This window comes from Manis pentadactyla, chromosome 15, assembly GCF_030020395.1.
Source record: "Manis pentadactyla isolate mManPen7 chromosome 15, mManPen7.hap1, whole genome shotgun sequence".
NCBI lineage: Eukaryota > Metazoa > Chordata > Mammalia > Pholidota > Manidae > Manis > Manis pentadactyla.
Window position 1 is genome coordinate 41,440,711 of NC_080033.1, and position 72,089 is coordinate 41,512,799.

Sequence of the window (72,089 nt, forward strand, 5' to 3'; positions counted from 1 at the left end):
GCAACCCTCCCTTCCTACAAATCGTTTAAAACTCCTTATCTGCGCTGGTCCTGATCTCTAACTTACCTGACTCTGGCCAAAGGCACCCATTTGGCTGACAGTTCTTCGCTGCCCTCTTGTGGGCAATATCCGTATAGCTACAGCTCCTTCATACGGAACCAGGAGCTCAACTCAAGGTCAAGATTCCCAGGAACATCCCCAGAGAGTGGTGACTATGTCTGAGCTGTCACATCCAGGGACAGCATTCAGACGGGTCGCTTGGATGTTTCAGCCTCTGGATACTAATCGTGCCGAGGCTTCTTGGGTGGGAGCTTCCTAAATCATATTCCTCCCTCAAACTGAGATTAAATGCCTTGTGGCTCAGGTGGCCTCCCCAGCCTCCAAAACAGAATTCCTCCAGGTCCCAGCACCGCAGAAGTGCTCTGGACTCTATTCACATAGTATCTCTGCAACGGATCTACTGTGTGCCTCCCATCTGGGCTGGTGTAAGACTCCTAACTGGTCTCCCTGTGGCTATTCCCCACCCTACAGAGCCGTAGTGAGCCATCTGAATGGCCACAGTTGTTTCCATCTCTCTCCACACCCTTTGCCATGTGCCTTTGCAGCTCCACTCATTTAGAGTCTGGGCTGGCCTGTCGACTTGTACTGACAGCAGAAGTGATGGTGTGCCTGTTCTGGGCTCAGGCCCCAAACGCCTTGCACATGTCCACTCACATGACTGCCTGTGAAAAGCCCAGACTGACCTGCTGGAGAATGAGACACCACATGCAGGGGAGCCGGCCCGGGGGAGGCTGTCAGCCTCTAGCTGACCCAGCTCACCTGCCAAGAATGTTCCATTGTCATCCCTGGGTCTCACTGAATCCATAGTGAACTTGCCCGAGGCTGAAACCCATTGGTACGACACCCCTGTACTGATTCATGCCTCTGTGCTACCACTTGCTATTCTTGTGACCTGGAATTTCCCTCATGGCCCAGCTCGAGTGCCACCTGCAATGAGGAGCACTCTCTGATATCCCCCAAGGGGGGTGCAGATCAGAGAGTGCTGTGTGTCCTCAGCCAGTATGTGAGATGGGCTTGTCTCGTCATCTCTGTAAACCCAACCATCGGCTGGAGCTGACCATGTGCCAGGTACTCGCCTAGACTCTGGAGGCAGAAATATGCATGAGTAAGTGGATGCTGCCTCCTGCCCCCAGAGGTGCTGGTCTTGAAAGATCACCTCAACAATGATCTTCCTGTGGCAAGTGCAGTGACGGGTGGTTTAGAGAAGGTTTTTTTAAGGGGATGGCATCTTGAGGGACAGAGAAGAGGTAACCGGTTTCAGAGAGATGGGGGAAGGACCAGGGATGTGTCCCCGGGTGTGTTTGTGGGTGCTCGTATGGTGGGATTGGCGCAGAAAGGTGGGCGAGACGAGGAAGGGGACTCTGGGGAGTGTGAATTTGCATTGAAGGCAATGGGGAGACAGGAGGACATCACATCAGCAGGCAGTAGGTGCCCAGTGACTGTTCCCTTATCATCACGCCATCCGCGCTGCCTCCCCCATCACACTGAGCGTGCCTAGAGGACCAGGTTATTCCTTTGTGTTCTCTAGTTCCTGGTCCATAGTAGGACTGGGCACGATTCTGAGCAATGAGTGAACGAATCCATTCAAGATACAGAAATATTGAACCAAACCGACCTTTTCACCCGCTTTTCACTCCTCTGGTTTGGGGGAATGCTGAGGGTTTAAACAGGCTCTGAGACAGGTCAGAGGACAAAGCCCGCAGTCCTCTCGGCTTCCCTGAGGCAAGAGTGCGTGTTGGTGCCATCTAGTGGCCACAGTGCACATGTTCTATTGTAATGAGCTTCCTAAGCAGCTGATGTGCCCTGTCAGGCCAGAGAAGGGGAGAGAGAGCCTGGAATGGGCAGAAATGCTCTGCTCAGCGGACATTCTCACCTGCTCAGCTGATGTAGAGCCAGATCTGTCTGTCCTCACCCTGCAAGACCTGAGTCCCCATAACTTAAAGCCAAGAGAGTAATTGATCTCGGCCCATAGGACACAGAAGTGCTTTTCTATGGCTGCTCATGGTACTTTCCACAATGGCAGATGACAGACTCCAGGGTGAGGAGCCCACAGGAAGGGAGGCAGTGTCCTCCCAATATCCTGTCTTCTTCCTAAGGGAATTCTGATTCTGTCCAGGGCAGCAATGTACCCAGTACAATACTGCCTCCAGACTCCCCTGCAGCTAGAAGTTGCCCGGTTCCCTGGGTCTGGCGTAGGCAGACATCTGGGTGCGGGCGAGGGAATCTACTCTTCTCCGGAGTACAGAGGCACAGGCTCAGCGGGCCACTGCCTTCGCCCTTTCTCTTTATTTCCCTTCTTCCTTCTGAAAGGTGAGCAAGATGTCTGCACATGATTAGCCTTCTCTTCCATGAGCCTGAGAACCCCATGCTGTGGAGGGGGAGCAAGAAGCTAGAAGGAGTCCAAACCCCTGATGACTTTCTAAGCATCTCCAGAGCCATCCCGGGCCTCTGCACATGACCAGGCAGAAGCCCTCACTAAAGTCTTCCTCCCCGACCAAGGACACTTACTCCTCTAACTGCTGAAGGACACCCCTCCCCCGACCCACTGCTTATTTGTTACAAGAGAATGAGAAAACCTCATTTATTAAGAGAACAAGGTTAGACTTCTGTTACATGCACTCATTTGTCATGCTCACATATGTGTGTGTGTAATCTTTTGCATCTTAACAGTGAGACCCGATGGAACCTGAATCTGGCATGAAGAACTAGAGATCACAGGCTGTGTTTGGAGAAAGCCAGCAGAGGGAGACGGGAGACTGCTGTTCAAGATGAACTTTCCTTTACTAAAGTGACCTAGGGCAAGGCATTTGCTTCCTAGCACATTGTAGGCACTTAAATACACATATATTTAAATATATATGCATTTACATGTATTTACATCTAAGTATATATAAATAAAATGCATATAATAAATATAACATTAAATATAAATATATAGCAAAATAAATAAAATAAGGAATGATATATTAAATAAATAATACATATGAAATATATATTTATAAACAAATATATAAATCATTTGAGTATTTGTATATATGCATATGTAATGTGTATATAAATTACATATATGTGTACAGATTATGTATATGAATATATCTAAAATAAAACTATTTTTATATATAGCATGTATTTGTAATGGATAATGTATACATGCCTGTAAGGCTGGGGACCAGGGGCGATGGCATAACAGAGTGATTAAGTGCCCAGCCTGGAGCTGGACTTTCTGGGTCCAAGTCCCAGTGTTCACCAACTAGTAAATTACTTCATCTCTTTGCTACCAGTTTCTCCCACGTATGAATGGGGATAGTAATACCACCTCACGGACTTACTAGGAGGATTCGGTCAGGTGAAATCTGTAAAGCCCTTGGGACAGTACTGGCCCTGGATAATCCCACGTGTTTGCCAGTATCAGCTGAGGCCATGTCCTTGTGCGAGGTGCTGATGCTCCCCCGGCCTCAGCCCTCCTGGGAATCCGTGGGTTGTGAGTCTGGGAGGGCCCCATTCTCTCTCTGACACAGCCAGCTACTCCGGGTGCCATGTTTCCCTTCCAATCCCAAAAGTCGGTTGGGAGCCTCTGTAAATTTAATTGCCAAACTAATAATTTTAATCTTGACTCTGATGCTCCCTGATCTGACTGCAGCTCATGTGAAATGTCACAGTTGCAAAGTCCTTCCTTATCTGTGAAGCGTATCCATGCCTCAGGTATCCATGCTCCCCCTCACCCTCTTCCACTGGTAGGGTATTGTTACTATCAAGTGGCTGGAGATGGGGATTAGGTTCAATGGGAACTAGCGGGACTGTGGTGCAAAGGACAGGGACCTGGGAATGGACTCAGGGGAGGCGGTGGCCAGGTGCCCTGTTGTTGGGCTGGCCATGGCCTTCAGGCCTGCACCAGGACCACTGTGGCCAGGGGCTGGGTCTGTTTCGAATTCTCCTCTTCTGACCACAAGTCTGCCTATGCTAGGTGGGGATTCAGGACTAGAGCCTGAAGCTGCAGGGAGTGTGGGGGCTGCCCCTTGTATGATAACCATTGTCTGTTGCAGAAAAAATGAATCTGTGACTCCTAGGTATGTCCAGGCCACCATCCTTGCTAGGGCCTTTTCTGTGGACAGAGAGGATCTTCCTTGACTTCTTGCAGCCCAACCCCTCCCTACCTTCCTGTCCTGCTCCTCTGGCCTAGCTCAGCCCCTCCCAGGCCTGAGGCCAACAGAGCCGGTAGCAGATAAGCAGGACAGCAGAAGCCAATTTGTTGCCAACTCTTTCCAGAGTCTCTGCTCACCATACTTCTGTCTCCTCCCCTGGGTTGCAGCTGAGGTCAGGGCCTGCCTGAGATGTGGCCCGGCTAGGGAAGCATCTTCCTTCCAACAGCCTAATGGGAGCTGACAGCAGAGGGCTTGTGGGGCAGGTGGGTCCTGCAAATGTTTGGCTGTTGCCTGGCAGGCCTGTGGATGCTGGTATTTCCTGAAGCTGGCACTTTCTGCCCAGTTGGTCACATGCACTCGGGCCCAGGGAGACTCAAATGTGGCTACCCAAGCCCAAATTCAAACAGCAGGGGCGCCATCCTGAGGTGGGGGTGAAGGAACAGAGACACTTTTGGCTACAGGAAAACATCATAGCAGCTGGGCTGCCTTTGAAATAGGCAGAGATGAGTGAGAAGAAGGAAACAGACATTGACTATGTAGCTGATATGTACAAAACATGTAATAGCAAATTGCATAGCAGATACTGTTCCGAATATGATATTAACATTTAATCCTCCCCACAGTGCTATCGTAAGTGGCCCTGTCACTCCCATGTATAGGCAATGACCCAAGGCAAAGCCACGTTCAGTGCCTTGCCCAGGTTTGACGTGCTGAGTGACGGAAGCGGGCTTCGGATCCCGGCACTGCAGCCCCAGGGAGGTCGCTCAGACACGCACAGCCTCTCGTTGGGCCCTCTCCTCTCAACTCTCCCACGCAGTCTTACTCCCATCCTTCAGAAACAAGAAAGCATCCGATAGTTTACATAACTTGTTCAGAATTCCACAGTGGTGAGTGGTGGAGCTGGGGTTCAAACCCAGGCCTAGTCTGACTCCAAATGCTTTGTTCTTTACACTAAGCCAGGGCAAACCACAGACCAAAAGGCCAAATCTGGCCCATTACCTGTTGTAGATAAAGCTGCTTTCACACTACAATAGCAGAGTTGAGCAGTTGTGGTAGAGACCTTTGCAGAAAAAGTTGACTCCTTCACTAAATATACAGGATGAATGAAAGGCAACAACGAACACTTCTGTCTACAAGCATCTGCCCACACAAGTGGTCGTTCACATGTTAGTGTGAATTAGCCCATAAACATTGTGACAGCTCCCTGAGAGCATCTCCACGTTAAAAACAGAAGGGATGCTAGAGAATCACCTAAACCAACCCTCTCATTTTACAGATGGGGAAACTAAGGTTGCACAATGACTTTTCTAATGTGACTCAGTCATAACATCAGAGTAGCTGGTCTCAAGTGGGCACTGGAAGTTCTAAACGTTTCCATAGCCTTGGCTCTTAATAGCATTGATCCACGCAGACCCATCTTGACAATTCCTTGACCCATGCAGACCCATCTTGACTGTTCCTTGACCCACGTAGACCCATCTTGACTGTTCCTTGACCCCCGTAGACCCATCTTGACTGTTCCTTGACCCATGTAGACCCATCTTGACTGTTCCTTGAACCACGTAGACCCATCTTGACTGTTCTTTTTCAGGCTGTATGACAAAATGATCTTCCTACTCCCCTGCAACAAGCTGTCCCTTGATGTCCAAGTCCTCACAGCCTTGCTGTCCTTTCCCACAACTGTGGGGCATGTGTCAGGACTTGTCGGGTCCCTACCACCACCTTATTTCCAGAGGGCACCAAGTATAATGAGGGCAGCATGGACTTTGTCCATCAGTGGCCCTTATGACCTTGGGTAGATCATTTCCCAACCCCAGCCCTCAGTTTCCTCATTGAGGAAATTGTTCTTTTTGCTGCCTACCTCCCAGGATCGCTGTCAGGAAAACATGAGATATTTGAGGTAGGAAAGATTCAAATGAAGAGCAATCATAACTTGGGGTGATGGAGCTTTGGAAATAAGCCAGGGTGTCATCTTCATTTAGTTTGGGGTGGAGGACAGAGACTGACACCACGTATCATCAGGAGATGCCTCCACAGGTAATACAGCTGTGAGCCTTAAACATTTGTGAATCTGGTGATTATATGGATTCTCTCAGAAAAGTAGACCCAGACTCATCCATACAAAAACTTGCACTTAATTTCAGAAAGTTCTGAAATTTTTTGAAGCCCACCCATGAACACTAGTTTTAATAAATCCTGGCCCACGGTACAGACAACAAAGTGAAGCCTAGAGAGAAATTACACGATATCAGTGCCTTTTGGGAGGAGATTAAAAGTGAAATTATCTCTCTCCAAAAATCAGACAAGGGTGTGACTAGATTTGGGATGGTTCAAAAGCCCACCAGGTGCCTAAAGTGAGGCTCACCTGTGAGGCTTCTCCTACCACATTTGTCGGCCCAGGGGACAGGGCAGCAGCCAGGGTTGCCCTTTATGCTTCTGGCCAGCCTCCCCCCCTACTCCTCCAGGGCCACTTACTCATTAAATGTCAGCATGCATGAGCGGAGGACTGGAGACACGGCTGCCTTTTGTTTAATTCATTATAATAAACCCTAACTCCAATTCTGGAGTTAAAACAAAATGACCAGAATGAGAGCACCCATTCTGGGATGTCTACACAACCTGACAGTCCACACCACTCACTGCCTTGGGATCCTTAGTGTAAGTGCATTTGCACGTGCTGATGCGGCTGCACAGACCAAAAAAATCCCAGCAGCTCAGAATGGAAGGGACCTTAGATGTTACGGAACCTTCCCCCTCCACCCCCACGTGACACTGAGTCCCCTCTACAGGCTACCCAAGAGACATTGTCTGCCACCTCCTGCATGTCTCCAGTGCTGCGGGGGCTCACACTTCCAGCAACAGCCCATTCTCTGTCTGGGCTAATCGTGTAAACTGTCTTCTTGGACTTCCTAACGCTGGCCTCAGTTCAGCCCTTGGGCCCACAACCAACTCCCTGAAAGCCTTTCCATATTTGAAGACAGACTGAACTGTTATCTGTCAGTGCCTCATTTACACTGGTGTCTGTCTACGTGCTGACTTGCATTAAAAATAATAATGTAAGTTATACCTTTCCCAAACAATGATAGTGCTTAGTACTAAGGTTAATGCAGCCTCCCCAGAAAAATGCACATATGCAACCAATTACGCATTGAATTCTGTCCAATTAGAGGGTCTGACCCCCTGGAAATTCAGCCCTCGAAATGAAAAAGCAAAACTGGATAACTAACTTGGCACCCACTTTCTATTTAAATAAGCATATGTGTCAATCTCAGAGCTGGGGTTACAGATTCAACCCCTCCCAGTCTCCTATTCCATGGGTTATAAAAAGTTATTTGGGTGAAACAGGGGCAACTATGACCAGAAACTCTTCTTTACTAGCTGGAGGCTGATCATAGAAGTCCATTTGCCTGGCACAATTTATAGCACCACCTTCATGAAGAATCTGCTACTAGATACACAGCACAGGAAATAGTCTTTATTACTGTATACACTTATTTTTCCATGAAGAGCACAGCTTTTAAAATAAATCCACACCAGACATAGAAATCTGATTGACACTGGAACAGTCCATGACACAGAGAGGGCACCACTGAACAGTCCTTATTTACACAGAAGTGGAGAAACAGTGGGATGAGTGTGGGCAGCCCAAGAGCAGCTTCACAGTCACTAGTATCTCGGTGACTTCTCTGATTGTAGTAATCACTATGCTGACATCCACAGAGCTGTGGGTCCTGGGACTTAGGGAACCTTTGATTATCTGATCCAACCATGCCTTTACAGACAAAGAACTCTGAGGCTCACAGCAATGGAGCCACTCTCCCAAGAAACCAGCTAGTCCCCTGCAGACCCAGATCTGTGCAACTCTAAATGCTGTGCTGTTTCCACCACACCACCCTCCCTCTCTGTTCTTCTCCACTCCATAGCTTTCAAAGGAAACAAACAAACAAATGAAATGAACTCAGTGGGCTCCTTTACTAAGAAATGACTTCTTTGGCAGGACTGCTTTGGTCTCACATTACTGGGGCTGGGGCACAGATCATCTGGGAGGAGACTGGTCCCCACTTGGAGGAAACCCCGCTGAGGATTAAGGCAGCTTCCAGGACTTTCATTCAGCAGGATATTGGGCAAGAGTTGGCAGCTCCCCTTCCCCTCTGTCTTGCTGGCATCTAGAATGAAGACCAACTAACGGGAGGACATTCAATAAGTAGACACTGAGTAGATGTTAACACAATGGTCTCAAACAGATATTTTACATTTTGTGGAAAATAATAATTCCTTTAAAATCTGGTAAAATATCAAAAGTGTCAATATACAGTACACAGGAGCACCCTGATTCTGGGTAACTCTATCAAACAAAGGCCACAAAAAATAAGTCAAATGTTATTTAGGATAAAGCACGTACTCCCGCGGCATTAAGTGTGCAGGGAAGGTGAACCCAGCAGGCTGGCCGGCACCTCCACGAGAACTTCCAAGGGCTTCTTCTGGGGTCCCTCCACACCCCAGGGCCCCAGCTTGGGGCCACGTTCCCCCAAGCCCAGGCTCAGGGGCCAACTTCCACCTCAAGGCAGCACCACTGTGTTGTTTGGGGTTGGATCAGCGAGCACTACACCTCCGAGTCACCCTTAGGACGGATGTCTGGAGGCAGAAGGGCCGCGTGCAGATGCAAAGAGAAAACCACAGGCTGCCTCTCAGGTGTGTCCCTGTTCTGGGACACAGGCTTTTCTGGCTGTTTGCTCTCATTTCAGCCAGGTAGACTCAGCTTTCCCCACCCTGCTGTTCCCCAGAGCCATCACTGCCACCAAAAGAAAGCAGCTGAATGACTTTCTCTCTGGCAACTAGTTAGATGAGAATAAATTGCATCCTCTCCCCCTTTCCCTTCTTCTGATGCATTGTTCTTTTGCTAAGAAACACCCCTCGGCCACTTGACTAGAATCCTGTTGGATTTTAATGGTGACTCTGGGTGGGGTGAACCATATCAAACACAGAATGTCAAGGTGCTCTGGGCTGAGAGTCAGGGGATCTGACTGGAGGTCCAACTGGATTGCCTCACATCTGAGAAACGTTGAACAAGAGTGACTGCAGTGCTGGGCCTTGCTTGTCTCACCTGGGAAATGGGGACACAGAAGCCGGCCCTGCAGTCCTCACTGGGCAGATGGGAGTGGATAAAAGTGCTTTGTAAGAAAACCTGTAACATTAAGGGGGAATTACCCTTCACGGGAGGATCTCGGGTCCCTTCCGGGGCCATATTCCATCAGGGGTGGATCTCCCACTCCCGTCTCCCAGACCAGTGCCTTCCTGTTCCACCCTGTTGGAGGCTCCCAGGCCCCAGCTTTTACAGGGTCCACAGCAACTGCCACTTGGGCTGTCTCAGACTTTGGGCTGGCCTTTTTCATATTTCCTAGAAGTCTCTTGATTGATCCCCTGTAATCTAAAGAATGTCCTGAGAACCCTGACTCAGAAGGGACATGGGGCCTTCAGAAGGAAAACCATCCCCTTGCCCCAAGCTGGCCTCTACATAATCCTCTTCACAGACTGCATGATTGATTGATCAGGCTCAGTGACACCCTAGTTTCATGCAAAGAGCCTTCTGGATGTGTGTCTCCCAGCACTTCCAGCATTAAATGGAATGGTCCCCTTTTCCTGACCCAAGTTTCTGCAACAGGGGCTCCCACAGTCAGAATAAGAGCCCCATAAGTCCAGATTTCCAAAAAGGGGGGGTGGGGCGTAAGAGACTCAAACCATAAATAGAAACTCCAAATAAATGCCACCAACTTCAACTACAAATCACTTCTCTGAATGAGCTGAAACTAACCATGACTACCACCAGAGGGCACCACTTGCGAGTCTGTATCAGACGTCAACCTGGAAATTCTCTAAAACCACCAGCCTGCGCCAGCAACTCAGAATACTCTCTTCAGCTTGAACGACCAGGTTGCTGTGTGTTTGGTTCCACCCGGCCTTCCAAGGTGCCACGTCCAGTCCATGAAGAGTGACAAAAGGAGTTTTCAGGGCCAACTCCTTCACTTGAATCTGCTGGTCTGTGCTGGGTGGGATTCCCAGGGAAAGGTTTTTGCAAGTGTCCGTGAACGATGAATACACAAACAGCTTCTCAGGCTGCCCTTGGGCACTCACCCGCTCCTGTGAGGACAGCAGAGAATCCCATGGTAGAGACTCACTTCTGGCCTCGCTGAGCTTCTGTCCCCAACCACCCAGAGAGGCCTCAGGACCCACAGCTGGGTTTCTGGGCCCTGTGTGCCTAACAGAACATGCCCTGCATGTGGCCTCCGTGAGCCTGTCTGCACTTCTGCAGACACCGCTCACTGCAGCTCATCGCCATCCTACCCCATGACCTCCACATCCATGACCTATCACCTGACCACCAGCAGCCACACTCCAGCACACACGCAAATCAGACTCCATTGGCTGGAGTGAAAATTAACTCTGAAGGTTTCTGTTCACCATCCCCAAGAGCATCTGCCCTTGGCCTTCATGACAGGGACAAATAAACCCAAACCCCCTGACAGGGCACAGTTCAGATCCCTGTGTGCTGCCTGGAGTGGACAAGAGAGGAAGGATCTATGTCCTCCACACCCGAGCCTCCAACTCAGCCGGCTTTTGTTTGTGTTTAGTTTTACGATGTTTGACATAAAAAAGCAATATCCTCTATCTGATTTGTTGGACTGAGGATTTCTTCTGTGGCCTAAAGTACAAGTAAACGAGGTGGGGAGTTCTGCCCGCGCTGTGGAGCTCAGCCTGGGCCGCTCCCAAGTTGGGTGAGACCTCCCAAAGCAAAAGCAGTTCAACAGAGTCATTTTTCCTGTTCCCTCCTCTCCTCTTCTCCCTCAAGGCTCACCAATCCAAGCTCACAGTCCCCAGGCCAGGTGAACGGAAGGTGAATGAAAACCGGAGCACAGCATTTGTAACTGGGACAAGAGGAAGAAGGGTCAGAAAGAACGCCTCCAGGAGAGGAATCCCAGGACAGCGTCCAGGGTGGTGGTGACTTGACCTGGACATCGGCACAGCAGGGTCCCTCCTGGGGGTCAGGTTCAGAGGGCCAACCAGTGCTGCAGCTGCAGAGAGAGAAAGCAAGGTGTGCCAGGGCCGGGGGGCATGGGTGGAGAGCACCAGGGCCAGCAGGAAGCACAGAGCAGGCAGAACACGTGCCTCTCACTTCAGAGACCCTGGAGAACATGCAGGTTGATTCCTAATTGTCACTTTGGCCCAGAAAGCACCAAAGAGCCCTCCCAAAGTCCGACAGCAAGTTTGAAACAGGGATCTTGGTGGGGCCCTCCCCATCCCCTCTCCCCGAATTCTTTTAAGGGGAAAGGGGTAGGAGGTCAGTGTGTAACTGATATACCTGCGGGTCTTCCTTCAACGTAAGAAATCTTCAGCCTAGTCTGGTGACAGTTCACAGAGGGAAAAAGTGTTTAGGGACTTGGCATCCCAGGACCCAGGAGCAGAGGGGCAGTCAGGGCTGGTAGAAGGCAGCGGACAGGCCCCTCTCCTCTGTCCCAAATACCTAGAGCCACAGCTGTTCTGGGTGGGGTGTGATCCTATCTGAGGCATTCAGCACCCAGCAGGGAGCAGTGAGAACCCAGACCACGGCCCGCACCCGGAACAGCCTAGGCTGCACCTACCTGGAACTGCCTGACATCCCTCTGGGCCACCAGGAGATGCTCACTCTCTGGCGTGATGACATAGGCCAGTCTCTGTGAGAGGGTGGAGAAGGGGCAGAGCCCCAGCTGGGCCCCGGGACACCCTCTCAGTGGCCCAGAGGACGCCCCAGGTAAAGGCTACCTGCCATTTGGCCCTTAAGTCCCACATGGACACTGTGTGAGGTCTGCACAAGATGCTCGCCACCCTTGTTTGTGGAGCTGGTCACTGAGTCACTCACTCAGTGAATGTTCAGTGAGCCCTGTGGTCAGACACTGGACGAGGCCCTTGGGGTCCAGAGTTGAAGGTGACCCAGTGGCTCTGCACCGGGGGGGCTTACAGTGCAGGGAAGGGGCTAGCATTGAACAGATAAAGACACAGGCCACCAAAACCAGGACTGGAGAAAGTGCTGCAGAGGACAAGCTCGGAGCGCAGATTAGAGGGGACCAGGTCGGGACTCAGGAAGACATTGAGAATCAATCACCGATCCCGAGATGGCAAGATGCCCTCGCCGGTCCCAGAGTGTGAAGAATAAAAAGCTCAAGGCAGGTCCTCGTTCCCACGTCCCGGATGAGCCCACAGAACACGGGTCCTCCCAGCGACCCACAGGCTCCCAGACGTTGGGATTTCAGGGCCAGGAAACATGTACAAGGAACTGGGGGAGGGGCAGACCCAGCCCCGCCTGGGTCCCTCTTCCCTAAGGTTCCATGTGGGCCCCTTACATCCTCACTGTCATCTGTCCCCCAGTTAGAACATGAGCTCCTGGAGAGAATCCAGCCCAGGTCATAGCCTCTCAGTGTCTGTGGAGTGAGGGACGAAAGGAATGCCACCTCAGTCTTGCATAGTAAGGACATGTAGAAAAGATTATCATTATTTATAAATGAAAAGGTATTTTACGAACCCAAGACTAGGAAAGACATGATTTCAGAGTACAGGTTTGCTGAATACTTGTCTATGTATATGTGTATACGATGTGTACAGATGAAGAAGAAAGTGTAGTTTGGAAATCTCTGGTTTAGGCTGATCGGGTGTCAGGTTCAGGAAGGACGCAGGTAAACCAAGATGACAGGGTCACAGTGAGCTCGGATGGGGAGAGTGGGGACATCTGGGGACATGAGACTCCTTAGAAAGGGAAACAGGAGAAGGCCCAATTAAGGCAGTCTAACATCCTTAGAGGACTCAAGGACTGCAGGGCACCCCTTTGCATAACAAACAGTAGGAATGGCAGGAGGAGCATATATGGCATATGACACACAATGTCACAGCAGGTAAAAGGCACTGAACACATCCTTTGTGCCAGGAACTGTGCTAAACACTCCCCTTTTCCTTCAAGGTCCAAATTATTATCCCCAGGTTACAAAGGTGGAAACTGAGGCTCAGGGTGGTAAATGACTTGGACCCCACGGTGGGTCTGCTGTCCGTGCCCTTCTGTCCGCCCTGCTCAGGGCGCCCCCTCCCATCCTGGCCCCTCGCCCCCAGCCAGAGCTCACCTCCCAAATGGAGCCCCGCGTGCTGAGGAACTTGTAGGCGGTGTAGGTGGGCACCAGGGCCATGGAGGAGAGCGCGATGCCCCAGCCCACCCAGTTGGCCCACAGTGGGAAGATGTAGTCATCGTAGGTGAGCGGCTTGAAGCTGATGACGCTGACCACCACCACAAACTGGGGGAACAGGAAGGGAGGCGGGGAAGAGAGACAGGAGACGGAGGGGCAGGGGTACAGGATGGGAGGAGGGAAGGAGGTGGGAAAGAGACAGAAGCAGAGAAAGATCAGAGGGACGTGAGGGGCAGGGAGGGAGGTGGGTCACGGGCAGAGGACAGAGTGAGGAAGGGCAGAAGAGAGAGAGGAGGAAGAATTCAAGAAGCCAATGTCACGAAAAAGAGACAAAGACAATAGGAGCAAGAAAAAGAAGAATGGAAAGGTAACGCTGGAGCTGGGCTGAGTGGTGGCACACACCGTCCCCCTGGGGACCCAGCCCCAGGCTAGAGACCCCACTAGGGGGGAAGGCCACCGTGCTATGACAGGGCTGAGCATCCATGCGTCCTGTCACATGAGCAGGGCTCTGCCTCCCAGAACCTCCTCCCTTAGGAAAAAAATATGCTCACCCACCGCCACCCTGGGCACAGACCTCTTGCCCCAGGGAGCCCCAGCCACACCCCACACACCAGGAGGAAGGCAGGGCTGACAAAATTCCAGCACAGTCTCCAGTACAGGCCCGGCTTGAACCCCATCATCTGCTGGATGTCATTGCTGAACCTGTCCACACCTGCGCACACACAGGGCAGCCCCGTCACGTGGCCCCGCACAGCCCCAGCCACCCCCTGGGCCCTCCCACAGGGCCTGGACTCAGGCGGGGAGCAGGGCAGTGAGACAGGACACTCTGGCCCTTGGCTGGTGAAGAACAAGGGGAAGGTGACACTCAGGGGCAGTATCACCTTTCAGGTGCCACCCCAATTCATTTCTCGGAGGGAAAGCAGGGCTTGGGGCTGGAGGGGACCTGCTCCAGTCTCCACAGCCGGGCGGCCTGAGAGCAAAGCCCTCCTCTCTTTCCTCTGCGCATGCTCCCTTGAAAGTGACCACAGCACCTTCCCTGATTCTCATCTGGCAGAAAAGCCCAATCACACTGCCATCTGCCTGACTAGTAGAAAAGAGTGAGACAGGACTAACTAACACTTTGATGTGACCCCTGCAGAAAAAAATGCACAGTTACAAACACCTTTGACAATTTGTAATGTGTTCTCCTTATTCAGCTCCAGAATAAGGTGGCCAGGGAAATACAAAGCACCAGCTCCATGTGAATTTCACATAGAACATGAAAATCACATTATTTTAACTACAACTCATGCGATATTTGGAGCATACTTATACTAAAACAATTATTCATTATGTATCTGAAATTCAGGTTTAAAAGAGCACCTTGTGTTATATTTGCTAAATCTGGCAGCCCTACCCTAGGCTGAATTACGTGGCTTGGAGATGAGCAGCTTCCTCGGATTTCCCCTTTCAAAGCTGACGCCGGAGGCCTCTGGGGGCCTCTGCAGCCTCCTGTTAACAGGCCTGCGTGCAAGGATGAGCTGAGGGCTGGGAGAGCTGTTCCTGATAAGTGACCTGCTCGTTCTGGAATCAGCCAGGGGCTGTCCTGGAAATGGGAAGGCCCTTTGCGTCTCCAGGGGCAGAGGGTCCCGGAGCAGCAGGGGCCCTGAGGCTTTCCCACCCACTCAGGGCCCAGCACGTACCATAAAACCAGGACACTCCAATGGCTTCCATGAGCACAGCAAAAAGAATGGAGGTCCCCGCGGCAAATGTGTCCAGCAGGGTCAGCACGTATATCCCACCCTGGGGCATGGAGGGAGAAAGCCTGAGGCCACCTTGGCTAGAAATGGCCACTGACTGTTATGTGTATGCCAACTGTCCCACTTGCTTAGAACCCAGTTTCAGAATGTGGGTGACAGGCCTGTGGTGCTATTGTGCTGATGTCACATGTTCGCATCCTTACAAAGGCCTTTTGGAGTCCCTGGGTCTGAGGGTGGGTACTGTAGCCAGTCAAAGGCCAGGTGGGTTTCAAAAAGATTTCTGCCTCTCAAGCCAATAAGCAGCTAGTAGGGTTGCCTGGAGCTCTTCGGGCTCAGAGGTAGAAGATAACAATGGGATGTAACCCCAGGGGATCCCAACCGGGTTGAGGATGCCGGCTCCCCATGGCTCCCCCTGAGCTCACCCCATCTGGGAATGTCTGACTGGGTGGAAATGCAGCCGCACAAGTTCTGAGTGACCCAGAGCCCAGCCCCGCCTCACCTTGGTTATGCAAAATAGGGCCAGAAGGAAAGTTCCAAAGGTAACTCCAAAGGTGAAGAGCTTCCTGTGTCGCTTCAGGACCTGGAAGTCGTCGGCCAGGCCTCCCATCTGGAGGGAACCAGGCAGAGTGGGGAGCAGAAGTGAGAGGCTCCCTGCACCTCGGTCTCAGGCCCCAGGCCACCTGGGGCCGCCTGCAGCTGGGGACTCAGGCACCCTGCCAGCTGCCTCGCCTCTCTAGAGAAATCGGCCGGTTCTGCCTTCTCCATCCTCATCCCACCTCTGCCAGCTTTTCAGCCAGAATAGAACTCGGAAACTATGTGGGAAAGGTGAAGAGTTAACTCCTATCTTCTCCTAATCCCAGGCACCTGACCCTCTCAATCAGCCCGAGTGGGCACTGGGAGCCAAGGGGGGAAAGAGGGGGCAAAAACACGCATGTAATATATCTGCATGTTAATAAGGGCTTCTGGAAACATCTACCAAAGGAGAGCTTCCGGTGATTGCAGTATAGGTAGTAGTTTCTGACAAGGATTTTCGGCTGCCTCTGTAATTGTCAATCAAGTAGTAACTTCAAACTCCAGACTCTCAGTCTGAAAGGGTCTCTTATCCCATAGCTATGGACAAATCTATTCTTTATGAGGCCCTCGCTATGGCCTCATGAGTAACAATTACATGCTTACATCAGTGACATCCCAAGACTGGGATGGCAGACAAGGAGTATGCATGCCACCATTCTCTACCTCATGCAGGTCTCCTCTACCCTTGGCAGACACTATTTATTAATTAAAAGCAATATTCCCTCCTGTGTGCTGGGAAGCAGCCTCAGAATCCTCGACACACTGCTTCTAGCAGATCTACCAACTGAAAGGAAAAGGCAGTAAAAGGAAGCCTATTTGCTAGCCCTACCCTAAGATTTCTTGCAAATTTCCAGGCACAATATACAAAAGGTAGACATAGATATAATAAGACATCAGTAAACTGCATCTTACATATGCATAAACTAAAAGGTCCTAAGATGAATGAGGCTTAATGTGTTTTTGCTGGTTGTTGTTGATGAAATATGGTGAGAAGAATGCTTGGTTAGAGAACAAGAGTTCCATCGGTACCCTCTCTGAATTCAGTGTCCCTGTCCTCAAGAGGGGCCTGCTGTGCTGGCTTATCTGAGGTCCTCTCTGATGTGCAGTTCCATGATGCCAACAAGCTTTCTACTGGTTCTTGGCTTTGGCCTAAGTCTTGCCTTTTTGAGGGAGGACTCACTTCCATGTTTGTATTTAAACAGGGCCTCTGGAACCAACTACCAACCAGAGGCTTGAATGGTGGGAACTTTAGGCTGGGTAGCTGGGGTGGGTGGGGGGAGGCTCAGGCCCAGTGGTGTGTGTGGGGTGGGGTGTATCCTGGGCAGGCTTACTCACTGAGCTGTCAATTCCTAGAGCCAGGAGCATGATGAAGAACACAATAGCCCAGAATGTGGATCCCGACAGGGTGGAAATGGCTTCTGGGTACAGGATGAAGACTAGGCCAGCTCCTGCAAGAAACACCAAGGACCTCACCAATGGCTGGGACTGTCTGAGCTGGAGATGGCAGCATTCTGAGGCCCAGTCAGCCCTAGCCCAGGCCCATGACAGTTGGTCAGCCATGTGCGGCAGAGCAAACCAAGGGTCTAAAGATGCAGCGAGCTCCAGCTTGCAGTTCACTGCACAGCACGGAGGCTGATTCAGAGCCAGGTCAGAGGGCCGTGCCTTGCCTGGAGAGCTACAGCTACATGCATTGGATCCTACCTCCTGCACACCGTGAGGATCCTCTTACTCTCAAAAGTCTGTTGTCCTCAGAGTCCATTTGAGCTCCTCCCCGGGTCTCAGCTTCTTTGTGGATTATGGGGAGCAGTGGGGAAGGACACAGTTTCCACAGTCAGACTGGTCAGAGCTTGAATCTGGCACTATTGCTCAGTAGCTGGGGGACCTGGGACAACTTACACAGCCTGAGTCTCAGCTTTCTCCTCTTTAAAATGGGCCCATTCACACTTGCCACATGGAGCTGTCAGAACCAATGAAGCTATGTCAGGTGCTCAGCATGGGGGCTCGTCTAGGGAGCTCCGAAATCAGCCCTACCTGGCCTGACTCAGAGGAAGCTTCTGTTACACACGCAGGGTCCAGGACTGCCTGGAGCTCCTGGTCATAGCCTCAAAGGAAGCCTATCACATGGGCAGCTTGGGAAGCTCCATGTCCAGCAGCCTCAGTCCTGAGGCCATGGGGAAGCTGCACAGCCATGAATGCAGGGCGGTTTCTCAGCCTCCTCCTCTTGCATCTGCCCACCCACCTTCAGTGGCAATGGGCCATGTAGCCGAGGATGGAGAAGATGGCGAACCCCGAGATGAAGCTGGTGACACGGTTGATGGTGCTGGTGAGCAGGGCATCCCTGGGGGAAGACACACTGTTAGTTCAAGTCGCCTGGCTCTCCCCAACCTGCTCATGGACGGCTGTGCCGTCTATGAAGTCTCGGCTGCAATGCCATCCCCCATTCAGTTTTCCTGTGCCAGGGACCCCAGCGCCCCACCATCACCTGGAAAGTCCCTGCAGGTGCAGGAAATAAGTAACAGCTTCTGGATGAAACATTCGGAGACCACAGTCTGGTATTAAATTCTTACTGGGGAATCCTGTCCCCAGCCTCCTTTTCAACAAGCTCAGCAACTTCTCAGTGTCTCTCACCTTCTCACAAAGGCATTTAAGAGCTTTGCTAACATAACCAACCCTGCTTCCAGACTTACTTCATATGCGTTCCTGGCACACTTTATACAAACCAAACCAGGCAACTTGCTGGTCCACAAACTCAATGCCCTCCCTGGCTTTGCTCATGCCATTCCCCCTATGCCTGCTGTCCCCTCCCTGTCTCCCATCCCGGTCCCAACTGTCCTCTGAGGCTCACCTCCACACTCTTGCTGGTTGCCCCAGCAGAGGGCCGATCACCCCATTTCCTGGGCCTTCCTACAGCCTGCCCCGCCGGTATGCATTCAGCCTGCTCTCTTGTACCAGAGGGGCGGTGATTCTGTCTTGAGCCTCTGATCGAGTGATGGAGGCAGGCCCAATCTGTGCCCATGCCTGAAGCCCTCACAGCACTGGGCCCGCAGGGGGCAGCATTAAGTGCCTACTGAACTGAGCTAGAGCTTGGTCTTCTGTCTCTGCTGCCCTGCAGCCTTACCTCTGACTCTGCCAGGCCCTCACCCCTCATGGACCAGCCGTAGTAGTCCACTGCCTGCCTGGGCATCAGATGGACTGTCAGGCAGTACTGTCTTTTCTGAAAGCCACATAGTGCCCCTCTGTCCCAGCTACCCAACCCCAGGATCTCCCAGTGCTTTACATCCTTGGAAGAGGTGTTCTGATTTGTGTTCATCAGGACCCCGTAGGCCATGTCAGAGTTCATAGAACACCCACTCTGGAGGTCACAGAGGTCCACCCTGCCTCATCTCACAGAAGAAAGTCAAGAGGAAAAGTTGACTTGCCCCAGACCACAGCCCTCTCTCTCTCATTTCCTAGGAGTGTTGATCCCTAGGATTTAAAACCTTCCCAGAGCCCTGAAAAGGATCTTACCTGTAGCAGTTGTCAAATTTGTGGTAACTGGCAAATGCAATCAAGACTCCAAATCCAGCCCCCAAGGAAAAAAAAATCTGAGTTGCAGCATCAATCCATACCTGAAATGGGCAAACAGAGGCCATCACCTTCTGCTTCCTACAGAGCAGGACTACCTGCCTCCCTGCCCCAGAGGGCTGGGAAGCCCCAGGGATGCTCTGAGCCTTGGGAAATGAGTTCTGAGCCAGAGATGGGCAGCCATGCAACTCCTCCACCCCAAAAGCCTGTTCAAAATCACCATGGAGAGAGACTGGGGTCTGTCTAGTGTCTCCTGGTCTTCAGTAGCCACGAGGGAGCCCACCTGGGACTCACTGAGTCAATTTGATGTCCTGATTTCCCAAGGAAATTAATAAACTTACAGTAGCAGGTTAGAGTGTGCATGAGGTGAGGGCAAAGGGCTACAACCATGTTAGGAATCACGGAGATAACTCATCAGAAAGGGATCATGGTGTCTAGCACCTTCTGCCAGCTCACAGCCAGTGGTGACTCCTCAGGGGCCAACGGGGTTTACTTATTCCAGTTTTTGGGTGATGAAAACACATGGCTGAAAGCTGGTGATATGAGCCCCTCTCTACCCTCTCTGCCTTGTGGCCTAGCCCTGGTCAATTTCACCTCACTAATCTCAGTTTCTTCATCTCTGTAGCAGGGGGCAACTATTCCCAGCCCACCCAGACTAAGAGCTGCAAATCAGGTTTGTGAGATTTCTCCATCTCCCCAATCCCATTATTCTGGGCTCCCCCTACTTTGAAAGCAGAGTGTATGGCAACAGAAGCAATCTGATGGAGGAAGATACATGTGCTCCTGAGACAGTATTCAGGCTCCGTTTCTACTTGTCAGGATTCAGGATATCTAAACAGCTGCAGAGCAGATAGAACTTGTTTCACGAGGCTGATTGCTTTACAAACTTGTTTTTACAAGGCTGGTGCGAGTCTTATGCTCTCTGACAGTTTTCTTTCTGACAGTTACTAAGGAAATAGGTTTTTCTCTTGGTTACTGGGCTAAAGCCCCATGGTCTGGTGAGGTGTCACAGCTATGGGAGCTGCCTCCTGAGAGGCATCCCTCTTCGTCCTCTGTCTCTGCTGCCTGCCAGGATTACTGTGGGGTCAGACGAGCGTGAGGAAGCCTTTGGGAATTGTGAGGGAGATCTTAACTGAGATGGGCCCGGGGGAGGAGGCTGGGTTTCATCTCAGCCGTGATTTGAAGATGCTCAGGGGATGGGGCACCCCCAAGATTGTCTCGGCTCCCATCTGCACCCCACTGCTTTGGAATCCACTCCGAATTAACCCACTGTCATCACAATCTGTGTCTCTGGGCAGGACAGCTGCAGGAGCCTGTGGGGGGACAGTCAGCAGGGTCCAGACCTCTGTGGGTCTGATGCTGCTCCTTATGGTGAGATCAGAGGATGGTAGCAATGCCAGAGGTGGAGACTTGAGAGTGGAAAGAGGGCTGAGGTGGCTGGGGTGGGTGAGGGAACCATGTCACAGGGTAGATGTCAGGACCAGGACAGGGTACTGCTCTCCTTGAAAAGAGGGGTCTGCAACGGGCTTGTGAAGACCAGCAGGTGCGATCAAAGGGATGTTGGTCAGATAGAGAAGCTGCAGCCCGGGGAGGGATGGTTCCATCCCAGGCTACGCCACAAGCTCGAGGCAAGGCTGGGACCAGACTGCCTGTTGCTGCTGGCGTGGAGAACCCTCCTCAACCCTGGCCCACAGGGGGTGGTCGCTGGGCACTGACCGTGGCCTCTTTCAGGCGGTAGAAGTCGATGTGCAGGTAGGCGTTGATGCCGTTGGAGGCGCCGGGCAGTGTGACGCCGTGGACCAGGAGCACAAACAGCATGAGGTAAGGCAGCGTGGCCGTGATCCACACAACGTGGCAGTGGACAAGCTAGCCGTGAGAGCCCGGCTCTGCCACTGGCCTGGTGGGGCTGCGGGGGCACAGGCCCTTTCCCAGGAGCCAGGCACACCCTCCCTTCACCTAACCTCATGCAGTACACATGCCAAAAGCCCCATCTCCAGGCCCTGGTGCTCCAAGGCAGAGAACAGATGCTGGCTGCACCCAGAGCAGCTCAGAGTCCAGGGGCGAAAGTGCACCTGGGAACAGCGGTGCCACCGAAGCTGAGGGCTGAGAGGACTCGACTAGCTTCCCTCAGCTCCCAGTGCCACAACCGCCACAAGCTGCCTCTACTGACCCTCCCAGTCGCCCCCGTGGAACTAAGCACAACCTCCTTGTGCCCCCTCCCCTCCCTCCTCTCTCTCCTTCACCTTCGCTCAGGCAAACTCTCCTAAGCTCACTGTCCACTGAGGCAGGTGGCTGGGCAGAAAGCAATCTCTGGCCGCCTTTACCTTGGGATGGATGTAGGACAACTAACTGTCTTGTCCAGGAACCCATCAGGGAAAAGTTCATCCCCAGACTAGAAAAAGTCACCCGCAGCCCCCACCACACCCCTGCTCCTTGCCTCAAGTGGAGGAACCGAGAAGAAAGGGGGGCCGGGAGAAGGTTGTGTGGGCTTCCCTGAATGTCAGGATACTCTGGGGGAAGTTCTACATAAAAACGTCAAAGTTCAGGTCCCATTCTTGGAGTTTCTGACTTAATTGGTCTGGGGTGGGGCATGCACTTCAGTGTGTTTAAACCCCCCCAGGTGATGTCAATGAGCGGTCAAGGCTAAAGGCCATTGCTATAGGCAGAGGCTGCTACAGGCGGCTGTGCAGAAAGAAGGCTCAGCAGAGTCTGTTCAGGGCCAAGGTGGCCAGACTCAGGGGAGACTCAGCTGAAACATAAGAGGACATGTGACCTAAAGACCAAACGGTCCCTCCCCCGCAAAGTGCTGGCATTACACAGCCTCTAGAATCTTCACATATCTCCAGGGAGAAAATGGAAGCCCTGAAACATGATGGAGGGTAAAGTTCTTTGCTAGCCTAGAAAGATATGGGCTCAAGACAAAAATGGAGATATATGACATAAAATCATGTTTTCCACACCTGTACTGAAGGACTGAGATTTATCCTCCTTTTCTGTCTTTCCCACTAGGCCAGGAGCTCCTTAGAAGCAAAATCTCAATATTTCTCAAGCTTGTATCCCCAGAAGATGGCACATATGAATGCTTAAAAACTGACTGTTGGATGGATGGACGAATGAATATGGATGTTGTATCGGTGAATGATTGGACAGATGGATGGACGGTTGGGTGGCTGGATACAGAGTTGGGTAGCTAATGGGTAGGTGGATGGTTAGGTGAGGAAATAGTTGAGTGGACAGATAGGTAGACGGATGAGTGGATCAGCGATAAATCCAAGGGTGTGTGGGTGACTAAGTCAAAGAATGAATGAAAGAATGAGCAAGTGAATAAACGAGCACATGAGTCCAACAGTAGTTAAATTCATCAATAGTTGGTCATGTCTTCTGAGGGAATCAGAATAGGAATCAGGCTCCCCTCTTTCCTGTTATCCAGGTGTTCCTCCAGTTTCCTCCATCGTTACACTGTCTCATTTGGAGGGGCTTCTAGATATATGCTTTAGGCTTCTGTTTTCTTTCAGGGGTCCAGGAACGAGGAGGACAAATTGCCAAAAACAAATGCAGAGGAAAATATGCCTTGGAAAGTGAAGCCACTACATCCGAGTGGCCTCATATTAATCCTGGATTTATTCTCCCAAAGTGGGAGAAATGGGTCTAACTCCCTGGTGACAGGCACAAGGAGGAGCCCTCACATGAGCTTCTGTTGGGTTCTAACTGATGTTCCCCTTCAACTCACACCAACAGCTGCAGACCCATTGCCTAGCCAGCAGGCCGGAAGAGACCAGATTTCACCCATCAAAAGACAACATCCTCAGGTCTGACTCCAAGGAATCTCCCATGGGGCTGGCTGGCAGCCCTCATTAGTCATATCTGAGGCTCCAGCATGGATTCAATTTCCCCAAGGACATGACTAAGTTGACCTTGACTGCAGTCAAGTATCACGAAAGGGGAACTTATCTTGTCCATGTACATGTGTTTCAAGCTAAACCATCTGAGTCTGGCTCAAAATTGATGGCAGAAGTGAGCTGAGCTGCTAAAATCTTGTGCAGAAAGGGAGGCTCCTGGATCCTTGGCCAACAGCTAGGTCATGCTAATATGTGCCCAGCAGGTATGTGGGGCAAAGAGAAGGGACAATTGGATTCTGTCATCTCCACCCCAGTCTTCTCTGATCAAAATGTCAAATTGCAGTGCACCTCTGGCCACAAGAAGCCAGACTTGGTCTGTCTTTGAGCACAAGATGAAAAGAGCCATGAGCAGCCCATTGTTTCGGCAAGCGTCCTCTGTGTTCAAGAAAGCACGGCTTTCCAGCACCAAAATCCAACTTCTGGTCTGTTTGTGTTTCTATCCATAAAGGTTACAATTTGTGTGGTTCTTGGGTGCCAAACTCAAACCTATGGTTGATAATCACAATGAGGAAGATCTGGGCTCCATTAAAGGAAGAACTTTCTAATGAATTGAGCTCTCTGAAGAGAGAATGAGCTTCCCTGGGAGGTGGTGAGGACTCTGTCACTGAAGGTGTGCAAATCTTGCTCAGGATCCAGGCACTAGGCAAAGGATTTCCTGGAGCAAGGTGAGGCCCAGGGACCAGCACCCTCTGCATCACTAGGAGCTTGTCAGAAACGCAAATTCTCACCCCACCCCCACAGAATCAGACTCTCAAGGTGGCACCCAGGAATCTGAGTTTTAACAAGCTATGTTATTCTTATGTGCACAAAGGTTGAGAAGCATTGTTTGAGGTCACCTGGAGGGATAAATGTTCATGCTTATTGCTGCAAAACTGCATCGATTTAGCCTGTAATGGTTAGGCTTCATGATCCTTTGAAATGGGTTTAAGGGAAATTTGCCCTAACAATGAAGACACATGAAGATTTATGGGGTGAGGGTTATGCACTAATGTTACTTCAGAAAACACTGAGCTGTAAATATTTTAGTACTCATTGCTTGTATGCAAATGATGCTGTGCATTATAACAGGGTCCCCAACGAGTCACTAAAGCAAGTCAAGACCACCCTGTATTGACACATTAGTGGGAAGATTTGGCTAGAATTGTGACTTGAACTCCAAAGTAACAGAATGACTTTTTATTTAGATATTCTAGAACTCAGGTTTTCTCCTAATTGGTCTGGCTTTCTCTCTCCTCAGCTAGACCACCTGTGCCAGAATTGGTGAGGTGTTCTGTCTTTTTCCATCCCCCAAGGAGCCCACAGGCTGGCAGGGAAGTGGGCAGAGGATGGAGGCTGCCCCTGGCCAATTCTGTTGTCTTGTTTTCTCCAGGCATAGGGGAGTCTGGGGTTTCTGAAAGTTTAGCCCGGCATGTAAACAGAGCACATGGGACGCTGGGCCTGCCCCTCTACCCAGTGGGAAGTCAGCAGAACCCATGGAGGTGGGGGCAGAGCACTGGAAGGGCTGCTGACAAAGGGGACAGACGAGGATCATGTCCATCTGCCGGCCCTGCACTGGGGCCCTCCCCTCTTGCCCACCCTCCATCAGGGTGGGAGGCCAGTGCGGCCACTGATTGCTCTCACTTTGCGGGTGAGGACACTGGAGCTTAGGGGGTGTTATAATCTCAGGTCACCTGGTAGGAAATGTTTGGTCCCCAGCCCAGGTGGTCTGACCACAAGACCATGTCCTATCACTTGCTCTCCTGTATATTTGAGACCCAGGTTCAATTTCTAGCCAGGCTAGACTGCTGTGAAGCCCTGTCCCTCTCCAGACCTCAGCCTCCTCATGTGAACAGGAAGGTGGGAGTAGATGCCTCTCTTCCATTCCAACTTGTAGGGTCTCAGTTACTGGACTTGTAGTTGCTAGGGCCAGCTCAGCCAGCAGTGCGTGAGATGGGGAGGCAGGCCAGACTCGGGGTGGCAGGCGGCAGTGTGCACATACTCGCCCGCCTCCCTGGGGGCCAACTAACTCTTGACTCAAACCTCAACCCACTGCTCTGAGGTAGTCAGTGGGCCAAGGTCCACAGAGCGTGTGGTCTTGGGTAATCCCTTTTCCTGATTCAGACCGTACTCCATCCTCCACATCCTGGCTGCTGGCTGTGGAATCACACATCTTCCCAAGTGCAGAGCCATCACTTGCCAAGACCTGAAGTGTGAACATTTGCAGTTCATTTCAGGTCGGCTCTGTGGCTGCAGGAGCCTGCTAAGAGAAGTTCCATGTCCTGTGTCAGATGAAGTCTGGGAAAAAGTAAGCAATGCTTTTGGCTTTCTCATGAGCCAGTTTATAAAACCAATTAAAGACAGGGCACAGGAATGTCCTGATGGAAGTTCCTTATTCTAGAAAGCCCTTCCCATGGGCTGCCAGGGGCCCTTGCCTGCTCATCTGCAGGAACATTGGGAGACTGACGCACAATGTGGGCTGTGGCTTCCGTGGATGTATTTCCACCTAGGTGGGGAGCTTCCTAGGGCAGCAGTCCTGCTCTGCCCCTCATTACACTCCTCAGGGGAGGGGTGAACCCAGCATGCTCAGCTCAGCTTCTCTTTTTAGTGTCAGTCTCCTCCCAAGTCATGCTCTTTGCTCCTCCCAAGTGCTGATCTAGGTGGGGCAAGCTGTAACCAGTCAGTGATGGCTGCAAGGAACTTAACCTTGGGATGCAATTTTAGAAGCCTGTGGCGGCCCCATGCCCAGGCCAGGAGCAGCAGTAAGCCTCGCTCATCTACAGTTCTGCAGCCTGCAGAGGCAGGAGAGCCCTGCTCCTGAGGACGAGGAAGGGTGCAGGGAGGCTGGCCAGGCTGGCCTGGACCTTCTGCACCTCTGTGGCTTTGTTCAGGCAGTTCTTTCCGCCAAAAATCTCTTTCCTCTGTCCCATACCTACCCGTGCCTGTCCTTAGAGACCTAGCCAAATGTCACCTTCTCTGTGTTCTTTGCAGACCCGTCTCAGTTGGAAGAGCTTCTTCCTTCCATTAACACAGCATCTCACACTTTTTTTACCGCGACAGCTCATGGTAAGGAAAACCTTATATATTGAGACAAAATGCGCACAGATGTATGAATTGCCATAACTGAAACACCAACTTGTGGCAACCCCTGCACTGGTTTCATGACTGGTGAAAAGCCCACAGTTTGTATTTCAATTAAAGTGCAACTTGATGTGAAATGACCTCCAAGGTAACGTTAAGAAACAAAGGAAGACATGTAATAGTGTGCAGTTTGTGGCCATGAGCGTTTAAAGGGGAACACACATATATCTCTGGATGGAGACTGGAGGAACGAGTGACACTGGCGGGCTACAATGGTCCTTCATACGTGTAATATTATAAACAACTGAAGATGGGATCTGTCTTATTTTTTTCTGGCATCACTAGTGCTAGCACAAAGCCTGGCACAGTGTCTGGAAGTGTGCAGTAAGGTGAACTGAATTAAAAAGAACAACTTAAGTTCCCCAAGTTTATTCACTCACCCGCCCTTTCTCCTTTCTTCCTACCTCCCCTCCTTTCCTGAGTTACCCTTCAATCAATATTTACTGAAGACCTACTATGTGCCAGGAGCCAGCATGGTAGAGGCCTTAGCCTGGTTTTGCTCTATCCCAGAACTCCTTCCAGCCCTGGACTGCATTTTATTTGGGTTCTTCCTGGGCACAGACACTGTCTCCAAGTTGCTGATAGGAAGTTCCATTTTAAGCTTTCTTGACAGATTCCATCCCCACTGACTGCTGGTGCCCCCTCACAAGCTTTGCTTTCAGTAGTGTGACCAAGGGCTCTGGAGTCCCTGAAAGAACCCTGATACAGCCCACTTTCCAAAGTCAGCTGCCTAACGAAGCTTCTCGCAAACTCATGCCTGCCTGATTACAGTAGATTACTGCCTGTGACCCCCAACAAACACACATCTGCACGTAGTCCCACCCGCACTCACTCTGGGCTTTATCACAGGACTTATCTTGGCTGCTGGGATAATGGCAATCAGGACACAAGCAGTGACTAGAAGAGCTATTTTCACTTTGGGGCTTGTCTGCTTGGAACATGCTTGTGGCAGTCAGCCACCATGCCGTGAGAAGCCCAGGACACATGGAGAGGCTGCACAGAAACCACCCGAGGTGTTCTGCTGTACAGCTCTGGCTGAGCCCCCAGCCTGGGCCCGCTGCCATCCTTGAGTGTGCGCCATCTTGGATGTCCCAGCCCAGTCAAGCCCCCAGGTCTGAAACCCCGGTGGTATCAGATGGAGCAGAAGAACTGCCCAGCTGATCCGTCAACCCACAGGATCATCAGAGATAATAAGATACTTGCTATTCTACATCACTGCATCTTGGGGTGCTTAGTTGCACAGAAATAGCTAACCAAAACATGGAAAGAACATTTCCCAGCTAAAGCCTCTTTAATACAGTCAAGCTTCACATGGACCCCATAGGGTCCAAATGAGATTACTGTTCTCGAGATGTTCTTCGGCCTCAGGATCAACATGGGCCACGGCCTGAGGACATCCCACCCTGAGGGGCTGACTACAGGGGCCGTGCCACCTAGGTGAGAAAGGCCCTTGCAGGCACTCGGCACTGTCCAGAGGAAGCACAAAGTCCCAACTAGATAGCTTCTGGAGCATTCTCTTTTACTCAAAGGTTCAGAGGGGGGAATGACTGATTTTCACAGTGAAGCAAGTGGTTATTTATCAAGATTTGTCATTTATCACACATGTCAATAGGTTGTTTCTGCCTTTTCCCCAAGGATATCTTGGGATATCCCATTCCCTGGTCTCTGCTCTGTGGCAGTTTTGACAGAAAAGTGTGAGGAGCCCTGATCCTCCTGCACCCCCCTCACCCTACTGCTGGGGAGCCTAGGGGAGAGAAGGGAACTGTCCAAGCTCTCCCAGGAAACAGGGGTGGAGCTGGGGTACAAACCCAGGCTCTCCTGTACTTTTAGGTCCACTTCTTTTCACCAACTACCTGGTTATAACTAGAAAAAAAAATTTTTTTTGAGGCCAACCTCCTAACTGAAAGAGAAACAAAGGTATTACCTTTCCTGATGTCTTCACTCCTTTCCAGAGGCTAAAAAACAGGATGATGACGACGACCATCAGACAGACTAAGAGCTGCCACTGGGGCAGGCCGACGTCATGGATCCCGCTGCTCTCATGCAGGTGCAGGACGCCACGCCTGCGGGGGGTGGGGCGGGGGGGAGGGCCGGGGAAGACAGGGAAGTCAGGGGCGACGACCAAGGCCACGACCACAGGCCAGTCCCTGGAAGTGCCATGGCTGGAGGTGGGCCCCGGGCTGCCCTGGCCACCGCCCTGCAGTTTTGGGGCCTGCTCTGCACAGTCGTGGCCTGTGCCCAGGACTGCCCTGCCCTGGGCCAGCAAGTCATCTGGGGAGACTCCCCGGTTGAGGCTGCTTTTGGTCAGTCACCAAAATTTCAAGATAACAAAAATCTCTTGAGTGCCATGGATGAGGATGAGGCGGTAGGATGACCATCTCTGGGCCCACTGCTAAGCCCAGGCCTGCCAGGTAGCCTCTTAGCTCCTAGTGCGTTGTTGCATCAGGAACAAATGCTCACAGTCTCTCTTGCTCAGCCCAATAATTCATCTTCTATAAACAGTAAGACCCAGAACCAGCACAGGGGAAGCTGAGAAGGACAGAAGGTCAGTCTCCCACAAACTCTCACTTCCTTTAGCAAACCCTTCCGGGCTATGGTGGACACCTCACCCTTTGTCCAGCCCTTTCATGCTGCCAGGGCCATTTCCCCTCGTAGATATTTCCCTTCCCCAGGTCTCATTCTGCAGGTTTACCTGGGCTCCATTCAGAATGTGGCTCATTAATACATTTTATTCCAGTATTTAAGGCAAATATCATCCTGCCCTGGAGTAGGGCTCCAATCCAAAAGGACGTGCTGTTGGATATCTTACACACCTACGACGGGTAAACTGGGGGATAGCTGACTGTCTCTCCACCTGTCTGTGTCCCTATCTTTCTCCCCGTCCTTCCTATCCTCCTTCTCCTCTCTACCCACACCCTCCCCCTAAAAGAGAAACATGAGGTAAAAGAATGTGATTTTGAGGTCCATAAACAAGAACAGGGTTTGCAACCTGTACATAGGAATTGCTTGGAGATCTTTCAAAATCTTACTGATAACTGGGCCCCACTCTCAACCAATTACATTAGAACCCTTGGGGAATGGGCCTCAGTGCCAATATCTTTTCAATTCCCTCGGTGATTCTTCTGGATGGCCAAAGCTGAGACCTGCTGAACTAGAGGCCCACCCAAATTATAGGTTTTCTTTAGAGCAAACTTGAGCCTTCCAGAAATCTGTCTTTACTTTCCTGGCAAAATAAAATTAGCTTTCTGAGCCTAAGGGAAAAAAGGCTCAGAGAGGCTCATTAAAAGTAGGCTTGACATATCCCAGAAGCCTGGGTGTCAGATGAGCCCACAGAGTCAGAGGCAGATGGCTTCCCTCTCTGGGAGCAGAGCATATGAGCATATAATGCTGGAAGATGCTAGACTTGCCAGGAAAACAGGTACCCTCAGTCTGGAAACTTGGTCAGCTTTCCCCTGGACAGGGGTGTACATTTCCTGCGCAATCAAGGACTGGAGGCCACCCTTGATGCTAGGTATAGTTCATTCATTCATTCATTCATTTACCCATTCAAAATGAACATCTATTATTAGTAAGAACATGAAGGAAAAGAGAAGGATGTGGCACAGAAGTTATCCAGGCTCTAGGGTCAGAAGCAAACTCATTCTGTACATCTGCTGTGAGCCAGGCAGCACACTGGGGGCTGGTGACAATGGCCACAGACAAGCAGGTGATGGCTCCAGCCACATGGCACTCCTGGCAGAGGGGACAATAGCTGGTCAATACATTCCCCACCTTGAGCCTTTTTCCTTTTCAGTAAGATGGCTCTCAAAGACTAAATTACAGAATGTGAAGATAGTGCCTGGAACCCAGGGAATGCTCAGCAAATGGTAAGTGTAACTATCATCATGAGTGAGCAGCAGGCATCAGCAGAGGAGCAAAGAAGTGCCTGGAAAACTCAGCCGAGGAAGTCAGCTGGGCAGGCTCCGCGGAGGGAGTGGCTGCTGCCTTCTCTGCTGATCTGCCAGAGTAACAGGTGGATTGAGAGATGCACAGGCAGGGTAGAGGAAGAGATGGGGAGAGGGGTGTGGACAGGCATAGGCATCTGCAAATGAGCATGTGTGGATGAATGAGCAGAGCTGTGTGGGTGATCCAGGCCCACAAAGACTCACATCTCCTGTCCCTAGTCGGTCCTCATTCCCGCACCCCAGGCCGAAGTTTGCAGCTTTAAACTGCTCACCCTGCATCAGCTTCCCTGAGCGATCAGTTTCCAAATCTGCCCCTCCTAGTCCTATCTCTTGGTCTGCTACCAGTACCCCCACCCTCATGGCCCTGTCCCGGGCCAGATCCACATTCTCTTCCTCCAGGGCTATTATAAAAGTGTCCCTATCTCCCCACAACCCAGGTCTGCCTCCAGTCAGCCCCCTTAAGCCACAGTCTGCAGCTGTAGAACTATCCATTGGGAGTGTCCTTCCAATCTTGTCCCGGTCCTGCCCCTAAACCCTCAGAGGCTCCATATCACTGGAAATAGTGGTCCTCTCTGGGCAGCTTTGTCCTGCCTCTGCAGGGACATTTGGCAATGGCTGGAGACATTTTGGGTTGTCACATCTGGAGTGGAGGGACATGTGCTAGTATCTAGTGGGAAGAAGCCAGAGATGATGCTACATGTCCAAAATACACCAGGCAACTCCTCCATCGCCAACACAGAATTATCCAACCTCCAGGTTGCAAAATCCAGGTCTAGGGGATAAAAACAAGGGCCTTTCAGAATCTGACGTCCTTCACAGTCATCCTGTGCCAAGTGCGTCCTCTGCTTCACCACACCCCTGCCTTTAGCTCCGGGTAACTGCCAGACACTTACCATTTGGAGCTCCCATTGCTTTGGAACTCAGAACTGTCTGTCCTTTTCTGCCTAGAACATGCTCCTGGCCCCATTTATCTGCCTGGCAGACTTCTCACCTTGCTAGTCTCAACTTAAAAATGATACCCTGACATAGGCCCCTCTCCTATGCCCTAAGAGATGAAGAGGAAGGGAGGGAGGGAGGGAGAGAGGGAGGAAGAAAGGGAGGAAGAAAGGAAGGAGGGAGGGAGGGAAGAGAAGAAGAGAGGGCGGGCATATCTAAGAGAACCAGAAGCAGATACTGAGCCCATCTGACTTAATTCTGCTCCTTCCCTTTGCTTTATGGGCCAAGGGTTGAATGATGTCAGTAACTTTTTGGCCAATTTGACTGTTAGAATCATGAAAACAAAAAGACACCGAACCATCAACATCCTCTGGAAGAGTCATTCCAGAAGATGATCATCAAAAAACTTCAACAAAGATCCTGGCACAGTTACAGCTGTAGCTGCATTCATCCCACCGGTTCCCGGACTTGCCATGGGAATGAAGAAGGAGATATCTAAGCTGGCCTGTGCATACAGTAAAACAACAAATTTGACTGGATCTATACTGTCGGAACTCAACCAAGAATTAGGAGAAGTGCAAGTTGCAGTGCTCCAAAATCATGTGACTGTAGACTATCTATTGTTAAAAGAACATATGGGATGTGAACGGTTCCCAGGAATGTGTTGTTTTGTCTGATTTTTCTCAAACTATTCAAATTCAGTTAGACAATATATCCACCATATATTGATAAATTTTCACAAATGCCTAGGGTACCTAACTGGTTTTCTTGGTTTCACTGGAGATGGCTGGTAATTGTAGGTCTGCTTTTGTTATGTAGCTGTATTCCTATTCTGTTAATGTGTGTACGCAATTTAATTAGTTGTTTGTTAAAACCTATACATGCTTATGTTACTCTACAAGAAGTTATATCAAAGAAATAATCAATCTTCCCATGTTTTCTTCCGTCTGCTACTTCTATAGCTTTTCTTCTTCCTTCCTAATTACAACCCTTTAGTAGAATTCGTGCCTCATATAGAAAATTACTGAGTATCATAATTCTTCCAAGTGGTAAAGAAACCTCAAGACAAATGCTGGGCATAGAAGCCTCAGGGCATAAATCTGCAAAGAAGTAAAAAGCTAACCTTTTCAAAGAATATTTTTCTCTCTCACTTGCCAACTTTACATTTCCCTGTATGGCCCCGGAAGATGGTTGGTTAGCCAGAGACGGGTAAGATTCCTCAAGGGAGGAACAACCTAAGACAGGCACAGTCGCAGGGGGGCCATCAGGTGAGAAATTGGGGATCAACAGAGGTGAGGCTTAGAACCTCACCCCCCGTTTTGACAGAAATCTTCTGCATCCGTGGATGTTTTGTTGCCCTTGTCTAGCTTAGATTAATACTTAGTCTACAGGCACACACCTGATCATCTACATTTGCCCTCTTACAGCACTAAATTGTTTTCTACCTTTATCTTGCATCTACCTACCACTTCAGCATTTTATTAAAAAAAAAATATGGGAGAAATGTGGGATTCACATATAAATCAAGTATAAAAATCAAATGGATAATCATATCTGACTTGATGTTTATAGTTCATTATGCGTGATCAAAACCGAAAGTTTCTGTGATATGACTGCCCTTGCACTGTTCACCATGTAAGAACTTATTCACTATGTAAGAACTTGTTCACCATGTAAGAACTTGTTCGTTATGCTTCAGAAGATGGGAGACTTGAGAATTAGGCTTGGGGTTGATTAATGATTGTGCATTGAGTCCCCTATACAGAATTTTATTGTTGTTAACAACCATTTGATCAATAAATATGAGAGATGCCCTCTCAAAAAAAAAAAAAAAAACAGAAAGGAGAGGGAGATTTGACACACCTGATGAAAACCTGTGAAGATGGAGGCAGACAGGAGTAATACTGCCACAAATCAAGGACTGTCAGGAGATACCAGAAGCAGGAAAAGGAAGGATTCTCCCTTAGAGCCTTTGGAGGGAGCACAGAGTTGCCATGCCAACACCTTGATTTCAAAGTTCTGGCCTCCAGGAACCATGAGAGAATAAATTTCTAATGTTTTAAGGCCACTAAGTTTGTGGAAACTTGTCATGGCAGCCCTATAAATCTAATACACTAAGCTTAACAATATATCATATTTTGGTCTAATGCCATTTGGTCTAATGGTGAGAAACTGCAGCTCCCATTTGGATGGCCAACTAAGGCTATTTTCTGCACAACCTTCTTGAGATATATACGTGATCTGGTGAAAAAGTCCAAAAATAACCCAACTGTATAAATTAGTACTTTAGTATTATAGAATACACATCATCCATGGTACATTAGTACTGTGATCACATTAAAGATGTGCATTGGGCCCGCAATACTTTTTTTCCAAAGACAGAAGCAAGCGGATCTCTGTGAACCTGTACTTGCAAGCACCGTGAAGTCACACAGAACATGTCCTGTTAATAGTTACTGCCCTTCACCTCTCTTACACAAATGTGTAGGCCTTCTTTATTACCATTTCTAAGAAATAAAATCAATAATTATTTTTAGAAATTCTACTAGCCCAGCTATATATATATTGCAGTGGGTTTTCAAAATATGTTACTTTGCTCGCCAGGGCAATCTTTTAAAAACGCATTCTCAATACATGCCACTATTACTCGTTATGACAAACAAAAAACCTATATTCATTTCAAGCTCCATTAGAAACAAACACAGTGTTTACCAAACAGAAAGGGACTATACATATATCTACATATGTATCTATACATGGGAAATGCCTTTTCAAGAGTGTAACTAATGCAAATGATGGATAGTACAAAGTCTCAGCTTCTGTCAAAGTATCCTTCAACATTTCCTTTTATGAATTTATAAACTGACAATAAATTCACTGGTTGACACCCAGCACATGGGATTAGACTGCATTCTCATCTCTAAATCTGCACTGCTTGGAAAACAAAAGTTCATACACAAAAATCCATTAGATTTATGGTATATGAATTAGACTTCAATAAAGCTGTTACATTAGAAAATGTCCATTAAAATGTATATCTGGCTCTTCCAAAAACAAAAACCTGATAATGTCCAAGTTAACTCTTTTTGGATAACCAACACATTATGAGAATTAAAAGGAGGACCACTCCACATTAAAGGTGAAAGCTGGCCTAGCTCTTACACATTTGACTACTCAACAAGAAGTCAGGAAAGGACATGCTAACACTGGCCCTGCAGCTGGCCCTGCAATACAACTTAAAACTTCCAATTCCAATCAGAAAAACAAGGAGAGTCATCTCAGATCAAGCCAAAACCTCAACCCTTTAAAAACAAATTTTTCTCCTTTAAGCCTTTGCTGGCAAGAAGATGAAGTCAAAAGTGAACTTATTTTGAAACTAGTTCATCTTAAATCTGTACTTCAGGTCTAGATGATCAATTCACAGTTAACCAACCATTATCTTGGATTGACCATTTTGCATTTTTGAAGCTATACTGGAAAACCCAATCAAGAGATAAAATTTTGAAATGGAAGCATCCTTCCTTTCAAAGTTCAAAGATTTCCCAGGGGTACAATACCAGACCTCCTTCCTAGCCATGCTCATTCTAAACTGAGAAACTCTCTTTGATATGACCAAGCATGCATTGCTGAAACCATCTAATAGAAGGTGTTGAAGGAGAGTGTCATGCATTAAGTAGATCAGAATAAATGATCATTATGACTCAATACATTTATAAACAAACCTGTCATTAACATCTCAAAGCGAAAAATGGAGTATCTCATCAATGGGAACTCAACAAAGTGCATCACTAATGCGCTAAGTATTACAAATACGTCTTCCAAATATGCTAAAGACAACTTAAAAATCCATTAGCTTTTAACACAAACAACTTCTTTGGTATTTTAAACATTAAAAACAAACAACCTTTGGCCCACTGTCATTTCTTTCCATACCATTAGGAGTACTCCCCCAAATATATGGTAATTATTCAAATTATTTGAGCTCTATCCCATTCATCCACCTCATCCCTGATACAAGTATTTGTTTACAGAGCATCAAGTGGTTAAAATAGAAAGGGGAAGGCGAACAGCACAGAAGTCAGGTATACAAGGTGAGTATACGTGGCACTTTAAGATAACATGGAAATGAGGCATCTATAAGGTGACAGGCAAAGATGATTTAGTACATAAAACTAGAAAAAAAACTGGATTTCCATACTCTGGGAAAATATCAATAACAGAAAAAATTATGAATAGCTATAGTTACTCAACTCTCAACTCAAAGTATATAGGGCTTTAGGTTTCTGAACTGGAATAAATGCAGTACAATTATAGCCATTAGATGGATTAAAACAGTTCTTGGGAAAGCTAAGGGGTAAAGAGTTTTAACTCAAATTAAACCCAAATAACAACACAATTAATACCTGCTTATACCAAGATCTACCTTTGCAGGACCTGTGTCCTGTATTTCAAAGACAAATTAATCATAAAAACGCCACCCCATTGTCTGTTCATTCTAACACAAATGCAGTGTTCTAACTACTCAAAATTAAATGCATGTTTTTTCCTTAACAATGCACGCATGCCTAAGCACACACACACGCACAAACACACACACCCCAATCAGTTTCTGATTAGATTAAACTAGCAATCAATTGTGCCAGCAGCATGTTAGGTTAAATGAGAATGCAGTGCTCTATTAGACTACTTCCTGGTGCCACTAACGCAGCCAAATACTTCCTAGAAATTGAAGAATAGGTTTCAGTAAATAGCACTCTAAGTTTTCCCCAGCTCTTTGCCAGCTAGTACAAGCAAGATACAGAAATGTGGACAACAAATAGTACAATTATTTGAGAACTAGCAAAGAAAGCAAGGGGAACTTACAACTAATGTCTCTGTTCCTTGGATTAAGCCCGAAGAAGGAAGAGAAATCTGTTCTCATAATTACAATGATCTAAAAGTGCAGGTTGGAATTGCTTTCTTAAATTCAGTCTCACACAGCACTCTGAAAATAACCCAAAATAACTATACCTCCAAAGCTGAGCCTCCCCATCTCTTAATATCTGAGGAAGAAGAGAATTAAACTAAATCTAAAATTCCTAAATCTGCTGGTCAACAAAGGGCCAGGGCCTTCAGCCTGGGTTGCACGCTCAACGTGCTACCAGTCCTGGAGCCTGGCAGTCCATACCTGAATGTCTGTGTCCTTCACAGGCTCAAGAGGCTCAAAGGTAGTGTCCGCACTGAGACTCTCCAATTGCTGGGAGATGTGGGATATGTCAAGTCCCTGAGACCCAAGGAGAACTGACCTATATGAGGATACAGGGCAGAGAGAAAAAGGTAGGATTAGGATTTGGCATTGAGTTAATAAGCCCTCATCATTTCCTGTCTGGGCGCTGGTTTCTGCTCACAGGGGCCACCCTACTGGGCCTCGTTTACCATACCACTTATCTCCCAGTGCCTTAGTCTTTGCACCTGAAAAATAGGATCTTAAAGTCAGAATTCATTCCCACTCTGTGAAGTCACTCAGGCCCCTCACTCTGCCTTAGAGCACTTGTAGTGTCCCTCCCAGAGTGACTTTGAAATGTGATGAGCTTCTCCTCACATTCCTACAGCTATACATCCAGAGCCCCAAGGGGAAAGCCTACCCTTGAGCAGAACACCTTTTCACTGCCTGTGTCATCTATAGGCCCCTTAACCTCTTGGTTTTTTGAAGTCTTACTTGTAAAATCACAAAGGTTCTATGAATTACCATTTGGGGCAGGGCAACATTAAGAAGAACCTGTCTTTGCTTATATTTTTCCCACCTGGAGTGCCTTCCCTCTCCTCTCCATAGGTCCCAATTCCCCTTTCCCTTCAGGCCCACTACCAAGGAGCCTTCCCTGATTCCCTAGTCCACACAAATCTCTGCCTTTCCAACTGTGGAATCCCTAGGCTCAGTGCCAAACACCTTGGCTGTCTCTTAGGTTAATCTTGCCCTTCAAGCCCATCTCAGAATGTGGGCCTCTTGCCCTCCCGTGCCAGCCCACAGGTACATTCCACAGGAAATGGCTACTTGACTAAGGCATGGATACGGAGGGCTAGATGGAAGGGCCAGGTAGGGTGCCCCTCTGCCTCCCACCCTGCTCTCTTCCACAAGAGAGCCTGAAGCCTGCCCCTCAAGTTGCAAGGCTCCGTATGTGACCTCACTGGGTATTGATGGCCTCACTGTTGCCGTGGCAGCGTGACTACACAAACCCAGTGTTCTTGGAGAAGCACTCCTACCAGTTTGAGACCAGATAGCAGTCTGGCTGCCTGAGAATGTCTCACTAGATCAACATCCAGTGTAACTTCTTCTCTGTGCCCTGGGAGGGCTGCACAGCAGGTAGGCCGAGGCGGGACATCTGTACAAGAGTCATTGGTGGGCACATAGCCTCACCTGGCTGCCACCTGGCTTCTCCTTTCGGGCTTGCTTGCAATACCTCAGAACTTCCCCAGCTGTTAACTAATACCAGTGTTCCTGCTCACTGCTGAGGGCAAGTGAAATGTCATCCTGATGCCGGGGTTCTTGTTTGCGGAGCCGAGGAATGAGCTTCACAAACAGTCAAGGTAGGAGACCAAGGTACAGGCTTTTATTTAGAGATACAGTGAAGGGACAGAGCTCCCGGCTCACACCAGGAGGGGACAAGAGAGTCCGTAGTGGTGCGTTGTCAAGGGTATTTTATAGATAGTTAGGGATTTTTCGAGAACATGAAAAAAAACTTAGGGGTGTGAACTTGTTAAGTGGTCTCTGAATATTTAGAATTAACTTAACACAAGCAACTTCCTCTGATGATTTCTCCCTGAGATACCAGCATCTTGGTCTGGGGGCACAGGAAACAAGGCCACCTGCTCAGCCCCACAAGGTGGGCTGAGGTATTGTTTGCTAAAGAGTAAGTTAAGAATTTCTAACTTCTTAACTTCTTGGGTATTAAAATGCAATCTTATCTTTAAGGTGGAATCCTTCCTGCCTTTTACGGTGTTTATGCCTGGGCTTACTTGCTAAATTAGTTGCCCAGTTTGCAAAATCACTTCATCAGATCTGAAGGAGGAAAGACAGCACATAGGCCTGGGCCTTTTAGTATGCTGAAGTGAACCTTACACGTGATTATAAATGGTTAGCATAATAAAGCATGTGCTACTCTTCTTTATCCGGGGAACATTAACTGATTTCACTGAAGAATGATTCTAGAGCTCAATGTTTAACATAGAGTTTTAGCAGGGGGGTTTCCCTGCATGTAGTTACATTGCTCTGACTGAACATATTCCGCCCTGCTTTTCTCCGGAGGCCCTCACCCTACTCTGACTACACCCACAGTCCCTGTCTCATTCCCCCCTCTACAGATAGAGACCCTAGCTGCTGCTAGGGAAAGGGGGCGATGACCGCTCTGGCTGCTTCATGCTGAGAGGGGGCGCAGTAAGGGGTGCAGCTAGGTCTCCATCAGTGGTCATTCGAGAGGGCCTCGGAAGATGGGCACTTTTATTCCAGGTTCTATCTCCATTTGCAGTTTTGTGGCTTCTAGGCAAGATAGAACAAATTGTGTTATTAGGTTAAGCACCAATATCTGGAGTTGGATTTTCTATTCTGGAAGGACAAACTTGATGAGATTAAGAATGCATGGTTGAATATGAGAACTAGAAATAGTAAAACTTTAATTGCAATGATAGGAGAAAAATAAACATCTAGAGAATCATAGCCAGATATTTTGAAGAAGCTAGAATCTTGGATCCAGTTTATGTCTCAATGACTAGTATCAGGATTTAGTACGGATAAGGCTGCATTATTGAAACAATACTTTTCTCTAAAATCACCCTCATTTTTATTAGAAGTAACCAGATTAAGAAAATAATTAACACTTGGCTTTATTATTTGCATAAGTGCAGCAATAAGAGCAATTGGTTACATAGACCATTTTAAATGTGCTTTGCTGGAACTTTTTATAAGGAATTTCAGATTGAACTTTTAAAGTCCTTTTGAGGCTAGAAAGTCAAGCCAGACTTGCCATCAGGTTTTGCCTGCAGTACCTGTAGATTTGGGTGAATTCCTCTCTTCTCGAGGTCTCCAAGACATCCTGAGGTTCCTGCACATGCCAGGAAGTGACCTTCCTTACTCACCTGGTAAGGCTGATGGGAATCCTGTAAGCAAGGTACCAGGCCAATTCTTCCAAGGGGCCTTGTTGGCTTTATATAGTCAACCTTAGTTCCTTAAAGCTGTTCATATCTGAGTTTAAGCACGTGTCTCTCAGGTATGACATTCCAGTCAAAGCCTTTGTGATGCCGGGGTTCTTGTTTGTGGAGCCAAAGAATGAGCTTCATAAACAGTCAAGGTAGGAGAGCGAGGTACAGGCTTTTACTTAGAAATAAAGTGAGAGAATAGAGCCCCTGGCTCATGCCAGGAGGGGACAAGAGAGCCCATAGCGCTGCATTGTCTAGGGGTTTTCATAGACAGTTGAGGACTTTTCGAGAACATGAAAAAAACTTAGGGGTGTGGACTTGTTAAGTGGTCTCTGAATATTAAAAATTAACTTAACGTAAGGAATTTCCTTCCTTGATCTCTCTCTGGGTCTGGGAGCATATCAAAACGCTGCCTGCCCAGCTCCCAACGTGGGCCGAGGTATTGTCTACTTGCTAAAGAATCTTGCCTCCTCAACCTCCCGGGCGTTAAAATGCAATCTTATTTTCAAGATGGAATTCTTCCTGCCCTTTACTGTGCCATCTACAGCTGGGTCTGCATGCTAAGTTAGTTGCTCAGTTTGCAGAATCACCTTGTCAGATCTGAAGGAGGAAAGGCCGCACATAGGCCTGGGCCTTTAGTATGCTAAAGTGAATCTTACACATGGTTACAAATGATTAGCATAATAAAACATGTGCTACCCTTCTTTATCTGGGGAACATTTAACTGATCTCACTGAAGAATGATTCTAGAGCTTAATGTTTAACATAGAGTTTCAGTAGGGGGGTTTCCTTGTATGTAGTTACATTGCTCTGACTGCAAATATCCCGCCCTGCCCCCTCCAGAGGCTCTCACCCTACTCTGACTACATCAATGGTCCCTGTCTCATTGGTAGTATAACCTGTGTTTTTAATTGGTTCTATTACAAGGAAAGCAGATTCTTATTGAACTTATGCAAATAAACATACTGCCATGAAATATAAAAATACTGAAAGCTTTTAAATTCTTGAGGGGTCAGGTAGAGAGAAAGATAAATGTTTCAATTCTGTTTGTAAAGGTATTGTCATTCATGAAACTGTTGTCAGCTTAAGAGAAAAGGCTTAAAACACTTTATCAGCAACATTTGAAACAAAAAGCCACAAAATCATTTCCTTAGTTTACTTAATCCTATGTAATCAATACCTGTTCTGCTGAAATCTAGTTCTTTACTAGTTTAGGAGTAATAAAACAGTGAGTATGAATGACAAAAGACTTACAAATGACAATGGTTAAAGATCTGATGAGAGCTTACTGTAGGACAGTTGACATAAAGAAATGCGGATATTTCTGTAACACAAAACATTCAGTAACAAAGTTTAGCATCATTCCCTTTGACAGTGCTTTCCAGGTAATTAAGCAGGTAATTATATATCAGATAAATAAGCCAAATTAGCCAAATACTTTCTCCAATGAGAAAAAATTCCTCTGACATGTTCCAGGGGCCCTCTGGAAAATATCAGTGTTAACTATTAGAACTTAAAACTATTAGGTACCTTAATGTTTAGTAAACACTGAGAAGCAGGCTATTATAAACTGTTACACTAGCATGCTTTGGATTGACAAATTTATGAACATTTTATAATTTCTGTAACCATGAGCTTTACAACACAACTTCTCACTAAACACAAAGTATATCTTCTTAACTTAGCAAAACTTTAAGGTTTTAGGTTACCACAAAGATTCTCAGGCTGTAGGTAGGTATACACACTGTAACACACAATTATTATTAAGAAGTTCACTTACTACATTTAGTTTACTCATTCTTAACAACTCTGCTAGACTACTTACAAAACCTTTACTGAATATTAGACAAAGTCAAGCCTCTAAGCATTTTATTCTTGAAAGATTTAGCAGATAACATCAACTTAAATGACTTTAGGTAAACTTAGGCAGCTGATAACCATAAGGACATGTCCATTTCAGTTCAACTTAAATTAGCATTAATGCTTAGTATTTTCCATTAGAATTCTCTGGAAGTTTTAGAATGCCCAATTTTCACAAGCGCTTGTCTTTAAATCAATTTCATTAATACCATCCAGAGGTAGAAAAATCTTTGATCTACATGCTTAGGCACACAAACATACAGACTGAGACGTAATGACTATAGTTAGCAACACTCTTCATAAAAAGAACATATACACAAACTGACACAGAGACTTGTGTTACTGATATCCAATTGCCTTTCCTTTTAGCTTATTTGACTAAAAGTATCTCAGTTTTCAAGAATACACTCTACAGGCAAGCAGTTTATATAACTGGGTTAAGGTTTAGATGGCCCCAGACTAACAGGGCCAATGAAGGGTCTGAACTCATAGGGATGTGTGTCCAGGGGGCTGGAAATGAAATGCAAGCACAGTTCTAGCTCCAGTTGTTTAAAGTCAGGCTGTATTGCAGAAGATAAATTTCTTCTGTTTCAGAGAGTCTAGTTTAAAAACCTCTCAATTTTTGAAGATAATGAACCCTAATAAGTAGAATAGATTTTGATCCAAAATAATTTAGAAAACTAGTTCCATATTATAGTCTACAGGACTTTTGACTATTTTCCTTCCTTGCATTAAAATAAATTTAGCTGCATAACTTTATTATATTGTATACTTCTCTCAGGGAGCAAGCCTTTCCAATGAGAGACTTTGTATTGAGGCCAGGCTTATATGCAGAAGATAAAGCACTTTTTCCTTTTCAGGATCTGGGGATCAAAATTGCTCCCAGTTCCTCAGAATGCATGCCAGAGGCGTGTCTGGCTTTAACCTTGAAGAGGATGCTCCCATCTGAAAGAGAGAGAGAGAGAGACGGGTGTCCAGCACCTGGTCAGCCTCTCTCTCTGTGAGGGCGTCCCCTCGCCTTGGAGCCTAGGTGTCAGTGGTCAATCACCACCTCTGCCAGGCCTACTGGATTTAACCACTCCTTACCAGCGTGGCCTGTACCTTGCCTTGATTCCCCTCTTGCCTTCCCACTAAGCAAGAGTCGCCTCGGAGCTGTGGATTTAGTGGGACCTTACCAGTGTGCTCCTACTTATGCCTTTTGGGAGTTTCACTAGTTTTCTCTGCACGAGCTTTCCTTGAGCACTCCCTGCCTGTCTGATAAGTGCAGGGACTGTGTGACTTCTTGCTGCCAGAGCCCAGATCTAAGTCACAAGCCTGTCTTGCTTTTCTGGGGCTGCAGAAAAGGAAATGCCTAGCCCCAGGATGACTGCTTCTAAGGAAAGGAGATCAACAGAATAGAGCCATTTACATGTTGGTCTCAGGTTTCAGCTTGATTACTTTACAGACTTCATTTACCTTACACAGGAAAAAGTGGCACAGGCCTAAGAGGACTGCTTTGAATGGAGAGCGAGGGAACTTTTTTCTAAGGCCAGAAATAAAATTCAGGAGCTGCCACAGACATTTATTGGTGGGTGGGGGGGGCTATACTCTAACACCAGTTTCTGCCACTGCCTGGTAATTAACTTGCCAGTCACCCACTATTACAAATCTGATCACTGAGACAAGAGGTCGGGGTCATCTGCAATTCTCGCATAGGCAGCAGCCTAGCCAGAGGTTCACTCAGCGCCGTCGGATCAATCGGCCAGAGCCGAGATCCAAGGACCACTGTCTACTAGTCGGGTCTGCCCTCGGAGTCCACAGATTAGGAGTGGAAAGTAGGAAATCAGCTCAGCCACTCCCCGACATTCCCGTCCGTCTGGAGGTGGGGGATCAAGGAGTGGCAGACACCGGGAAACCTTTCATCCGAGACTTAAGACTGGTAGCCGATGCTAATCGTCTTTTAAGTGGCTAATGGGTGCCCAGACACATTTTTATGAGTTAAAAAGTACAGCATTTAGTTAGGAATAAGAGTGGAGCGTGGATCTCCTACCTTGTGGTGGTGAGCATCAGGTTCCATGAAATTGATGAAGTTAGAAGGGAGTTAGGAACACCCCCTGCCTCACTGAGGCCAGGGCGGCCTGAAGAAGCAGGTTGGAAGTCAGAGGCAGAGACAGAGAGGTGCTCCTCACGGATACCCAATTGGGCTGTCGGGGTCTGATTCCAGACACGCGGGCCTTTGAGAAACTGCTGAAGTGTAGCCTCAGCCTAGACTCTCGCAGTTGCCCAGTTTTCCTCAGTCCCTCACATCCGAGGAGATGCCTCTGAAGGGGAATCCTGGCCTCCACTCAGCTGACATTCCCGGCTCCCAAGGGAGACGGGGGATCCACTGAGGGAGATGCAGGGGAACCTGCCGCTTGAGACTTTGAGATCGGCAGCCAGGCTAGTCCCATTTAAGTGGCTGACAAGCACCTGATTTTGTGTGCCACAGACGGCTTCCTTCTATAAGGACAGCAAAAGAAGAGGCAGGTTTGGATGCCGATACTCACCTCCGAAGTTACCCCGGACGAGCCCCCAAAGATGATGCTGGGGTTCTTGTTTGCGGAGCTGAGGAATGAGCTTCACAAACAGTCAAGGTAGGAGACCAAGGTACAGGCTTTTATTTAGAGATACAGTGAAGGGACAGAGCTCCCGGCTCACACCAGGAGGGGACAAGAGAGTCCGTAGTGGTGCGTTGTCTAGGGTATTTTATAGACAGTTAAGGATTTTTCGAGAACATGAAAAAAAACTTAGGGGTGTGAACTTGTTAAGTGGTCTCTGAATATTTAGAATTAACTTAACACAAGCAACTTCCTCTGATGATTTCTCCCTGAGATACCAGCATCTTGGTCTGGGGGCACAGGAAACAAGGCCACCTGCTCAGCCCCACAAGGTGGGCTGAGGTATTGTTTGCTAAAGAGTAAGTTAAGAATTTCTAACTTCTTAACTTCTTGGGTATTAAAATGCAATCTTATCTTTAAGGTGGAATCCTTCCTGCCTTTTACGGTGTTTATGCCTGGGCTTACTTGCTAAATTAGTTGCCCAGTTTGCAAAATCACTTCATCAGATCTGAAGGAGGAAAGACAGCACATAGGCCTGGGCCTTTTAGTATGCTGAAGTGAACCTTACACGTGATTATAAATGGTTAGCATAATAAAGCATGTGCTACTCTTCTTTATCCGGGGAACATTAACTGATTTCACTGAAGAATGATTCTAGAGCTCAATGTTTAACATAGAGTTTTAGCAGGGGGGTTTCCCTGCATGTAGTTACATTGCTCTGACTGAACATATTCCGCCCTGCTTTTCTCCGGAGGCCCTCACCCTACTCTGACTACACCCACAGTCCCTGTCTCAATCCCTGGGCAAGTGTTGAGAAGTTTCCTAATCTTTATAAATGTAGCCTTCCCTCCACCTTTGGGCTACAAATGCTTCCTTCTGGACCCTTGAGGAAATGGCAAGTGAATGATCCTGAGGCAGGAGTGAGGCTGGCCTGTTCTAGGACCAGCAGAAGAGCCAGTGTGATGGTCAGCCTCTTAACAAAAGTCAAGAGCATTTCTGTGTAAATGGAGCAGTTTGAGAAAGAGCTGTTGAGGGACACTCATAACCTCACCTTCCAACCTGGGCCCCTTCACCATGCTGTCCACATGGGTGCCCTCAGACACATTCCAGACTGAGCCTCTGAGTAGCAGGCAAAAGGGTGTCATACCAATAGGAAGAGCATAAGAGTCAACGAGAGTGATAAAGGGAAACTGAGACCTAAAGGCTGAGGAAAAGACGTCCCAGAGGTTGTGCTGATGTGGGCCTAGACTAGGTACCCACATCCTGACCTGAGCCTCTTGGTCACTCTGCTTTGGGATTTGGCCTTTTTCACATCTACATGAAAGTATCAGAAGGCTAGAGTTCAGAGTGGTTGAAAAAGGCAACACAGATGGGGCTCAAAGGGAGAGGGGTTCTTAACTGATTCGTGTAAGATTATTTTTTCCAAAACTGGAAAGGTATTTCCACTAAAACCGCCTCAGAAGTGACAGACTTTAACAAATGTTTCCCCTGTTGTGGAAGGGAGAGATGGAGGGGATCCTGATTGTAATCATTTTCAGGTTGAGTTTTTTCCTGGGAATGGGGAACAGATTTCCTGGTCTCCTACTGCCACAGGCTCCACTGAATTGCTTTTGCAGCCAACATCGCTTCTCTAGGGGTTTCATAGAGGTGATGGGCCACGTCTGGGTTTTAGATGCCATGCAGATCAACTGGCTTCAGCCAGAAACTGAGAGAGACATGACAGAGGGAAGGTTCTGGCAGGACACTGTGTACAGGAGGAGTGACTGATCAGTTTTGGTTTTCTTTGCAGCAGCAGCAGCGGCTTCCCCTTCGGCTACACCCTTCTACAAGCACCTCATCGATGAAGGGCATGTTGAAGCGCCGTTGTACTGGAAGGGACAGACACTCCCCCTCGTTGATGGCTACCAGGCCTATGTGATGGCACCCATGCCCACCCCAGCAAAGGTGGAAGAGAAGCCACTCCCCAGGTGGGCTCCCAAGAGACCTCATAGTTCGCAAGAGTGTGATGAAAAACTAGGTTGCCCCCCTGCCGAAAATTAGGCGGCTGGAACCTAGTGCCAAGAGGATTACCACACGGAAGCGTGCTGGCAGAGCCACGTCTATAAGAGGGGCACGGCGTTAACAGTCAGCATGCAGTGGTCCCACTTTCCAACCCCACCACAACCTCTCACCCCATATTAACTGTAATTTTGTAAGAAGAGTGACTTGGTTTAATAAATTTCTAGTTATTGTAATAATTTATTGGCTGCAGTAATGTATTTATTAGTCACCTACCGTTAATAAAGAGTGCCAGCTTTTCCAAGCGCCAGTGTGCTGCGTTGTCTCAGTGCCCGGAGAGCTTCTGCCAGGCGCACCCACACGATGTGTGTCCTTGTGTCTTGCCCCAGTCCAGTCCTGGGGCCACCTGGCGGTGGGGACATGCCCTGCTGCCTTTCTTCCACCTTCTCCAGGGCTCCTTCCCACCTCTGACTCCCAGGGGGTGTGGCACAGACCCCCCACCACAGAGCTCTTTCTGAATGGGCGGGTGAGATGTGGGGCTGTGTCTGGCAGCTGAGGGAGGGTGGCTGTGGCAGGGGGCTGGCTCTGAGCTGCTGCTGAAGGCTAGAGCAGTGCTGATGGGACGCCACAGCCCAGCCTTTCCCCTCTGGGACAGGGCAGCTTCTAGAGGCCCCTGGGCTGACAGTACAGGAGGACTTGTCACAGGTTGGATCAACCAGGATCCCACGCACTGTGACAGTCCCAGAGAGGGAAGAGCATGGGCTTGGCTCCCAGGGCTACACAGGTCCCCAAACCCAGCCAAATTTCAGGAGGATGGGTGCTGGCCCCTCCACTCTTCTCCGCTACAGTCAGCCTAGGGCCCAGGACAGGGAGGGCCTTGCGGCTTATTGTGAGAACAACCTGTCTCCTCGCCGATGCTCAGGCTGCCTGTGACTCTGCAAGGCTCCTCCTACCCAATTCCGGGGTGCATGGAGAGGGCGGAGGGTGTAGGCTCTCAGGTCCAACAGAAGTCAGACAGTCTCCAGTGGACAGGTGGGCTGAAGCAGCCTCAGGCCGGAGCACCTGCAGCTTTGGGCAAGTGAATCCCCTGAGCCTTATTTTCCTCCACAGAACATGGCTGTGGGGACGAATGTGGAGAACAGAGCCTGGGACCAGGTCCACACACCCGTGTCTATTGCCCTCTTCAGTATCATTCAGAGAAGGGAAACCAAGGAAGGGGAACCTGGCCGTGGAGGAGATGGATCCTGCAGGGCGGAATGAGGCCAGGAGGGCGCAAGGCAGGCCTGAAAGGTCCAGCCCACAGCTGCTCCGGGCAGAACTGGGATGCGGTGCCCCCTCTTGGCAGTCACTGCTGACCTCGAGATGAAGCCCCCGGGACCAGTTCAGGGCTTTAGCTAAGTTGCGGTGACCAGTGGGACTCAGAGGCCACAAACTCCATCATATCCTCCCAGGGGCAGGCACGACCCCAAAGACCTTGTCCCCGTTTGGGACGTGAACTCCGGAGGGGCCAATCTCACCACTGTGTGGTGTGGAGCACTGGATGCCCCCAGAGAAAGTTGGTCTGAACTTGGGAAATGTGTGTTTCCCAGGGTCTCCAGAGGGATCAGGTTTGAGTTCAAACAACAACATGATGGATGACAAATGGTCAGCAGTGCAGTGTCCCCATGAGGTGCCAAGGCTTAAGGGGCACAAAACGAGCTAGAGGGGCAAGAAAAGTGGATGTTCCAGGTGGGCTCTAAGGGAGACCAGCTCGGCATAGAAGGCCCAAGCCAGGCATCCCCCCCCACTGGGATGGGCACCCTTGTGGGCACTCCCAGGCACATGTGCATTGTCTTGGCCCTCTCTGGACAGGAAGCTCCTTGATGGGGTCCACGCTGGTGCTATGTCCAGTCTGTGAGTGGCCACCAACCTGATGGCTTCTCTAGACTCACCACTAGTGTCTTGGGGCCCAGGCAGAGCAGGGCTGAAGAGAAGCCTCCACCCTGTGGATCTCAGCCCTTTGCTCCAGGGCTGTGCCCACCGCCTACCCCTAGCTCCTCACATTTGCTAATCTGGCTGCAGAACCTTGCCAGCACCGAAGCCCCAGCCGGCCCCCATGGCTCACACCTTCCAGTTGGAAAATGTGACAGGGGCTGGTGGGAGGGGCAGAGGTCCCACACCCTCAAAAAAGATTACCACACTGGCCAGATTCTAGTGGCACTGGGGAAAATGGGGCATCTTCTTTCGATGGGCTTTTAGACAATTCTGTGTTGGCCTATATTTCATGGTAATTGCAAGCTATCTACCAGGCAGCTGGTTGGGAAACCCTCTCCAGCACCACAGGTATCCCCACTGGGCTCAGCCACAATCAAGGGGACAGGCCGAGGGATGGCAGTAGCAGTGGCACCCCAATTGGTACTGCACATGCCACTGAAACTTACCACCCAGAGGACACCAAAGCCCCCACATCCTGGCCACTCAAACATGAACTGGGAACGCTTAGAGACACTCCCAGCCCTGCCCACCGGCTTCCTGTCAGAGGAAGCCCCCCAGAAAGGAGCGCAGGTCCAGCCGGACACCCAGCACACCCTGGGGCACAAACAACTTCTTTGGTATTTTAAACATTAAAAACAAACAACCTTTGGCCCACTGTCATTTCTTTCCATACTATTAGGAGTACTCCCCCAAATACATGGTAATTATTCAAATTATTTGAGCTCTATCCCATTCATCCACCTCATCCCTGTTATAAGTATTTGTTTACAGAGCATCAAGTGGTTAAAATAGAAAGGGGAAGGGGGACAGCACAGAAGTCAGGTGTAAAGGTAAGTATACGAAGCACTTTAAGATAACATGGAAATGAGGAGGCATCTATAAGGTGACAAGAAAATATGATTTAGTACATAAAACTAGAAAAAAGACTGGATTTCCATACTCTGGGAACATATAAATAACAGAAAAATTTATGAATAGCTATAGTTACTCAACTCTCAACTCAAAGTATATAGGGCTTTAGGTTTCTGAACTGGAATAAATGCAGTACAATTATAGCCATTAGATGGATTAAAGCAGTTCTTGGGAAAGGTAAGGATAAAGACTTTTAACTCAAATTGAACCCAAATAACAACACAATTAATACCTGCTTATACCAAGATCTACCTTTGCAGGACCTGTGTCCTGTATTTCAAAGACAAATTAATCATAAAAACGCCACCCCATTGTCTGTTCATTCTAACACAAATGCAGTGTTCTAACTACTCAAAATTAAATACATGTTTTTTCCTTAACAATGCATGCATGCCTAAGCACACGCACACGCACAAACACACACACACACCCCAATCAGTTTCTGATTAGATTAAACTAGCAATCAATTGTGCCAGCAGCATGTTAGGTTAAATGAGAATGCAGTGCTCTATTAGACTACTTCCTGGTGCCACTAACGCAGCCAAATACTTCCTAGAAATTGATGAATAGGTTTCAGTAAATAGCACTCTAAGTTTTCCCCAGCTCTTTGCCAACGAGTACAAGCAAGATACAGAAATGTGGAAAACAAATAGCACAATTATTTGAGAACTAGCAAAGAAAGCAAGGGGAACTTACAACTAATGTCTCTGTTCCTTGGATTAAGCCCGAAGAAGGAAGAGAAATCTGTTCTCATAATTACAATGATCTAAAAGTGCAGGTTGGAATTGCTTTCTTAAATTCAGTCTCACACAGCACTCTGAAAATAACCCAAAATAACTATACCTCCAAAGCTGAGCCTCCCCATCTCTTAATATCTGAGGAAGAAGAGAATTAAACTAAATCTAAAATTCCTAAATCTGCTGGTCAACAAAGGGCCAGGGCCTTCAGCCTGGGTTGCACGCTCAACGTGCTACCAGTCCTGGAGCCTGGCAGTCCCTACCTGAATGTCTGTGTCCTTCACAGGCTCAAGAGGCTCAAAGGTAGTGTCCGCACTGAGACTCTCCAATCGCTGGGAGATGTGGCATATGTCAAGTCCCCGAGACCCAAGGAGAACTGACCTATATGAGGATACAGGGCAGAGAGAAAAGAGAAGGATTAGGACATCTAATGATTCATAAAATACTGGAGAGTAATATTCATTCAAAACTTCCTATATACTGCACCCAGATGCCTTTACATGGTTGTTTTATATCTTTCCATAAAGATTTACTCCCTAGAATTGCAGACACAACATCACATTTCGTAGTAAGGGAGTTCTCATCATGCCTGAATTAGAGTAAGGGACTTGTCTAGAATAAAGTGGTAGTATGTCAATAAAATGATACGTCAGACTTCTCCAAGCATTTTACAGAAAAGAAAATAATGAGGTAGATGTTATTCTCAATCCCTAACTAGGGTGCAAAGAAGTTATCCAACTTATCCAAAGTCCAGAGCAGTAGTCATCAAGCTCCAGGACATAAACTCTTAGGAAACATCACCCTATATTTACAGCCTCTGTAAAGACATACAGTGAACCACAAAATTTTAGAAGTTTCATGAATAAACTAGTCCAAACTTTATTCATTCGTTGAGGCAACTAAAAGGCCAGGGTAATCAGCAACTGCAAATGGAGGTCAAACCAGAATCCAAGGCAGTTCTCTGTGGTTTCTCTCCAAAAGCCAAAAAGCATTTGCAGTACATCTCAAGTTCCCCCTTAAGAGGGGGAATGCAGGAGGCTGTCACCTGACTAACAAATGCTTTTGAAGAGAGATGGGACTAATACAGCTGGCTTTTATTTCTACTTACCCGGGACAACGTAAAAATGGAAGAATTAAAAGAAAAAATCATAGATTTTCATTTATATCTAGAATACTATCTGGAAGAAAGAAATTTAGGGAATTAGATTAAATGTTTAGACTGTTGCTTGTTGCTTTTGGACTAGGATTTAGTACCCTCAAATCCCATTGACAGTCTGTGTTCATTCTCAGGAACTTAGAAGCAGATAGACCCCTTGGCAGCACAAGTAACTCTAACACCTACTGGTGGGACACCTAAGATTTCCAATCCTGAACTAACAGACTTAATGGAGAAGAGAAAGGCCTTCTCATGTTTATTTCTGTTCTACTAAATACTACTGAAGTAGATGATGTGCACCCAGAGGGCTGCCCACTGTAGGTCTGTGTGTCTTCTGTGTAGACAGGTCAACTAGGATGCCATCCCTGGGGCTTCCCCGCCAGGCTACCATGTCAGATATCTTGCTTCTCTCTTCTAATAACCTTTAACAGCTTAATTTCTAATACAGTGGTTCCCAGACCTGGTTGCACATCAGAATCACCAAGGCTACTTTATTCCCAAAGATTTTTTAAATTAAAAAAAAAAAAAAGCTTTAGTTCCACCATTGTAGAAAGCAATATGGAGGTTCCTCAAAAAACAAAAAATAGAAATACCATTTGACCCGGAATCCCACTCCTTGGAATTTACCCAAAGGATACAACTTCTCAGTTTCAAAAAGACATATGCACCCCTATGTTTATCACAGCACTATTTACAATAGCCAAGGTAGGGTAGCAACCTAAGTGTCCATCAGTTGATGAATGAATAAAGAAAATACACAATGGAATACTACTCAGCCACAAGAAAGAAACAAACCTACCATTTACAACAACATGGATGGAACTGGAGGACATTATGCTCAGTGAAATAAGCCAGGCGGAGAAAGACTAGTGCCAAATGATTTCCCTCATTTGTGGAGTATAACAACGAAGCAAAACTGAAGGAACAAAATAGCAGCAGACTCAGAGACTCCATGAAGGAACTGGTGTTTACCAAAGGGGAGGGGTGTGGGAGGGTGGGTGGGGAGGGAGGGAGAAGGGGATTGAGGGGTGTTATGTTTAGTACACATGGTGTGGGGGAATCATGGGGAAAACAGTGTAGCACAGAGAAGGCAAATAGTGAATCTGTGGCATCTTACTACACTGATGGACAGTCATTGCATTGGAGTATGGGTGAGGGCTTGATAATATGGGTAAATGTAGTAACCACATTGTTTTTTCATGTGAAATCTTCGTAAGAGTGTTTATCAATAACACCTTAATAAAAATACAAAATAAAAAACAAACCTTTGCTGAGATATAACTCGCATGCCATATAATTCACCTATCGAAAGCGTACAATTCAGTGGCTTTTAGTATATTCACAGGGTTGTACAACCTTCACCACAATCAATTTTGGAACATTTTCATCACCCTCCAAAATAAACCCACTACCATCAGCAGTCACTCCCCCTATCTTCCCAGACCCAAGCAACCAGTCAGTAATCTATTTCCTCTCTCTATTGATTTGTCTATTTTAGACATTTCATATAAATGGGACCATTCAACAGGTAGTCTTTTGTGACTGGCTTCTTTCACTTAGCAGAATGTTTTCAAGGTTCATCATATTGTAGCAGGTATCAGGTACTTACTTCACTTCTTTTTATTATGGAATAGTATTCCATTATATAGATATGCCTCATTTCTTATTTATGAATGTATCCATTCATCAGTGGATAGGTATTTGCATTGTTTCCACTTTTTGGCTATTATGAAAAATGCTGCCATTCATGTAAAGGTTTTTGTGTGAACATGTTTTCATTTCTCTTGGGTATATACCTAGGAGTAGAACTGCTAGATCATATGGTAACTCCGTTTAGCCTTTTGCAGAACTGCCAGACTGTTTTCCAAAGCAGCTATACCATTTTACCCTCCCACAAGCCATGTCAAGCGTTCCAAATTTTTCCATAGCCTAGCCAACACCTTCATTACCTTTTTGATTACAGCCATCTTAGTGAAAACCCCTCTTTAACCATTATGGAGGGAAAAAACCTCTTAATACAAAATTAAAATAGTAAACTTGTACCCATCAGCCAGCTTCCACAACTGTAATGTTGTAGCCAGTTCTGTTTCATTAACATCGCTACCCACTTTCCCTTCTCCAACACCCAAATTATTTCAAAGCCGATCAAGATATTCCCCCCAATTACTTCATAATTTTAAAATTTGTGTTTGTTTGAATGGGATACAAATAAGGGCTCTACTTGTGAATGATTGACAGGCCTCCCAAATCTCTTTTAATCTACAGGTTTCCCTTTCATCACCTCATCTTTCTCTTTTTTCTCTCTCTTACAATTTCTTTGTTGGAGACTCTGGATTATTTGTCCTACAGACTAATCAAACCAGTGCTACTCAGACTTGAAATGTGCATGTGAATTACCTGGGAAGCTTGTTAAAATGCAGATTCTGATTCATGTATCAGTATTTCATTTCTCTTCATTATTGAATAGCATTCCATTATATGGATATGTCACACTTTGTATTTATGAATGTATCTGGGATGGGGCTGAAGATTCTCCATTTCTAAAAGCTCCTAAATTGATGTTTATGTTGTTGATCCATATAGACTACACTCAAAGTAGCAAAAATGGAGATTCCCACAGGTTTTACTCATTGCATCTTCATGATGTCATTTAACATATTCCTCTGGCCTCTGTATTTCCTATAAATTGAAAATGAGCTCTAAAGTTTTGATAGGATTCTTGTGGCATTATTTTTTTATTAGATCATTCCAGGCTTTCATCAAGAGCTATGTTAACAATGGGTAATCTCTTTCTGGAACTTAGCAGATATTGACGATTTGTTATTTAGATTCATTAGTTCCTCAGAGGTTGGAAAATGGTGGTATACTGTATCTTTATTAACTGGAATATTCCCTCTCAGAGAAATTCTGACTGAGGAAGCTCTATGGTAGATCCCTTTGCCTCCTGACTGACCCCATTTGCTTCCCCATGGGGTCCTGCATGGCATGCCCTGTCTGTTCTTAGAGAACATGACAGTCATCCCCATGTCTGTAAATCTGATCATACCAAATTAAAGCAAATCCCAGGTACTTTTAAAACACTTTCTTCTTTTTATCAGCAGGTATGTAAACATAGTGGTATCACCTGTTTTTACAGTTTTATTGAGATATAATTCACATACTGTACATTCACTCATTTAAAGTGTGTAGTTCAGTGGTTTTCAGTATAGAGTTGTGTACCCATCACTCTATAATTGACTTTAGAACATTTTCTTCACCCCAAATAGAAACTGCTACCCACCAGCAGTCACTCCACATGTCCCCCAATCTACCAATTCCCTAGGCAATCACTAATCTACTTTCTAACTTGTAGATTTGTCTATTCTGGACATTGCACATAATAGAACTCTACAATGTGTAGTCTTCTGTGACTGGCTTCTTTCACTTAGCATAATGTTTTTCAAGGTTCATCCATGTTGGAGCACGTAGTTCATTCTTTCTTGATGCAAACAGTATTCCATTACATGGATATGCTATATTTTATTTATCAATTCACCAGCTGATGGACATGTGGTGGTTTCCACATTTTGGCTATTATGAATAATGCTGCCATGAAGACTCATGAACTAGTTTTGGTGTGGACATCTATTTTCATTTCTCTTGGGTATATACTTAGGAGTGGAAGGGCTCAGTTTTATGGTAACTCGATCTTTAACTTTCTAAGGAACTGCCAGACTGGTCTCCAAAGGGGCTGCACCACTTTACATCATACCAACAGTATATGAGAATTTCAGCTTTTCCCACATTCTTGCTAACATTTGTCGTTGTCTTTTTGATTATAGCTATCCTAGTGTGTATGAAACGTGTGAAGTACATTATTGTGTTTTTGACTCACATTTCCCTGATAGCTAGTGATGTTGAACATCTTTTTATTTGCTTATTGGACACACATTATCTTTTGGAGAAATGTCTATTCAGATCTTTTGCTCATCTTTAAATTGCGTTGTCTTTTTATTATTGAGTTGTAAGAGTTGTTTTTTTTTTTACATATTCTGGATACCCATGGCTCCTACTGCACTTTTGAAATCCCACTGGTCTAGAACTGCAGTGACAATGTTATTACACTACATAATTGGATCTCAGTTATGAAGCAACAGTTAATGATAAAAGGGCATGGTTAGCACCATAAATCCACAGCAAGAGAGTAAAAACTTTTAAAAATTAACATTAAAGGAAATTAACTTGAAAGGCAAGGGCAAAGGCTAACAGAAAAATAGCTGAGCTGTACTGAACATGAAAACACCTCGGTATTCTTTACAAAGTGTCATGCTGACTTCAGTCTTTAGACAGAAAGTCATATACACAATAACTCTTTACCTAAAGTTGCTAGATAATCTTTGTCATCTTTTTTTGACTTAACAGAACCCAACTGCACCTGGCAATCTGTACCTGCGGGAAAATGGGGATGGCAGAATGAGGAAGGTATTCTCATGAACAGAAGAAAGAAAAAGAAGGATATTTTTAAACAATGGCTCCTGCCTGATGGAGAAATGTTTTCCTCAGAAAACTACAAAGTCAATAACATTCTACTACGAGAATCATTGTCGCTCACCTGAAAGAGGAAAGAAAAGTAATATTCTGCCTCTTCCCCCATTATTGTTTTATTCTGAGAGAATAATAATTTATCTAACAGAGCCAAAGAGAAGGAAGTCATTTTCTTCCTTCCTAAAAAAAATCTTGAAAGTACCTGAATAAAGAACTAAATGAAACAAAACTTTTCCATTTAAAAAAGAAGAAAAGAAAAAAAAAATCTAACATTTCACATCCATATCAGACAAATTCAGACAAAGGAAATGCTCAGCCCATATAAAGATTTAGAGTGCTGGATTTAAATATAAATAATAAATGTAAAATTAAAGTAATGATTTTATTTAACATGGTCCAATAAATAAAAATTTTAAAGATAATTTAACAGAATTTTTTTTGACCATGGTAAAATAAAGGCTGAATCTCTAACCAAGATCCTAAACTGAATATGCCCAAATCTGAGCTCTAACCTTTCATCTGCAAAACCTGCTCCTTGGCCTTCTCAGTGTGGAGACTCCATTACTCAGGGGCTTAGGCCAAAATCCTTGAAGGACTCCATGACTCACACCCGCATCCAACAGGCCAACAAAGCCTCTCAAATCTGCCTTCAAAATGCACGCAGAATCCCCCTCCTCCCACCACCTCCGCCCGTCCAAGTCACTATCCCCTCGGCTTCAGCACTTGCCTCCCACTGCCCATTCCCAACCCAGCAACCGTGGATGCTTTCAGAGTCACATACATCACATCCCTCCCCTGCTTAAACCTACTGTGCAGACTGAAGCCCTACAGATGCAGACCCACCTCCCCTTACCGTTCAGATTCAGATCTAGCCCTGCTCCCCTTCCTTTCCTGGGCTCCAACCACCATGGGCCTCCCTGCTGATCCCCCAGTGGGTCAGGCACATTCCTGCCCTGGAGCCTTTGTAGTCCCTGTTTCTTCCACCTGGAACACTCCTCTCTCACATATGCTCATGGCTGACTTCCTAATTTGTTTCAGCTAAACTGTCACCATGTCTTTGATGCCAACATACAGCAAAAGTATTGAAGAGTTCAACTGCCGCCCCTCCTACCACTGCCCCATCTCTTACTGTTTGACACCCCTGCCGGAAAGTAAGCTGCACAAGGACAGATTTTTGTTTTGATTGCTGATATATCCTAAGATCCTAGAACAGTGCCTGGCACACAGTAGGTGCTCATCTGTTGAATGAATAGGAGGGAGTTTTATTCTTCCATTTCTAGTCTGTTCTCGAAGGCCTCCTGCTCTCCCCTGCCAAATCCACACCCACTGGCAAGCAAAGACCAGAGCAGAAACATTCCCTGCTGACTACCAACTGATACTTGACATTTCTGAGAATGCACAGCATAAGGCAGGGACAGTATAAATGGCGTGGATTCAGATCACACTTAGTCCAGACTAGTGCTTTCCCCTGAATGCCCAGAGAAAAACCAGTGGTATTTTAAAAGAAACAGCCCAGTTTTCAGGTGAAAAGAATTCCAAACCTACAGAAGTACACATGGAATTCTGCTATACAACTTTAGAGTAGCAACTAAGCTTCTTCCATGTCTGTCTGAGAGAACAGAAACATGCACGGAACACCGTGTTTGGGGAAAACTGGATCTGCCCTGCATTGTAACTCAACCCGTCGAAATTAATTTACAAAAAAGCCACTGAAGTTTCCGATCTATACTTCAATGTAGTCATCATCCCACTTCATTAAAAATTTTAAATTGATGGTGGATTTCATGAATTTAAGGACAATTTTTATCCCCTCCACAAAATAAGCATCAATTTAGCCATAAAATTAAGGGGCTAAACCAACCAAATATCTATTCTGATCCTAAACAATGAAAGTTCATCACGAAAATAACCACACACAGAGAGAACTACAATGATTTGGCGGCGGGAGAGGGGAGTGTAAGATAAATTCTAGCCGAAATAAGCAGGCAAAGAGAGGCAACAAAGGGCCAGGTAATTTATTTAAATACCCCGGGTGAGGTTCTGTGGCCTTCTTGTCAGAGGCCAGAGAAGTCACACCTGGTTAGGGAAGTGGGAGGCTTATAAGGGATTAGGAGGGAGAGGAGTGGGCAAGCTATCCTAGGGGGTGTGGAGAGGTATGATTGGCTAAAGCTGACATAATAGACAACTAGAAACTTTTTTCCTTCCAAGAGGGAGGAGGCTGATATCCGGGTCTTAGTTGGCACATCAGGATGGAATTCAGGGAGAACTGTCCCCTTTCCATATACGGCACGGACTTTGGGGTCTGGTCTGTCCTCCCCCTATGGCATCGCTCTGTTCTGTTTGCATGTCCTTGTTTTTCCTTTCTCCAGCCTAACAGGGAGGAACAGCAGGGAAAGAGGAAGTCCCAACTTTGTCCTGGGAAAATCTGGCCAGGACACACACAGACTGGGCACCAGCCGCACCCTAGTCAAAGGCCCTCAGTTCTCTGACATGAAAGTCCTGTGGGCCGAGTCTCAGTGGTCCATTTCACGTTCCACACTAGACTTCTGCTTTATAGTCTTTATAAAGGTTATTCCAACAGCTTCAGGATATCTCAAACTCTCCCCACCCACTCCCTAACTAGGGATGAAGGGCAGAGCTATAAAATCTGCTTGAGAGTCAACCCCTTACCAGGGGGCCGGCAAGGCACTGTTTGCTCAAGACCCTGTTCGCCCAGGTGCAGCCACCATCCAGGTCGGAAACAACAGATGGCTTGGGCTTGGAAGTGAACATCCCGTTTCCTCTGGACAGGTGACGTTTACACAGGGATAAGTGGCATGAGATCCTGCTGAGGGGCATGGAAGAGACCAGGCCCCATACCGGGCTCCACAGTGGCCTTTGCACATTGGGCCGGACAGCTCCTGGGTGTGCAAAATTCCTATCAGGAGCAGACTCCCCACAAGGTAAATGCAGAGCAGCAGTTTTAACTGAAGTTTCTTCTTTTATTTAATTTTGTAAGAGGTTAAATATTCAAAAGCATCAATTTCATAGTAAAACAAACAAGAGGAGTCTGTTTTACAATATGAAGGAAGTGCAAAAATTAACATGAATTTTGAAAGTAAAAAGCCAGAGGTCAAAGAGACCCTGTGGGCTTTAGGCAGGCTGTTGTAGGTACAGCCTTCTGGTCTCCCTGGGCACATACTCACCATCCTCCTGAGGAGCTCTAGGAGTGTACACAGCTGGGCTTTCGTTCACCTCACAGATAGTCACTGGGTGCCTGACATGTGCCAGCCATGCTTTGGGTACCTTGGAGATGGGCACACTTGAGTTTCTGGGCCTAAAGCTTTTATTTTTTGCTTTTTGTTTTTCACTTTGATCTATAAATTGGAGATAAGGAAACTAACTCATTGGGTTGTTTAAAGATTAAATTCCTTCTTTTTAGCTATCTATTATTTATCTACCTACCTGTCTGGACTATCTATCAATCATCATGTCTTAGCACAGTGCCTGGTAGTCAACAGAGATCCAATTACTTATAGCTTCTGTTCCCCAACCATGAGGAAAGATAACAATAGTGTCTCCCAACCAAGTAGACATTCCTTAAAATTATTCCATCTCTACCTTCTAAATCCTCCTTTCAAACATTAAGACATTTTCCATCTCTCCTGCATTACAAAGGTTCACTAAGCAGCATTAGGTTATACAGAAAGAAGCTGAATTCATTCAGTCAACAATATTATTGAGTTCCTAGTATAGGGTCAGGTACAGCGCAGAGAAGAGCAGACCACCCTTGCTCGCATGGAGCTATGCGGGGAAAGACAGACAATGAACAAAAAATACATAAACATGTCAGGTAACAGTAAGTACTTCTAGGAAATAGAAAGCAGGGTAGAGGAAGACGGGCTAACAGTGAGGTGGGATGCTAACTGGCACAGAGTGAGGTGGTCTGCAAAGACCTAAGAAAGTGGCATTTACACAGACCTGGAAGAAGTGAGACAGCGAGGCGAGAAGAGGCAATTAATCAGCAGACCTGGGACTGGGAACCAAGTTTGCTGACCACCTACTGTTCTTCCACTGCACTAGCTCTAGGCCAGCAGGCTCAAGCTGGGGGTGCAGGTGGGGTTGGAATGGGAGGGAGTATACTGCCATGATCCACAGGGGCATGAAAGAAAGCACAACTTCTAGTTATAATAATTTACAGTTAGCTTTATATTTTTCTATTTGTCTTTATGCATTTCAATATACATAACACAAAAAATATACCCACTGGGGATATAGACTCAAACATGTTTTACTAAAGAGGTCAAACCCCGCAATGTGTGAAGAGCCCTGCTGCTCTCCAGGTGTGCTCTGCCTGTCCTAGCCCAGCCTGTCTGGGTCCCTGACTATGCCCAGGGGCACTTTCCTTTCTGGTTGCACTTGGAATACTTAAACCTATCCAGATGGAGGCAGGCTGGCCTCCCTCCCTGGCTCTGAAAAGTGCCATCAGCTCCACAGCAATGCTCAAGGTTACCTGGGGTGGTCATGCCAGTTCTGGGGCGAGATCTTCCTGTCCACCCTGCTCTGCCCCTTCAGGTAGCCCAGCACGGCCGTCTTCGTGTAGGGGAGCCAGGTAGATACAGCTACCATGGCGGGCTGAGTGCTCCTCTTAGCCTCCGACTGCAGATTTCACTCAGCTCCAGCCGTGTCTGATGATGCTGAAGGGCACCATTACACTGATTATATCACCAGAAAGAAAAGCCAAGAAGCTGCAGATGGATAAAAACAATGCCCCCAAGCCTCATTACTTTCACAAAATAATAGCGATAATACAGGGAAAGACGTGGGATAGTTTCAATATTTATTGAGTCACAAAGACCACAATTCTTACCGCTGAAGTGCCTGCCTTTGGTAGCTGAGAATACGAATCAAGCACACCCCAGGCCCCAGGGGCAGTGCAGACCAGGCCTGTGGGTCAGGGCAGGGGCCACAGGGCTCGCTTCCTGATGTGCGAGGATTAGCCGAGGACCAGTCTGCAGAGGCTGAGGACCAATCTGCAGAGGCCGCTGTACCTGCTTCCTCCAGAGCAAGGCACCCTGCAATGCCTCCCAGACCCAGCAAGTAATACGTGTGTGTGAGGCAGGCAGGTGGGAATGGAGGAGCCTAGGGGTGGTGGCTGGAGAACACACACTTGTCCAAACCAATGACCTTTCTTTTTCCTTCTTCTTCTTTTTTAACACTCTGCAGGCCAATAAAATGAAAGGAACAAGAAAAGGTCTCCCTCATTAAAAATACCTCACACCCCATTCCATGCATCAGAGGGTGGGAGGTGGTCTCTGAGCAACCATATTGCAATCTCTGAAGGCTATTCCCAAACTTTCTAAAGACCCACTTTTAAAGTCCCCAGAGACATAACGTAGAGCTAAGTAGGGATGGGCTTGTTTCCGGGGGTAGTATGTGCACTAGTTAGACTCTCAGGCATCCGGCCCAACTCAGCCCTGACATTGACAGGCTGTGCAAACTGGGGTAAATTCCTTAGCCCATTTAATCCTCACTTCATTGTTTGGTCAAAGAAGAAGCAACCACCAAACTCATGGGTATTGGAAGGATTACCATGTAAACAAAATATGTTAGTGACTATTATCACCCTCCTTCTGCCCTCTGCCCAACTCATTTGCCTTCAGCCACCCTGGTAGCCTGCCTCTAGGCCATCGCAGGTTCTCTACTGCCTCTTTGTACTCCTGTTCCCTCTCTTTGGAAATTTCTCTCCCCAGATCTGTGCATATCTGCCCCTGTTTCATCCCTGGAGTCTAAGCTCAGAGTTCATTCCTTAAGGAAGCCCTCCCTGGCCACCTGAGCTAAAGCAGCTCCCAACTGTTTTCCACCACACTTTCCTCTTTTATTCTCTTCAGGGCATTCAGTGCCTGCAATTATAGTTGTGTGTTTGTCTGTCTCCCTTAAACTAGGATGGCCACTCCCTGAGGGCAAGGACTCTGACTCCTTTCCAGCTATGTCACCAGTGCCTAGCATGGTACATGCAACAGGCACTCAATGAGTGCTTTTGCCTTAGTCATCAGTGGGGCCATCATTACGATGCTACTCTTTGACCCATCCCCTCTGCTAGAATGACCTCCATCCTCCATGGGAAGGCAGGGAAGATGGCTCTAGCCTCAACAGATCTGAACAGAGGGCACACACCTAGCTGCTAACCTACCAACCCAGTGAAGCTCAGAGTCAGCTCATCAAAGCTCAACAATTCCTGCTAGTGCTGTCTGGGTGACCAGAGAGTCACCACTTCCCAACCTTCATTTCCTCATCTGTAAAACTGGGAAAAAAATCATACCTGCCTCAAGAGATTAGTGTAAATCAAAATAAGCAATACCCAAAAGTGCCAAACCATGGCATGGCATACAGTAGGACCACACATTCGTTCCCTTTCACGGTACCACTCACATTTTCCATTCCTCCAGTGAGTTACCTGGTCCTGTGACATTGTGACATTTGACATTTCTTGCATAGAAAAGCACAGTTCAGATTTTGCTCAACTCTATTCAAACAACAGGACACAATGACAGGGACCTAATTCCAATGGGACAGCATAGACACCACATTCTGTTCTGTGGAGATATAATGGCTGTTCCTGTGGCTACCTCATATCAGGGGCAACCTGGCACAGGCTTAGGGCCCAGAGACACTGGGCACCACCACGTCCCGCCTTGGCTGGCTCTCGTGGAGATAGGGGGCACTACCAGCTGTCCAGAAAGATCTCATTGGCTGCCAAGCTGTACTCAGCTTAAGCAGAGCCAGAGAGCCCTTGGGACAATAGTGTATCTCTGTCCCTCAGGCTGATATGAATGCTCTCGAATCATCCTTCTGAAAGGGGCCCTGAAATCCAGGGCTGTCACTTGGGACCCTGGAGGTATCCCGATGAGTTACAGATGGGGCACCTGAGTGTCAGGGAGCCAAGTGGTCTCCAGTCTCATAACGTTGTGAGTATAAATGACTACACTCAAGTCCCGTGACTCTGCCACGCAGTCTGATGTCAGAGCACTGAAGCATTAATATGCATCAGACACCTGCTGCTGTCCTGCTGGGGACTGCCTCCGCGAATCTATGCAAGCCTGAGGAACACACTGCAGACAGGCCTCCCCGAAGGATGCTCCTAGGAAGAAAGTGCGAGGCCTCATATTCTCCCATGGTAGTTCCTCTCTCCAAGGCTTGTGCTGAGGCCAGGGCCAAGCCAACACCTCTATCCCACTGCACTGGCCTCTGGTGTGGCTGAGACCACAGGATCTAGAAATCTACAGAATTGAATACAGCTTGGTGCAGGGGAAGATGCACTGGCCAGGGAGGCCCAGGCTACACTCTGGGGCCATTAACCTGTTACCTGAGATGGGTCCCTTTGCCACTGAGCCTCAGACTCTGTGAAATGGGGGGCTTGGACAGGGATCTCTGAGAATTTCTCTATCTCTGACATTCTCTGCAGCTAATGGTGCTCACACAAGTCACTTATTCTTTCTTGTTTTCAGTGATTCATTCAACATACATTTACTGAGCATCTCTTCTGGGCCAGATACTGTGTTAGGTGCAATGGGGGAATGAAAGAGATGAATAAAATGCAGCCTCTTCTCTCAAGGAGTTTTGAATCCTTGGGCAAGTTACTTAATATCTGTCTCAGTTTCCTCAACTATGAATCAGTTTTGGTAACAATTTCCACAGCCAATGCCAAGTAAATACTTGCCAATGTGCCTAGACCTGTGCCAACGGCCTTCACAGTCAATCCTCAATTCAAAGGCAGGTACCATCATCTTCCTCACTTAACAAAATCAAGAACCCAAGCACTTTTCTTTAGTTCACTGTGATGAGCACAGTAATAGCCTCGCCAAAATGTCCACTCCCTAATCCCTGGAACCTTACATGGTAAAAGGGGCTTTGCAGATGTATTAAGTTATAGACATTGAGATGAGATTATCCAGGATTATCCAGGTAGGCCTAATCTCATCACATGAGTCCTTAAAAGCAGAAGACCTTTCCCAACTGGGTCAGAGAGAGCTGCAGTGACAGGAGAGGGCTCGGAGAGCTGCAATGGACAAGGACTCGGCTCACCACGGCTGGCTCTGAGGATGGAGGAAAAGGGCTGCAGCCAAGGAATTCGGCAGCCTCCAGAAGCTGCGAAGAGCCCTCGGTTCACAACCAGGAAGAAAAGGGGGTCTCCTGCAGCTTCAAGGAACTGAATTCTGCCAGCAATCATAAAAAGCAAGAAACAGATTCTCCCCTAGAGACTCCAGAAAGGAAGGCAGCCTGCTGACACCTTGACTTTAGCCGGGTGAGACCATCCCAGACTCTGACCTGTGGAACTCTAAGATAATCACCATGTATTGTTTGAAGCCACGGAATCTGTGGTGCTGTGTCACAGCAGCAGTAGGAAACTACATGCCCAGATGTGGGTCTGGGGGCTGGGGCTACAGTGTGTATACTCTGTGTAGGGCCTTTGCACCTAACACAGATACTCAGCCTCATTGTGGCACTATCTCACAGAGAATGCATGAGATGGTAACAGTTCACCATGCCTGGTACACAGCAAGCACTCAAAATATGTTAGTGACTATTATCACCCTTGTCATCAGTTCTCACAGTCTAGTAGCAAAGCTACAGCTCATTGTTTCCCATGTGTTAAATGCAGGGACTGAACTGCATGCTTTCCCAGGATCTCTCTCTCCTGGGCTTATCCTTGGCTCACTCCATTTCGGCTTTTCCTCCCGAGACAGAAGATCAGGCTCCCAGGTTCCAGGGTGAGCCTCAAGCTTTCAGTGGGGCTGATGGAATTCCCTGCTCCTGGTGAGCACATGGGAGGATAAGATCTCACAGGGGTTAACAGCTTTTATGCTCTTTTTTGGAGGCCACCAATCCAGGGACCACAGGGCTGCAGGGTTTGGGGGAGCGGTGCACCTAATCTAGATGGTCAGATCAGCCTGTAGAAGGGCAAAACCCGGGCCCATTCAAGGATTTATTTTTTAAGGATACTTTTAGACTACCTCCTGTTGTAACAACCCTAGTGTTCTGAAATGGGGAGCAGGGGGGTTCTCTACCCACCTCATGGGTCTGTTGCAGAAATATGAAAGTGGACTGCAAAGCACGTTGCAAATCAAGGAGGCTGCCTCACTTGCCCTCCAGAGCTGTGAACACGTTGCTGCTCCCTCCTTCCCTCCCACTGACATGCTCTGTGCTTAATAAGGCTCCCATAACGATCTCTCCAGCGAGATAATCATAGACTCTCAGGGGTATGCCACTCTTAGCTGTCAGCATCATTTAGGAAGACCCTATAAAGGCTTTCTAAGCCTCCTGCTCATCTCAAAGTTGAGCTCTCTTAAAAAATCTGATAAATTCCACCGTAAAACTTCTGTGTTTGACTCCCAGCTCTTTTCCTAAGTTTCCCTCACATCCCACCAAGCCTTCTGCCATCCTCCCACAGAAATAGAGTGCTGAGGTCCTATGGCTACATTCGCTCTGGGAACCGTCACGGGTTCTGATGCTGGTTACCCTTCTCTCTGCCTTGGTTTCTCCCTTACCCTGATGTGGAAAATCAAAGACTGCAAGGTACTGGCATGTATACAACTTTGCCAAAATGATGATAAAATGACCACAAGGCCATACCGGTGCTCCCATCCTCTGTTTCCTGTGATGAAGCTTCCTTTGGAAAAGTAACAGCTGTTCTTGGAATATAATCTCATTATCTGGTCCAGAGTTTCTTAATCTGCAATCCATGAGCACCTGAGACAGGGTGTGGTAGGTCCACGGACTGCCTTTGGGAGACTATTAACCCCCGTACACATACTCTGTTTCTTCAAATTAAAAAATGAAGGAGCATTTTTCTGAGGAGACTCTTCATAGCATCCATCAGTTTCTCAAAAGGGTCTGTGACCAAAAAGACATTAAGAAATCCAGCTTCAGGCCCTAAACTCCACAAGGCTCTGAATACTTGCAGGAGAAAGTTCAAGGATCTGCTCTGGAAGCCTGGAACTTATCATGGAACCTGGCCACAGTGGGCTCTTCGTCAATGATTTTGAAAAGAATGACTTTTGAAAGCACCCTCCAAGGTGATTTCTTAGTGAGGGGAGGAAAGGGCAAGCGGAGGAGGTGGGGGTGAATTTTGCAGGCACGTGGGAATGATGGTAGACCACCAGGCTAGGAGGCCTGAGTCCTTTTCCAGGTCTACCTCCAAATTCAGTCTCTCTACCTGCAAAAAGAGGCCAGAGACATCTGTCCTACATAGCTGTGCAAGGAGCTGTGGGGAGGTGTAGCCAGATTAATAGGCATGGAGGACCTTTGTCTGTGAGAGTCACCACGTTCTGCCCTTCATGTTTTTCCTGGGGCTGCCATTCCAGTCCTAGTGTTTCTCAGAGTCAGGATGATATGTAGTTTTCCTATGTTTTGTTGAATTTCTGGACTTGCAAGGGCCTTCTTGAGTTCTGGAAATTCAAATTCTCAGATCTTGGGGAGCCTGAGGCACCCCTCAGGGCCTTATGCTCCTGAGAGGAGCTACGTGCCAGAATCCCCCCTGCTCTAGGACCTTCAGGACACATCTCCAGATGCTTCTCTGTCAGGGACTGCTTTATGCGTTGGGGGTTTCAAGATTCTTCCAGGGAACAGAGGAAGTCAGAGCCTGTCAAAGCCACATAAAAAGCAGAACATGGTGATGGATAAAGGCCGGCATCAAGGGTCAAGAGATGTGGGTTAATCCTTGACTTCTGGTTGGCTGTGTGACCTAGGAAGAGTTAAATTTCCTCTTTGTGTATTAGTATCTTTATCTGGGGGATGGAGCATAGGGTGGGAGGAGAAAAGATCTATCATCTGATAAAAAGAAAAGTCCTTTTAGAGACTTCTGGATTTCTGCAAGGCAACTATAGTCATTATGATCTGGCCAAGAAGCCATTTGCTGTGAGAGAGCGTAAGCAAGAGCAGATATGGGCACCCTAGCTTTCCGAGCCTGGGTGGCTTCTCAACAACAAAGAGCTTCCTCCCTATGCTGGGGCCAGAGAGGGGAGGGTGAGGTGAGTACTCACCGCTGGAAGGTGTCTGGAGCTCTAGGAAAGCAGAGGTATAGGAAGGGTTAATCACAGAAAATCTTAATCCAATGTGGTGGTTTTAACCCAAGACCAAGTGTGATGGAAATGGCATGGTAATTGGGCACAGTGCATACTCTAGGTGCATCTATACCAGCATCTACACCAGCAACAGTCTTTGACATGGTGGTCATGCCCCATGGTGTCCCTAGAGTGCAGTCGCTTCTCTCTCAAATGGGTCAACTCAGAGGTGTAGTTCAGGGATAGAGGCAAGGAACAGCTTCAACTGAGCACATTAAAGTAATGTCTTTACCATTTTAAAAAAGGTGTGGGTGTGTTCCTACAATTAAAAGATAATAGAAGGAGCAGTAGATCAGTTTGTTCAACATGCGATGGAAACACCAGTGGCCTATGGGCTCAGAAAGGCTTGTGTGAACTGACATCTACGCAGGGGCCAGGATGGTGAGTAGGATTTGGCCAGGCCAAAGAGCAAGGTAAAAGGGTTCTAGGAATAGGGCAGAAAAAAGGACTGGAGATAAATGACGGAGCACACAGAGAATGTTTCAGAAACTCAAGGAAGAGCAGTACAGCTCCGCATAGGAAGGAGAAAGGACACCGGCACGGAAAAAGGCCGGAGAGGCGGGCAGGGGCCAGAGTGCACAGAGTCTGCAGCCGGTTCTAGCAAGTTGCCATTGAGTTCTCATGGGAGCAGAGCAAATGCCCCTCTCAAGATGGTCTGTGGGGCCAGTTATCATTGTGGATGGTGTGGCTGGGTCCCAAAGTTTACCATCAGGTAGCATCATCATTCAATTTATGTTAAGAATTTTATGCTAGAAGCCTTTCTTGCTGCCAAACTTCCTGCAGCAGGATGTTAATGCTCTGCTTTTGTTTTCTCCACTGATGCTGCACCTGAGGTCCGGCTTCCTCCCTGCACCTCACACCCTTCAAAGAACCAAAAGGGTGAGTGATGGCCCATCCCTACCTATCAGGAAAGGCATTTTTTGAGGCCCAGATACAAATCACCTTGTTTGTCAGGAAAGTGTGAGCCTGTCAGGCATTCAGCTTCAGGAGAGTGTCTCTGCTCAGTTCAAACGGGCATTTTCTGCCTCCTGCAAAAAGCAGGGAGGAAATGAGGAGGGAAGCCACAGTGGGGCATTTGAGAGGATTTCCTAGCCCACCTGACACTAGGCACAAGTTTTATAACTGTTTTTGGCAATTCCCAGAATATCAGAAATGCAAATGTGGACATTTGGATCAAAATGCAAAGAGCTGATTTCAATTATGAATTGTTTGGCACCTCCCCTGCCTCCATCAAGTAAGTGCCTCTTCCCTCCTAGGAGCATATAAAGCACACCTTATTGACTTTACCATGTGTCACTGTTAACTGACTTACATGTTTTCTATCTCCTACTTGATTTTAAGCTATTCAGGAATAAGATCCTGGGGGTGCTATTCATACATAACACAATGGTAATGGTAACCCTGGAACAGTGCAACTCAGGGTCCTAGGGAAGCCCTTGAGACCACATCCTAGCTATAGCCAAAGAGAGTGAACTTGGAAAACAGACTTAACCTCACTTTGGTTTTCTCACCTATAAAGAGGGAGTCATACTATCTAACTCACAGTGAAATGTCTGATGACTAAATAATCTTAATGCATGTAAAACACCTGAAACTTGGCAGCCCTTTCAACAAATGTGGTCCTTTTATCCCTTCTCTGCAGCCTCCTCCAATACCCAGCCCAGGGCTTCACAAATATTCATGCAAAAAACTGGATCAAGAAAGAGGCAACACTTGACTCAAATGATAACGGTCAATCCCATAGACTGCACAGAAGCTACTACATCGGTTGTTTGTGATTTTTTAGATTCCAGGATCACAAAAGAAAGATGCAGAGGCTTAACCTGTATAACCAGGGTCCTGAATTTAATATGCATGCTACCTCACTGCAAGTGTTTAGCTAAATCTGGTGTCCTATTAAAAATGACTATGCTGCAATCACCTTGAATTGAACAAGAATACCCAGTCTGTCACTTTTTCGCTGAATTGTAAATCAGAGAGCTCACAACTGATGCTGCAGCAAAACTCTGAAGGCAAGGACATGTCACAAGGGACCTTTATTTATTAGGCATATAGGTCTTATTAAAGCTTTCAGGATGGAAAAACTTGCCAAATACAGCAAATAATCAATCTCAAGCCCCCAGCATGGAAAATACAGCTAGTGCATGAAGCAATTATACTCAAATAAGACATGTTCTTTTTCTTTTTCCATCTCTGCCCAATAAAGATGTCTTCTCAAGGCTAAGCAGAGAATTTTGCCCGTGGTAATATTGGTGGCAAAACTGAGCCCTAAGCAAAGTGCTTTACCTGGATTAACTAATCTAATCCTCAGGACAGCCCTTTGGGGGCAAATGCTGTCATTATTTCCATTTTATAACTGAGGAAACTGAGGCAGAGGAGGGTAGGCTGCTGGCCAAGTTCATACAGCTAGCAAGTGGCAGGGCCAGGACCAATGAACCCAGGCAATATGCCTCTGGAGCCTGTACTCTGAACCACGGGACTTTACTGCTGTGAGTGCACTTTGTTGATAGTTTATATTTCACAGCCCTACAAGACTTTCACATTGATGGTCTCATTTGGTATGCCGAGCAACCATATGAGAACGATAATGCAGGTCTTATCACCATTTCACAGGGAGTAACCTCCCCCTTCCCGGCTCAGAGAGGGTAAGGACTTGCTGATTCTCAGTCTGGCGAGTGGCAGAGATAGGACTTGAACTCCTGTGCTTCACAGTGGCAGGCAGGTTTGTGCTGAGAATGGGCCGCGGCCATATCCTCATGCGCTGGGCATCTCCAGTGGGTGCTGGTACATCTCCTAGTTCTTCACTCCCAGGTGCAAATGTGGGAGTGAAGGAGGTTCACAGATGGTGGATGCTAGCAACCGAGCAGGGAAATAAGCTGTCTAGGGCATGCCCTTTCTCCTTTCAGGAGTCAACTATCTCCCCCCATAGAACATCCCTCCCTGCTCCCTGAAGAATCAGACCCTCCTGAGGGGGCACTGCTTGATTTCCTGGGCCTTCCTTTACTTAACAAAAAAACACTATTATTACCTTTTCAAAAAGCTGAGATTTAATTTACATACAGTAAGACATACAAATCTTAGGTGTATAGCTCATTAGATTTTTATAGAAGTATAACCTGTGTAGCAACTGCCTAGATCAAGATACTACGTCTTTTAGGTTCTTTACTCCTAGCAGAAGTGTAGGAAGGAAGGAAGGAGTAGGCATTGCAGCGCTACCACAAACTCCTCTACCGCTTGGACGTGGCCCTAGCATCTGCTGGGATGAAGTGATCTATAGGGAAGGGAAGCAGAGACACAGATCTAGGCTGTGGAGAAAGGAGACGGACGGCCGGAGATGGAAGTTGCTCTGTAAGAGGAGAGGCGGCATAGCACTTCCCTCTCCCTGCATACAGCAAATGCTCAATAAAGGGCTGTGGTTTGATAAGCTCAGCAATATTTAATCCACTGGGGACCCAAATACATAAATAATACATATCATGTATGTATACTGAGGTTTCACATAAGCACTGCAAAAAACTCTTCTACCCCTAATATTCAATGTATGAGAAAATCCACAGCAGTGTAAATGGGCCGCTCTACTTATTATGTAAATTTACCCTGAATAATCACTGTGCACCATGGACCTATTTGGCTTATGGGGTAGAAAGGAGTATGAATTGGAATTCCCCATGGGAGGTTTATAACCTAGATGAGGAAACAAGTCCTACACATACCAAATGTTTGAGAACTGGTGGACAATAACAACCATAATTATTAATTATTATGTCCCTAGTGCTGGGCTAAATACTTTCTGCTCTGTTTTTTATGTTCCTCAAACCTACATGCCCAAGGTCAGAAAGCTAGAAGGTAGCATGGCCAGGATTCAATCCAGGCAGGGCTGACACCAAGCTGGCACACTTCATTATGCTTCAACTGCTTCTCTTCAAATAGCTCACGTGCAGAGCTCTCTGCTGGGCTCACAGTGAGCAAGACTGTTCTGGTAATAGCATGTATGCGTGCATTCAAGTGTCTATGACACCCAGATAAACAAAGGGATAATCTCTCTGGGACCATGAAAACATATTAAAAAACTAATGGTGTTGTGCAAGCATCATATACAAAATATTGCAGAGAGCAGAGATACCAGTGTGGGCTAGCAATCACAGCAACGCCCCCTGGAGCAGATGAGACTTGGCACTTGGAGGCTGGACCTGCACGTGAAGAGGAGAGAGGAAGCCTGCCTCGGCATCCGGGACAGAGGCAGGGAGGGGGCGAGGGTGTGGGTGGATGCCGGAGAGGCATTCTGCAGAATGAGAGACAGCTCGGGATCTGTGTGGCGGGCTGGACTATGGTATGTTCTCAAAGCCAAGAGGAGTTTCAGACTCAAAGCAGAGGGTGAACGGAATTTGAGGTGGCTGGGCCGGGTGGTGAAGGGCAGGAGCAGTGTCTCTGGAAGACCACTGAGGAGTTTACAGGCCCCAGACCAGAGGAAGGCTGAGCAAGACATGGGCAGTGAGGAGGGCCCAGGCCAGGGGCAGGTGGTGGGCAGACACAACTGGCTGGCAAGTGTTGGGAAGAAGGTGACCAAGTGGGGCAGCTCACGGGCCTGGAGTTGGGACAGAGACACTGCTGCCACCTCCCCAAGATGACAGGGAAGGCCTCTTCCAAAGCACCCTCTCATCCCTAAGAGGGCAGGAGCCCCCGCTCAGAATCAGCTCTTTCAGGCAGAGGGTAGGTTTGAGGACAGCATTTCCCAAACATTTTATTTTTGGCTACCTGTATGGTTTTATGCCTTTTAAAAAAGTGTCCTGCTACTTTAACTTTATCCTAAGCCATAATTATCTGTAAAGCCAAGGTCTTGATATGTTAGGGACCTTTTGTCTGAAACCATTAAAATAAATATATTAACGTATATGTTCACTTGTATGTCACTAAACTTTCCAGGTACACTTGGGGAAACCTGCCCTGTAGCTCTGGCTTCCAGAGATCTGCACCTTGACACTAAGTTTACTTGCTGAGCATGTCCAGCGCTGAGGCCATACCTGGGTCAGCAACCCTGAATGAGGTCAGTAGGCCAGGCTCCTTGTCCTTGTTCAAGCCTCAGCGTTCATGGTCTGGGAACTGTGGTGTGGCAGAGCAGGTGGCAGAGCCCGGGCCTACAATGAAAACCTCCTTCGCTAGGAGACCAGTAGGAAGGAGCAGCACCTCTCTCAGTGCTTGTCCCAAGGCCAGCCAGAGATGAATGGTCCTTCCCAGGCCATGCAGAGTCAACCCACTTTGTTCCTGGAAGGGCTCCTTCCCTTCAATGTCCCTCCTCTGTCAGGACACCCACAAACACAGGACATCCCCAAGAAGCTGGTCTATAGGGTAGTAACACAGTCCACAGGCCCATCAGACAAGGGTCTAGGCAGGTTCATGACGGAGCTTTCTTCTGACCCCTGCCTTTAGGTGAAACCACACTCCAAATAATACTGACCCCAGGAGGGCACTCATTCTCCCAGTGCTTTTGTGACTCCAGCTACACAGATCTCCCCGTGGGTCCGCACACGCAGCTGGCACGCTCCTAACTTAGAGCTTCATACTTGGACTCCCCAGACTAGAACACTTTTCCTTCACTGAGCACGGCTGGCTCCCTCACCTCCACCAAGACTTTGCTCCAATTTCACCTTCTTGGTGTGGTCTTCCCTGACCACTTTAAAAAACTGTAACATTGCCTTTACATTCCCTACCCACCTTCCCTATATGGGAGGTCCTCAGTATATATCTACAGAGTGAAAAAAAATGAACAGTATTGGTGGAAAGTATTTCCACCAAATAGTTTTAAACACTAGTGCAAGGCCTACATACATCTGAGAAAAGCCAAGCTCACATCCCCTCTGCACTGGAAGAATTGCTAGTGCAGATCTGGCAGCAAATGGCTCTGCC

The 72,089-nt window shown here is 47.5% G+C and overlaps 1 protein-coding gene across 1 annotated transcript; it reads right to left on the reverse strand.

Annotated features, from left to right (window-relative positions):
- Nucleotides 1-10,379: 10,379 nt before the first annotated feature.
- LOC130680977 (sodium-dependent noradrenaline transporter-like) lies at nt 10,380-28,926 on the reverse strand. The gene is given in 12 exon segments (XM_057492874.1): nt 10,380-11,272; nt 11,840-11,911; nt 13,346-13,513; nt 14,017-14,117; nt 15,088-15,187; nt 15,644-15,751; nt 17,053-17,185; nt 17,957-18,055; nt 19,225-19,325; nt 20,998-21,147; nt 28,222-28,360; nt 28,907-28,926. Coding segments are annotated over 12 exon segments (1,215 nt in total). The 3' UTR covers nt 10,380-11,248.
- Between the last annotated feature and the right edge of the window lie 43,163 nt (nt 28,927-72,089).